This window comes from Acipenser ruthenus, chromosome 51 (assembly GCF_902713425.1).
Source record: "Acipenser ruthenus chromosome 51, fAciRut3.2 maternal haplotype, whole genome shotgun sequence".
Lineage (NCBI taxonomy): Eukaryota > Metazoa > Chordata > Actinopteri > Acipenseriformes > Acipenseridae > Acipenser > Acipenser ruthenus.
The window spans coordinates 3,365,114-3,437,202 of NC_081239.1; the positions used below are offsets into that span (position 1 = coordinate 3,365,114).

A 72,089-nucleotide genomic window follows, 5' to 3' on the forward strand; every position below is an offset into this window, starting at 1 on the left:
TTTCGACCTGAAAAAAGAAACAAGGACCAGGGGTCACAAATGGAGATTAGATAAAGGAGCATTCAGAACAGAAAATAGGAGGCACTTTTTCACACAGAGAATTGTGAGGGTCTGGAACCAACTCCCCAGTAATGTTGTTGAAGCTGACACCCTGGGATCCTTCAAGAAGCTGCTTGATGAGATTCTGGGATCAATAAGCTACTAACAACCAAACGAGCAAGATGGGCCGAATGGCCTCCTCTCATTTTGTAAACTTTCTTCTGTTCTTATGTTCTTATTACTACATGTATAGTTTATACAGTTTATGTATAATTGATCTAAACAATCTGCAGTGAAGTTGCCTCAGTAACAGAGCTGGTGCTTTTGTGGAATCACAATTAGTGTTTATTCCTTTTGGGCAAAATATGGCTTGTTTGCTTGTATTTTTTTTTATCAGTGTGCTATCATTAGAGTGACAATACAGTACACCCTGAGGCAAGCTTTGCTATTTAGAAAGGATTTCATTGACACTGAGTTTGAGATACTGTACATTTTCCAGTATCTCTTTATATAAAAAGTGTTTGAGAAAGTCGTAGTTGTAATTGAATGTACTTTGTAATAGGGCTGTGTCCGAAGGTTTTAAACCTTCAAAGGTTCATCAGACGAGTTCACACACTGTATGTTTTTTTTCTTCCTATTAACAGAAATTGTTTGACAATGTGTAAATACTATATGTCACTGTGACAGAGAGTTAATGAATCTGAATCAACAATCTCGCTTTCAACCTGTAGGAATTGCATGCCCCATACTGAATGGTTGGGCAGTTCATTCCAGGGGCAGTCGGAAGCTGACCATTCAGGAAGGGGATGGCGTCACGGTACTGGGAGTCCCCGCCCTAGTACGGTGAGCGAAGTTTCATGAATTGGAGGAGACGGGATTGAACTAGCTATCGGAGGGGGCGGGGCTTAGGATACTTTAGGGGGACGTGACGCTGTAATCGGTTCCTTTGTTGTGGTTGATGGGAGGAAACAAGGACTGTTCAGACCCTGAGTTAAGTGTTTTGTTTTATTTGCAAACGTGTGTGTTTTGTCTTCGCCAGACTGATTCAGCACGGATCTGGGAGCTTCAGCCTGGGGCCAGCGATTCACCCGGACTTCACCACACCTGCACTTAACCAGCATCGCTGTTTCCAGCACCGCACCTGTACTAAGTGCACGCACTGTCCGGAGACGTGTCTGTGTTTGTGTTGTGTCTGTGTTTTTGTAATTATTATTTCCGGACTGCAACCCCTTGTGCGCTGGCAATACCCATTATTGAGTAGAGCCAGCTGTATTAATTGAACCCGGTCAAGGAGACTAACAAGGAAATTAAAGAAAGAACTTGAACCATGAACTCTGTGTTTGTCCTTGTCGGTTGCACCTGCATCACCCTTTCACTATGCACTGCAACCCACACGTTCACAGTCACACATTCAATGTCACTCACAAAATTCGATCCTTTGATTTGTATAATGCATATCTAACAAAAACATCGTCAATGTAAAAAAACAAGTTTGAAAAAAAGCAACAGCTGTTTAAAGTGGTGATATCAAACACAAAAGCCCAAGTTAGGAGAAGCAATTGGGGCAACCTTGTCAAGCATCAAGCAAATAGGCACAATTGGAAAGGTGCTGGGGCCCAACATTCACACAATTGTTGCTTCTAACTTGGCTTCTTTTTTTTCATCGCTCCACTTTACATTGAAATGCTCTTTGTACAACTTCAAGTGGATTGTGACCATTCCCAAATCATTCTTCCTGCTGACTGAATAAGTTAACGTTTCATGATTAGAGAAGTTTTGCATTGCCTACATTTGTCAACAGTCTGTGATCAGCTTGGTTGGTGGCTCCGAGTTGGACACGGTTAAGAAGGTTACCAAAAGTTCTGTCCTGTTTCTGGCGCATATTAAGTGTGAGTTCATCATATGCAAACAAATTCCACAGATCCACAGATCCCAGGGATCCAGTCAGTTTGTGCAATTCCTCTTGAGTAACTGGCACATAAGGTGGATTCTCATGCACAGGTGGAAGCTGTAGCAAATCCCCCAGAAGTAATTTTTTCCAAACCAGCCATCATCTGTGTTAGCAGTCTGGAAAATCTCACACAGACAAAGATGGATGTACAATAAGGTGACATTGGAAATCATGGACACCTCATTAATAATAAGGAGGGTCACATCTCACATGTCTGTATGAAGGCATTGCAGTACCTCATCAGAGAGGTTACGATACACCGGTGTTTTTACATGCTCCACTGGAAGCATTAGTAGTCTGTGAATGGTCATCCCATTGATATTGTAAGCTGCAACTCCAGTGGGTGCTGTGCTTGCCACTTCCTTTCCCAGGTTTTGTCTCACCCATGCTGTGACAGTTTGAATGAGAAAAGTCTTCCCTGTGCCTCCAGTGCCACTCACAAACATGCAGAGGATGGGGCATTTGTTTCAGTTTGTTGTTGCAAAGTTTTGGCATTGTGGTCAAACACTCTCTGCTGATCTTTATTAAGGCGCTTGAGCATGTCTTGTTCATTTTGTAGAAGAGGTTGTGCCGCCACATCTCTGAATTCAGCCATTGCCTTTGCAGCCCGCAGAGGAGCAAAGTGAACTTGATTTTCAGGTCCTTCGTTTCAAGCTCATTGTCCTCTTCAGCCTCTATTTCCTTTTGTTTTTGCTCTACTAGTCAAGTTAACTCCTCATCAGCTGCAGATATTTGTTGTGGTTGGTCATGATAGGCCATAGCTTTTCGAAGGCTATCCCTACAAGCATGAAAGGCTTCCACATAGGAATGGCACCCTTCAGGAAGATGGTGTGTTCTGTCTTTCCATGGCTTGAAAAGTAGGAGGATAGCATAGAAGTAGTTCTCTGGGTAGTCTTGTACACTGTAATGGTAATGATTGATTAAGTAGGGCATGCTTCTCTTTTTAATGTATCCAAAGGGAAACGTGTAACAATGGATGTTTTCAATGTTGGACTTCTCTGTCACCACATCATGCCATGCAATGAAATCATAGAAGCTTATGTCATGCAGAGCCTCTGGGCGTTTTGGGTAGTATGAGTCAATCCAGGAAGGAAAGTAGATGTCGGTTGAGTCAGGATTTTCTTTTGCTAGCATGTCAATGTGTTTCTTGGATTTCAGCTGGCGGCTAGAAACCTTTGATACATCAATCCACTTGATGGTTGTCTGCGCCATAAAGAGGTAAGCCTAGGAGATTGTCTACTGCTTCAAGTGCACCACATTCTCTGTTGGACAAGCTGCGGAGTGCAACATTCCACAGTCTGCTGGCCAGAGACTTGTTTGTCTTGATGTCATTCATGATGCCAAGGACAAAACTCTTCTCAGGTTTTAAGAGGCATTTTGTAATGCAGCAGTTGAGGGCTGTAGATTTTTCACCAATGAACTGAATATTCATATTGCCTTCCCAAGCTAGCAAAATGGCTGGATTGCAGTCATTGGTTTGGACTTCTGTACTACTCCGTGGTAGATCATAGAGTCTGCCTTGAGGTTTGAGTGCTTTCCAGCCAGCAATGGCATCAGCCACATCTGATTTTCTTGGACCTTAGACAGTACTTGTTGCATTTATGTTGCTGCCATTTCAAGACATGGTCTCTGAGTACAGGTGCTATCAGGTCATTTGGAATGTTACAGGCGGCATGTTGATTAATGTACTGTGCAATTTGTGAGTTGGGGGAAACTCCAATAAGTGGTGCATCTTCCACCCAAAGAAGCATGTGGAAGTGCTGCATTCCACGACCCTGGTACTCCCTGCACCAAAAGTAATGTGTAACTTTCCACAGAGGGCCATTTGGGGATGTGATGAAATTCAAGATTGCAAGAAACTTGTTGTGCATGAAGCGAGATACACTGACAGGATCTCGTGCAACAAGTTCACTGATGGGCATGTTTGCAAACCCTGGTCCATTCACCTCCTTCATGTATTGTCCCAGGTAAAGATCAGTAGCTGTACCTTTCCTTCTTTCACTGTGTATGGGATGTATTGTGTAATTGTGGTAAATCACCACCTCTTCCTCCGGTTGAACCTTACGTAGCAAAGGTTCTTTGGGGTGAGGTTGTTCTTTGATTGTTTCCTCCACAGTGATTTAATGGTCATGTTCTTATTCATTGTCAGAATGACATTAAAATGCGTTCAAGTTGTGATAAGTAAGCAAATTGACAGTTTTGTGGCAAGATGATGTCTTTCTAGAAAGGATTGATTTCCTTCAACTTCCTTGAAGCATTATACACTTTATTGACATTCACAATGTCTTCACAAACAGTTTTGGACTTTGTTGGTGCACCGCGTACCAGGATGTGCAGTTCCAAGTCATCTGACAAGGCTTGGTTTGGCGTGGGCAGTTTGCTCAGTGTTTCCTGAAGAGGCAAGGGCAGGTGAAAGGTTCTGCCATGCACTTTCTGAACCCTCTGCTGATGCAACTTCTTGCTAGTGGAAACTGGAGGTATTCTTGAGATGGCTTGAAATGCTTTTTTACGTGAATAAAATTTTTTCATAAATATTGAGGCATGAAATTTCACGAGGGATCCTGGGGACGGCCATTTGGTTAAGGACACATCGGGGTGGCAGTTTGTTGGTGCAAAACTTTTGCAGGCAGTAGTGGCAGACATACTGTGCTGGTGTGTTGGTGTTATCTAAGTAAATCATTAGATTAAGACACTTGTCATTGCCTGGTGTTGTTTGCATGCCAGCTATTTCAACACATTCTCTTCTGTGGCACAGCTTGTCACAAGAAGCACAAGTGTGTTTTGGTGTGTCAGCTGAGCGTTGTGAATAAGTCAAAAATTGTGCATGATACTTTGTGAGAATGGCTGCGTCACTCAGTAAGAGCTCCGGATGTTCCTGGGGATGCATGTCGAGTGTGCTGAAATAAGGTTTGCACAGTTTTGTCATAGTGTGCTCATCACCATCTTCCAAGGCTTTTTGCAAAGATGTTATTTGGCGGTACACTGTAACCACAGAATAAATGCTATGTACAAATTTTCTTACATGAGGAAAGTGGCAGTCGAGGGTACGGAGGTAACGGAGTGACGATTTACAAGTGCTCCTAGACATGTAGCATGACCAGCTTTGTTAGATGTGTGAAAAGCCTCATTTGCACAGTCATCAAATGTGTCCATAAATGCACGTGCATGTTTTGGGTCCGCTGAAACAATGCTTTGAAGGATGTTAAGTACACAAGGATACTGGCATTGGCCAATCTGGCATTGGCCTTTCTCATTAATGAGAGTGCTTGACAAAGAGTGCTATTATATGTGGCTTCCCAAAAGTAGGCCTCAGTGTGTAATGTGTGTTGACTTGGGCCACATATCATCTCTGCTTTTCGGGAGACATTGTCCTGTACAAGTATTTTGTTAAGAAGGACATGTGTGTTGCTTTGTACTGCAGTAAACAGATGTTGTAAGCTGTTGTGCATCTTCAAAGAAACCTTGATGGAAAAGTCAACAAGATATGTTGCTGTCATGAGTTTTGAAGCATGACTCCTGCCTTTTAAGTTTTTCACTAGTTGTGTGATGTAGTATTGTTTTCGACGTTGGTGTCTTAAAATGCTTTTCTTTGCAGTTGTTTGTAAAGCAGGATTTGCGGCTCTGGGTTTTTATTGTAGCTTTGACGCTCCCAAAGTCGCCTTGCCTCTGGTGGAAGCCGTTGTTGTTGCCTTTCTGCTTGGATAGGTGGGTCCTTATCGTGGCGTTGTAAATGTTTTCATTGTTTTGGTTCTGGGTTCTTTTGGCGACGTTCCCGCTGTCGTTGTTTTTGGTCTGGCTGTGGTTTGTAATTTCCTTGCTGTTCTGTTTTAAACATTGGGACATGATTGGTGTGGTGTTGTATTGAGGCATGATTGGTGTGGTGCTGTAATTGAAATTTCTCTGGTTCTTGATAAAGTCATGATTGCTGCTGTTGTGTTTTGTTCTGTGTCTCTAAGTAATGCAAATCTGGCTATTTGTGAATAAATTACATGTAATTTTCCTGTTGTTGAGTTTGTTTGTTTAGCTGTTGGTCCCAATGACGTTGTTCCTGTTGCTGTTGGGGTCTGGCCTGTGACTCATTGCGATGCTGATTCTGCTGGTTTGTGTTACAGACAGTTGCACGACGGTATTCCTCAATGTGCTGTGTTCGGTATGGAGATGACAGTTGCACAACGGTATTGTTCAATGTGCTGTGTTCGGTCTGGAGATGTCACTTGGACAGTTGCACGACGGTATTGTTCAATGTGCTGTGTTCGGTCTGGAGATGTCACTTGGGCAGTTGCACAACGGTATTCCTCAATGGTCGGAATTCGTTTTGAATATTTTACATTGACAGTTGCATGATAATAACTCTCAATGGGCTGTGGTTGGCCAGGAGATGCTACATGGACAGTTGCATGATAGTAACTCTCAACGTGCTGTGATAGGTCTGGAGATTGCTGAAATTGTAGTTGTGTCTGTGTTTCTGGTTTCTGATGTGTTATTGAAGTTGTTGTGAGTGGGCTGCATATTTGTTGATCCTTATCCTGTCATATCCTATTCATGTAGTATTTATGTTGTTGTTTTCTTTGTCGTTTCGTGGTGAAAGGCATGATGGTTCCAGTGTTTCAGGCTGGCTGTATGAAAGAAATTGTAATCATTAATATTATTTTATGAGTATCCATAAGCATAATGTGATATAAACAAACATGCGGTCAAATGCCTTTTAGATTTAAATGCAAATGACTGCATGTATTTGAAATTCTGAATTTGCTCAATGCAAATGCAAATGCGATACATTTACAATACAAATGCAAATGTGTGACAAATGCTAAATGCATTTCAAATACTTGCCCATACAACATATGTTAATTGACTGATTTTATTATCATGAATTTGGCCGAGGCCTTTATCCAAGGTGACATACAAGGAGAACAGTTTATATAATAGCAACATCAGCACAGTAAGGAGGCTGTGTGGTCCAGTGGTTAAAGAAGAGGCCTTGTCCCCGGTTCAAATCCCACCAAAGCCACTGAATCATTGTGTGACCCTGAGCAAGTCACTTAACCTCCTTGTGCTCCATCTTTCGGGTGAGACGTAGTTGTAAGTGACTCTGCAGCTGATGCATAGTTCACCCACCCTAGTCTCTGTAAGTCACCTTGGATAAAGGCGTCTGCTAAATAAACAAATAATAATCATGTAGTTAATAATAATTAACAGGTATGTACCAATATAGGAAGTAAGTTACATAAAACAGTGTTTCCCAATCTTGGTCATGAGGACCCAGTGTTTGCTGATTTGTGTTCCAACTGAGCTTTAAATTACGAATGGAACAAATAATTTGTCTAATTAGAGCATTTGAATTATTTTTAGTTCTTAAATGGCTGGCTGCACAGGCCTCAATTAGCACTCTAGGACTACCTAATGTTAACTCAGGTAAGGTAGTCCAAGATTTGTGCTGATCAGGGTTTGTGAAATCAGCCGAGTTGAATATTTCAAGTTATGTCTAACATTGCATTAAGTAACTCATTGTTAGTTCAATAGGCAACAGTGTGGAGTAGCGGTTAGGGCTCTGGACTCTTGACCGGAGGGTCATGGATTCAATCCCAGGTGGAGGACACTGCTGCTGTACCCTTGAGCAAGGTACTTTACCTAGATTGCTTCAGTAAAAACCCAACTGTATAAATGGGTAATTGTATGTAAAAATAATGTCATATTGTGTAACAATTGTAAGTTGCCCTGGATAAGGGTGTCTGCTAAGAAATAAATAATAATTGGGGGATCAATTTATAATTGAGAACTCAGTTGGAACACAAACAGGATACACAGTGGGTCCCCAGGACCAGCTTTGTGAAAAACTGACATAAATGATGAGATATATGTATATATTTATATATGTGTGCATTGCACAATTATTATTTTTACTTGTTTTGTTTGTTATGTTTAATAAACATGAAGTTCTCAAAAGTGTTCTTTAGTTTGCATCTTTCAGGTTGATCAACTTTACCAGCAATATTGAAAAGTCTCCTACTTTATTTAAAGTATTTAAATGCATTTGAAATTTTTAATGTTTACATACAATTACCCATTTATGCAGTTGTTTATACTGAATCTAGGTAAAATACCTTGCTCAAGGGTACAACAGCAGTGTCCCCCACCTGGGATTGAACCTACAACCCCGGTCAAGAGTCCAGAGCCCTAAACACTACTTCACACTGCTGGCCTCAAGTCTGGATACAAGTAATGGTTTTGCAGATATTTTTTGTTGTAGGGGAAACTGATATGAAGAAAAAACTACTTCAAATAATCCAAGAAAACAGAAAAATTGTTGAAGCACAGAAAGTAACGTGGCTAAGATAAGAGTGTGTAATGAGCAAAAACCAGGTGTCTGACCTTCATGTGTAAAAGGTTGTGTTTGTGGAATAATTTAATGAAAAGTATAAAAGCTACACTGTAAAACTGAACTGTAAAACACTTATTTATCACACTTTTGAAACATGGCACTGGGTTTATGATTTTAAATGTGTTTAGGAATTAAACACCGTGTGGTGTTTTTATAAACTCTTGGACGTGTTTTATGATTTGTAACACTTTTTAAACATTCATACGCTTTTATAACAGGACTGGTGTTTAACATCTAAACGTTAAAGTATAGCAAAAATGGCACAGATTAAACACACGTTCAACAATTATTTCCAAATTACTAAACACCAGTGTTATACCAAATTACGTATAAACACTGCAAGTTCAAACAACGGTAATGTTTTTATTTTATTTTTGTGCGATATGTACTGTTTTAAAACATAAATAAATATATAAAATACCATAATATAAATGGTGTGGATGTCAAACTGCTTGCATTCCCTAGTTTATTCTGATGTTGACCAACATGTGGAATCACATGATTGATAGATGTCCAGTTATTTAGCTTTTCTCTTTGAAAAGTCACTACACACCCTTAAAAAGTAGACAGAATACGGGTTCCCGAGTGGCGCATCCAGTAAAGGCACTCCACGTGGAGTGCAGTGGAGTGCAGGACGTCGCGAGTTCAAGTCCAGGCTATTCCTTTGCCGACCGAGGACGGGAGCTTCCAGGGGGCAGTGCTCAATTGGCTAAACGCTGCCCGGGGGGAGGAAGGGCTAGGTTGGCCAGGGTGTCCTCGGCTCACCGCGCACCAGCGACCCTAGTGTGGCCAGGCACCTGCGGGCTTGCATGTAAGCTGCCCGAGAGCTGCATTGTCCTCCAAGACTGTAGCTCTTGGGTGGCTGCATGGTGAGTCCGCAGTATGAAAAAAAGAGGCTGACGGCACACGCTTCGGAGGACAGCGTGTGTTCATCTTCGCCTTCCTCAGTAAGCGCAGGGGTGGTAGGGGTGAGCTGAGCCTAAAAATAATTGGCCATTTCCAAATTGGGGAGAAAATAATAAAAAATAATTGGCAACAACTAAATTATTTAAAAAAAGTAGACAGAAGAGGAAGGAGAATAACAATTTTACCTTAGTTTGGCAACTTATATCTCATTGTGTATAAGAGGTATTTGTGTTTTTTTCACATTTGATGTAAGTTTCACACTTCTGGTGCTGGTACAGATGGTAATTCTAAGTGATTTCGTTTTGCCGCTGCAACATGGTGAAAACAGCAAAACTCTTGGAGCTGTATAGAGAGTCTCGGCAGTTTCCGACAAGTTTTTCTAACTTGTACGAGGAACTACTGGCCTCTCAATTAATCCGATTTCATTGAAATGTATATTCTAATATTTACTGATTGGTATTCACACAAACAGTTATCTTGCTTACATGTTCATATTATTTGATTATTGATTTAAGAATATTGCTACTCATCTATAAAGGAGAAATTACAGACAATAGATTAATACATTATTTTCCATGTAATCAATATTTATATTGAAGCTGAGATGTTACCTGAATATTATTAATTGCTAAACTTAGTGAACTAATTTCTGCTATTGTGATATGAATATTCTTTTCTATTTTTGTACCACTTTTATTCTCTTTCTTGATAAAATGTATAAAAATATATAACAGTGTTGTGTGATTTTTTGCTCAATTGTTCACCTCGGCAATCTTGATCTTGTAAAAAGGAAGACATTTATGACAACACAGTACTAATTTAAATTAGACCACTACACATATTAATGAATTGTATATTAAATCGGACATTTTAATTGTGATTCTTCCTACATAACTCTTAACAATAACTGTTGGGTCCATGAGCAGATTCTTCAAAGAGACACAGTGGAACAGCTTGCTATATGGGTTATATATAGAGTTATAAATGGTGTTAAAGGCCTCCTTCTCTGGGGTGAAGTTGTATGTTGGGTGGGTTTCATGAGCCATCGAAGGAGAGGGTAGGTAGAAATAATGAAACTTCACTATCCCCCACCAGCTGATGTGCCTTTAAAAAATAAATACTTACATGCATACATACATAACCATCTTCATTAGCATAGACACTTACATGTGGTAATCTGTCCAGATTTAGAAAAAGGTCAGAACTCCACAAGACAAAAGCATCATGGGAAGTCCCTGGAGTTCCAAAAAAGATGTCCCGGAAACATAAAAAAAGATAATTATATATATATATATAAATATATATATATATATATATATATATATATATATATATATATATATATATATATATGCACGTAAAGTAGCTGCTCAATTGTATGAAAGCACCCTGATACTCTCAACATTAATGTCAAAATAATTTAATACTTGACAAACCATATTGAAAATAACATGGGGGTGTTGGATTTTATTCATATAAGAACATAAGAAAGTTTCCAAACGAGAGGAGGCCATTCAGACAATCTTGCTCGTTTGGTTGTTAGTAGTTTATTGATCCCAGAATCTCATCAAGCAGCTTCTTGAAGGATCCAAGGGTGTCAGCTTCAACACTATTACTGGGGAGTTGGTTCCAGACCCTCACAATTCTCTTTGTAAAGAAGTGCCTCCTATTTTCTGTTCTGATTGCCCCTTTATCTAATCTCCATTTGTGACCCCTGGTCCTCGTTTCTTTTTTCAGGTCGAAAAAGTCCCTTGGATCAATATTGTCAATACCTTTTAGGATTTTGAATGCTTGAATCAGATCACCATGTAGTCTTCTTTGTTCAAGACTGAATAGATTCAATTATTTTAGCCTGTCTGCATACAACATGCCTTTTAAACCCGGGATAATTTTGATCGCTATTCTTGGCACTCTTTCTAGAGCAACAACACCCCTACACATGTCATAAAAAATGCAGCAGCAGCTCTATATTAATCATGAATACCTGTACAGGAGCAATATTAAAGACATGCACAACATTATTTAACAGAATGGTGAAGCAACTCATCATAACGGATAACACCAAATTGGTCAGCGACTTGTGTCAGATTCAGGTTATTTTCAAGGGCTCGAACTTGTGAAAATCAGAATACAAAATGAGGCAATGATATGATGGCGGTTCTGGAAAGATTGAATAAACCAATAAGTGTGCCTCAAGACTCTCAGGAAGACAAGTCACTTTTGAAAAAAAAAACATTTTAATTTAAGTTTGATGGTGATGAGCTATCAGGTTACAAGACAGTACTGTATCAGTTGTGAACTAATCGCTAGTGGTGCCAAAAAGGTGTTCTTTTAAGCGAAGTTCCTGTTCCTTTAGGCGGAGCATTTACAATGGGGAAATGAGTTTCACAAGGGTGTTCTCTTAGGTGAAGTGTGGTATAGTGTCCCTATACACAGAGCCGTGCGATTATAAGGATCCTCTGTATGTGCATGCACTGGTTTGAAGAAGCCTCAGCAGGGATACATTATTATTGTGACGCACAGCAAACCACTGGACTGAATATTGTATCTAAAAATGAATGCACCAAATTAATTGTGAAGTAAAATGATGGCAAATACACACTAAATAAACCTATTTATATATTAATAAATACATGTCTGAATTAAAACGACTATCTACACAAAAAGGTTTAAACGTTTAAATATAGATTTACATACTTAGTGACATTAAACAACAACACACATTAACACATTCAATTAATTTCTGTAAATAACTGGTGTGGAGATTTATAAAATAAACTTTTGGTGCTGGGAATAAAAAATGTATTGAAGTTTTTTTTTTTTTTTTTTTTTTTTTTTTTTAAAATTACACCAAAATTCAAAATTCCGTTCAAGTAAAATTAGCTGGAAAACAAAAGTATAACATTATAATTTAGAAAATCCAGTCCAAAAAACAAACAAACCTAAATTACATCAAATGATCTATGAAACAAAGGAGAAAACATTGCACAGTAGAATGTGTGTTATTTTGAAACACTACAGTAGAATGTGTGTTATTTTTAAACACTGCACAGCAGAATGTGTTATTGTGAAACACTGCACAGTAGAATGTGTTATTTTGAAACACTACAGTAGAATGTGTTATTTTGAAACACTACAGTAGAATGTGTGTTATTTTTAAACACTGCACAGCAGAATGTGTTATTGTGAAACACTGCACAGTAGAATGTGTGTTATTTTGAAACACTACAGTAGAATGTGTGTTATTTTTAAACACTGCACAGCAGAATGTGTTATTGTGAAACACTGCTCTTTAGAATGTGTGTTATTCTGAAACTGCACAGTGGAATGTGTTATTTTCAAACTGCACAGCAGAATGTTATTTTGAAACACTGCACAGCAGAATGTTATTTTGAAACACTACAGGAGAATGTGTTATTTTGAAACACTGCACAGTAGAATGTGTTATTTTGAAACACTGCTTTTTAGAACGTGTTATTCTGAAACTGCACAGTAGAATGTGTTATTTTCAAACTGCACAGCAGAATGTTATTTTGAAACACTACACAGTAGAATGTGTTATTTTCAAACTGCACAGCAGAATGTTATTTTGAAACACTACACAGTAGAATGTGTTATTTTGAAACACTGCACAGTATAAATTGTTATTTTCAAACTGCACAGCAGAATGTTATTTTGAAACACTGCACAGTAGGTGTTATTTTGAAACACTGCACAGTATCTTATTTTGAAACACTACAGTAGAATGCGTTATTTTGAAACATAGCACAGTATGTTATTTTGAAACACTACACAGTAGAATGTTATTTTGAAACACTGCACGTAGAATGTGTGTTATTCTGAAACTGCACAGTAGAATGTGTTATTTTGAAACATTGCACAGTAGAATGTGTTATTTTGAAACATTGCACTGTAGAATGTGTTATTTTGAAACTGCACATTATGTTATTTTGAAACACTACAGTAGAATGTGTTATTTTGAAACACTGCTCTTTAGAATGTGTGTTATTTTGAAACATTGCACTGTAGAATGTGTGTTATTTTGAAAAACTGCACAGTATAATGTGTTATTTTGAAATGTATTTTTGTTTATGACTGTAAGCCGCCCTGATAAGGCCATCTAAGAAAGAAATAAATAATAATAATAAAAGTTACTTTGAAACACTACACAATAGATTGTTATTTTGAAACACTGCACAGTAGAATGTGTGTTATTTTTTAAAATACAAACACGTATTTTAGTTTCCATTGCCACAGTCTAAAAACTATATTGGAAATGAGTTATTCTTTTCTTTTGAAAACCAGTCAGTCACCAATGTCTGCTATAGACTGACGAAGGATGGGGAAAAGAGTCATTGGAGTGGATTAGGAATTAGTATTAGGAATGAAAGACAAACATTAAAAAATGTAATAAAAGAAAAGAATGCAGGTCCTTTATAGAAAAAAGAAATCTATGGTTACACATGTTAATAATGACTGTTAGCTTGTCCTGTTCTTAAGATATGACTGCATTAAAAGGGAATACTAACACATGTCTATGTTAATAATGGAGGATAAATAGTATGAATAACAGAACAAGTTGGATTCATTTTTGTTTTATTAACCACTTCAACACCATGATGTACGCACGTACGTCTAATGAGAACCCACTTACAGTACCATGCCGTACCTGCGTATGTCAAGTTTCCCATTCTATTCTATGATCAGTTTCTCAGTCTAGGGTTTCAGGTTTCATTCTCTAAGGCAGTGCTAGTACTGTGGAATGTGCAATGAAAAATTGCGTGTCATGTAGCGATTCCAATATAGCTGTGGGTGTTTAGAAGGCTGAGATATATTGCAGGAAGCCATTCAGCTTTTACAAGTTTATATATATATATATATATATATATATATATATATATATATATATATATATATAATGTATATGTTTTAAATTATTACTTTTTTATTTATTATTAGTTTTACTTGTTTAGTTATAGTTTATATAGTTTTTAGCGAAAGCTAAACATGGCAACGTACGTGGTCTTTCTATAATGAGCAACGGGAGTGAAGTTGGTTCGGAGGATTTCAATACCAGCGACAGTGATGCTGACTTATCACTCAGCGATGATGATGAAGAGGATGTGGAGCCAAGAACAGTACAAACAGAAGAGCATGCAGCTACTTTACAGGTAAGCCAGCTGCAAAAGGGAAGCTGTTTGGTTTGAAAACACAGCACTGGGTACAGGCAATGCAGCAGCCAGATCCATCACAATGCCTGCGCAAAGTAGGTGTGCACACGCATTTGTGACTATCCCTCCAACACAAGCGAAGCAGACACAGTAAAAAAGGTACAGGGTCTGCTACGAAAATGAAAACAAGAGACACAAGAAAAATGTGCAGTGGTTACCAAGGCAACCCCGGGATCTGTTGTATTGAACATTTCAATAAATGGCACAGAGCAAGTCGCTAATGGCACACGTTTTGATGTTGTTTGATTTTTATTTGATAATTACTGTTTACTGATTACTGATTATTATTATTGTTATTAGCAGCGTTTTTGTTTATATTGTTAAAAAAAAAACATTTTTATCTCTGTATTGAATATGGGTATGTAGTACACAGCAACATAAAGGGTTAACAAAAAACACAGTTTAGGTCATTTATTTGTGTTTTATTCATCATATGTTAACATTTTATAGCAATTACAGGTTTGAAAACATTATTATTATTATTTTCAAAATCTGGTACCTGGGAAGGGGTTTCATTTTTACATTTGGAGTTAAAGTGGTTAAAAACAGACTGACAGCTGCTTTGGCACACACTCATTCTCATATGTACACTAAAGCATGATTACATAGGTTGGTACAGAAACAGGTTTCCTTTAAAAGAAAAAGATCACTGGACCATCACACTCAGTATTGACTGGTATAGAGCATTGATCCTCACTTCCAATGAGGTCCTGAATGACTTATAAAACGGTTGATTCATTCATTTACCACCTGGTTGAGACCTGGACTGGAAGGACCGAAAACAAGGACCATTGTAACACTGTGGAATATTGATTTCTATCAGCTTCGTCTGCACTTTCAAAACTGGCATTTATGCTTTTTCACTCGACAGGAGAAAGCAAATGTCTTGCCACAATTTGTACAGTGATATGGCTTCTCTCCAGTGTGAATTCGCTGGTGTCTTTTTAGGTGTTCTAACCGACTGAAGCTCTCCCCGCAGTCAGTACAGTGATACTGCTTCTCTCCAGTGTGAATTCGTTGGTGTCTTTTTAGGTTTTCTAACCGACTGAAGCTCTCCCCACACTCAGTACAGTGATACGGCTTCTCTCCAGTGTGAATTCGCTGGTGTGTTTTTAGGCTTCCTGGCCGACTGAAGCTCTTCCCACACTCAGTACATTGATGTGATGACTTTGGCCGGGATATGTTTTTTGAATCCTTAAACAAGTCAATAGACTCCTCTTCAATGTGGACAGACTTCAGTGCAGTCTCTTCTTCTTCAATGTGGACAGTCTCCAGTTCAGTCTCCTCTTCTTTAATGTGGACAGGCTCCACCAGTTCAGTCTCCTCTTCTTTAATGTGGACAGGCTCCGGTTCAGTCTCTTCTTTAATGTGGACAGGCTCCAGTCCAGGCATCTCCTGTTTAATGCAGTTAGGTACCAATTCCAGAACCTCCTCCTGTTTAATGTAAACAGACTCCATATTTGTTCTTTGGCTTTCACGAAGACCAGGCAGTCCTGAAAACAGAAAATGAAATAAAGTATTACGATCTGCTTTCTTTTGGTGTGTTTACACTTACAACTTGGACCCGAACTGGCTTAGGTTCGATCAGATTCAAAGATTCTTATCATCTGAGCCCCCGCTTACACTTGAGCACAGAGCTTGGCTGACTTTGGCCCCGTACGGGTGCACATAGCCCCTGAACTGTAGTGCGTGCTTGTGGTAGAGTCCTGGTATACTTGCCTCAGGAGACCAAGGAGAACACATAAGAGACTGAGGTAGGGAGATTGACGTTGTTACGCTGACACAGACGCACAGGATTTAATCAATAAACACAAACAAAAAGTAAACAATAATGTCATGTGACGCTACCAGCAATGGCAGCATGCAGAGGACGGTACAAGACTGTAAAAACACTAAGCATAAAACACAATACAACACACTATAAATCAAAGGTGCCGTGAACTTGATTGATTGACTGCACAGACAAGTTAACAGATTTCCACAGTGAAAATACAGGATTTTGTTTCTTCAATTAATTGAAGCTGTTAGCAAGTGATTGGAATTCTGGCCTGTGATTGGTTAAAGCCTCACCAGCGGAGCAACAACAGATCAAACTATTAGGCAAACATCCTTACACCACCAGGCAATAGTTTCCTTCTGACATGTGATTGGTTCACATCATTGCCAGTCCTGCCCCTTTTCAAAGAAACACCCTCCACCTCCTTTCGTAACATCAAGAGAAAATGGCTGAATACAAAAACTAATGAACAGTGATTCTGACTTCACAGAAAAGGAATTACAAAACGTACTTCAAAAGAAAAAAAAACTATATTTAAACAAAATACTGCCAAAAATGTTTACCTTTTTCATATGTGAAAAACACATAATAAAAGTATGCAAATATTTAGGCTTTACAATATATAAAGTCATATTTAGTCACTTATGTACTGCAGAGTCAGCTCATAGAGGAAAATTTCTGACCAGAGGGAAGACTGCCGTTTCCTCCAAGATGCAATGTGCTCCGCTTCGGGCATTATAGCCCCTGTCAATAATTTTCCACTATAGCCCTCATCCAGTCCATATTTACTAATTTATTATATTTACTAATTTATTACACACATACATACATACATACATACAGTGCCCATAGAAAGTCTACACCCCCTTTCAAAATGTTCACCTTTTGTTGCCTTATAGCCTGGAATTAAAATGCATAAAATAGTTTTTTTTTTCATTGATCTAGACATCCTACCCCACAACTTCCAAGTGAAACAAATATTGTAGAAATTTGTAGAAAATTAATTAAAAATAAAAACTGAAATAGCTTGGTTGGATAAGTGTCCACCCCCCTTGTAAAAGCAATCCTAAATTAGCTCAGGTGTAACCAATCGCCTTCAAAATCACACACCAAGTTAAGTGGCCTCCACCGGTGTTAAACTGTAGTGAGTCACATTTCAGGATAAATTCAGCAGTTGCTGTAGGTTCCCTCTGCTGGGTAGTGCATTTCAAAGCAAAGACTCAACCATGAGCACCAAGGTGCTTTCAAAAGAACTCCGGGACAAGGTTGTTGAAAGGTACGCATCAGGGGATACAGTATAAAAAAATATCAAAGACCTTGAATATCCCTTGGAGCAGAAGTGGAAGGTATATGGCACAACCATGCCTAGATCAGGCAGTCCCTCCAAACTGGATGAGAAGGAGACTGATCAGAGAGGCTACCAAGAGGCCAATGGCAACTTTGCAAGAGCTTATGAAAAAAGCTTCAGGCTTTTAAGACTGGTCAAAGTGTGCATGTGACAACAATATCCCAAGCACTCCACAAATCTGGCCTGTATGGTAGGGTGGCAAGAAGGAAGACATTCCTCAAGAAAACCCACCTTGAATCCTGTTTGAAGTATGCAAAAAAACACTCAGGAGATTTTGTAGCCATGTGGCAAAAAGTTTTGTGGTGTGACAAAACTAAAACTGAACTTTTTGGCCAAAATGCAAAGCGTTATGTTTGGCGCAAACCCAACGCAGCGCATCACCCAAAGAACACCATCCCTACTGTGAAGCATGGTGGAGGCAGCATCGTGTTATGAGGATGTTTCTCATCGGCAGGGACTGGGGCACTTGTCAGGATAGAAGGGAAAATGAATGGAGCAAAGTGCAGAGAAGTCCTTAAGAAAAACCTACTGTCCTCTGCAAGAAAGCTGAAACTGGAACGGAAGTTCACCTTTCAGCATGACAACAACCCAAAGCACACAGCCAAAGCTATACTGGAGTGGCTAAGGAACAAAAAGGTAAATGTCCTTGAGTGGCCCAGTCAGAGCCCTGACCTAAATCGAATCGAAAATTTGTGGCATGACTTGAAGATTGCTGTCCATCAATGCTCCCCAAGGAACTTGACAGAGCTTGAACCGTTTTGTAAAGAAGAATGGTCAAATATTGCCAAATCTTGGTGTGCAAAGTTGGTAGAGACCTATCCCAACAGACTCACAGCTGTAATTGCTGCCAAAGGTGCTTCCACCAAGTATTAACCAATCCAATTATGATCTTTCAGATTTTTTTTGTTTTTTTTTACTGGTTACAAGCCCATTTCTTTAATCATTGGACCACACAGCCTCTATATTAGGAAAAATTCAGTGTGTGAATCAAGTAACCTGTCTGTGAGAAACAGTTCAGTGTGAGAATCAAGAAACCTGTCTGTGAGAAACAGTTCAGTGTGAGAATCAAGAGACCTGTCTGTGAGAGAAACAGTTCAGTGTGAGATTCAAGAAACCTGTCTGTGAGAGAAACAGTTCAGTGTGAGATTCAAGAAACCTGTCTGTGAGAGAAACAGTTCAGTGTGAGATTCAAGAAACCTGTCTGTGTGAGAAACAGTTCAGTGTGAGATTCAAGAAACCTGTCTGTGTGAGAAACAGTTCAGTGTGAGATTCAAGAAACCTGTCTGTGTGAGAAACAGTTCAGTGTGAGATTCAAGAAACCTGTCTGTGAGAAACAGTTCAGTGTGAGATTCAAGAAACCTGTCTGTGTGAGAAACAGTTCAGTGTGAGATTCAAGAGATCTGTCTGTGTGAGAAACAGTTCAGTGTGAGATTCAAGAAACCTGTCTGTGAGAAACAGTTCAGTGTGAGATTCAAGAGATCTGTCTGTGAGAGAAACAGTTCAGTGTGAGATTCAAGAAACCTGTCTGTGTGAGAAACAGTTCAGTGTGAGATTCAAGAAACCTGTCTGTGAGAGAAACAGTTCAGTGTGAGATTCAAGAAACCTGTCTGTGTGAGAAACAGTTCAGTGTGAGATTCAAGAAACCTGTCTGTGTGAGAAACAGTTCAGTGTGAGAATCAAGAAACCTGTCTGTGAGAGAAACAGTTCAGTGTGAGATTCAAGAAACCTGTCTGTGAGAGAAACAGTTCAGGGTGAGATTCAAGAGACCTGTCTGTGTGAGAAACAGTTCAGTGTGTGAATCAAGAGACCTGTCTGTGAGAGAAACAGTTCAGGGTGAGATTCAAGAAACCTGTCTGTGAGAGAAACAGTTCAGGGTGAGATTCAAGAAACCTGTCTGTGAGAGAAACAGTTCAGTGTGAGAATCAAGAAACCTGTCTGTGAGAGAAACAGTTCAGTGTGAGATTCAAGAAACCTGTCTGTGAGAGAAACAGTTCAGTGTGAGATTCAAGAGACCTGTCTGTGAGAGAAACAGTTCAGTGTGAGATTCAAGAAACCTGTCTGTGAGAGAAACAGTTCAGGGTGAGATTCAAGAGACCTGTCTGTGTGAGAAACAGTTCAGTGTGTGAATCAAGAGACCTGTCTGTGAGAGAAACAGTTCAGTGTGAGATTCAAGAGACCTGTCTGTGAGAGAAACAGTTCAGTGTGAGATTCAAGAAACCTGTCTGTGTGAGAAACAGTTCAGGGTGAGATTCAAGAGACCTGTCTGTGTGAGAAACAGTTCAGTGTGTGAATCAAGAGACCTGTCTGTGAGAAACAGTTCAGTGTGAGATTCAAGAAACCTGTCTGTGAGAGAAACAGTTCAGGGTGAGATTCAAGAGACCTGTCTGTGAGAGAAACAGTTCAGTGTGAGAATCAAGAAACCTGTCTGTGAGAGAAACAGTTCAGTGTGAGATTCAAGAAACCTGTCTGTGAGAGAAACAGTTCAGGGTGAGATTCAAGAGACCTGTCTGTGAGAGAAACAGTTCAGTGTGAGATTCAAGAAACCTGTCTGTGAGAGAAACAGTTCAGGGTGAGATTCAAGAGACCTGTCTGTGTGAGAAACAGTTCAGTGTGTGAATCAAGAGACCTGTCTGTGAGAGAAACAGTTCAGTGTGAGATTCAAGAGACCTGTCTGTGAGAGAAACAGTTCAGTGTGAGATTCAAGAAACCTGTCTGTGTGAGAAACAGTTCAGGGTGAGATTCAAGAGACCTGTCTGTGTGAGAAACAGTTCAGTGTGTGAATCAAGAGACCTGTCTGTGAGAAACAGTTCAGTGTGAGATTCAAGAAACCTGTCTGTGAGAGAAACAGTTCAGTGTGAGAGTCAAGAGACCTGTCTGTGTGAGAAACAGTTCAGTGTGAGATTCAAGAAACCTGTCTGTGAGAGAAACAGTTCAGTGTGAGAATCAAGAAACCTGTCTGTGTGAGAAACAGTTCAGTGTGAGATTCTCAGTTCTCAGCTGACCTGAAAGTGATATCATGGCCAATACACTGAACTGGTGGAAGATGCATACCCAGTCATTTCCACATCTTTCCACTTTAACTTGCCAGTATCTGTGTTTGCCAGCCACAAGAGCTCAGTCTGAAAGGCTGTTCAGTGGAAATGACGTAATCCACTCAAACTGTCAACAGCTGATATTTTTTTATCACAATTTATAACATTTGTATAAACTGGATTTTTTTTAAAACACTTTTTTTTTTCATGGAGTAGCCTATATTTTGTCATTTGAAAAGTTACCAGACAAACATATTTGGTTGTATTCTTTAGCTTTTTTGTAACCAACCATTGTTTCATAACTTTTACTAAAGATGCTGGTCTTTGAAAATGTGTAGAGGCATTTGTAAAGAAATGACATATTTTATTTATTTGGCCGATAATCATGATTATCGTGATAATCTGCAGACGATAATCGATGACTGAAAATGTCATTAATATCCAACCCTAACTGGTAGACCCTGTAAACAGTAGATATCGCCTATACTGCGCATGCGCAAATTACTAAAGGGAGGGTTCACGCCAGTCTGCATTTTCTATTAATGGAGTTTAATCATTGAACACCCTGTATATCTGTGTGTGAACTACATTGAACACCCTGTGTATCTGTGTGTGAACTACATTGAACACCCTGTATATCTGTGTGTGAACTACATTGAACACCCTGTGTATCTGTGTGTGAACTACATTGAACACCCTGTATATCTGTGTGTGAACTACATTGAACACCCTGTATATCTGTGTGTGAACTACATTGAACACCCTGTATATCTGTGTGTGAACTACATTGAACACCCTGTATATCTGTGTGTGAACTACATTGAACACCCTGTATATCTGTGTGTGAACTACATTGAACACCCTGTATATCTGTGTGTGAACTACATTGAACACCCTGTATATCTGTGTGAACTACATTGAACACCCTGCATATCTGTGTGTGAACTACATTGAACACCCTGTATATCTGTGTGTGAACTACATTGAACACCCTGTATATCTGTGTGTGAACTACATTGAACACCCTGTATATCTGTGTGTGAACTACATTGAACACCCTGTATATCTGTGTGTGAACTACATTGAACACCCTGTATATCTGTGTGAACTACATTGAACACCCTGTATATCTGTGTGTGAACTACATTGAACACCCTGTATATCTGTGTGTGAACTACATTGAACACCCTGTATATCTGTGTGAGGCTGATCAGTCTTTGTTTTAAACGTCTTATCATGCAATTGTAAAATATAGCAAACTTAAATACATAAAAAATTGTCAGAATCTTTATTAAAAGCTACATTTTACGTGAAAAAATATTTCGCTAATGTACGCTAGACATAAATCACATTGTTTTAAGAATAACACTTTAATAAAACACTAAGGCTGGGGCGGTGCCTAAATTTTCACTATCGAGATATCGTTCTCCAAAAAAGCCGACGTTACGAAAGGGTAAAAAAAAATACATGTGGAGCTGTGGATTACTGTGCAACATTGCAAGTAACGCTTTAAAAACCATTACACATATTACATTGATTACATCAGTTTACGCATATACAATAGTAATTAAATATATTCCATTATTGTTTTGTTTTTTAACCTTACTCGTGTTGATTTGTGCCAGTTGGGGGTCAAAGCAAAATGTTGTTTAAATCCATAGTCAGAGTAACAACCAATCAAGAGAATAAAACTAATTTCAAAAAAAAGTTCTCACTGTTCACAGCAGTTTAGTACAAGAGTGTTGTCCATTGCTTATGTTTTAATTGTGTTAAGGAACATGATAGTGTCCACATTTTGTTTTAATTTAAGCGATGACTGGCACTTGCGTTCAATCTGCCCAGCATTACTGAATACCTGCTCACTGGGGACTGCCGTTGCCGGGATGCTTCATACTTCTGACCAAAGATACAACTTCTGGAACGATCTTGGTTGTTTTTTCTTAATTTTTACTCCGGGGTAGTTCAAATGAATAAATGCAGATTTTGTTTGATGTTAACAGCAGCGCGTTTCTAAAACGCAGATGTAAAGACCACCGATCTCCTTTGCATACCTACCCAATCATTTTGTTTATATTGCAAAGTAGTTTTATGCAATGCAATGTGTAAAAATGGTTCCACTGCTCCCTGCATCTTCTATTTTTTTTTAAAAAAAAGCCACAGAGGTCTCAGTATCCCATGTAGCACTGCCCATGTCCTTGGTACTAGAGCAACTCAATAATCTGTATCTGAGCATCTTACCTGTTGACTCTCAGCCAAGAATTTGGACAAGTAAAACACATGCTCAAAAATCATGTTTTTAAGACCATGGATGAGGCCTGCAGGGTTTTTATTGAGAACTATTCCAACATCATTCCTTCTTTCACAAAATTTGCAGCAATTGCAATTACGATACCTGTATCATGTGTACCATCAGAATGGGATTTTAGCTTTTTTGATTTGGAAAGAGCACAAGTCCCTTTTTGACTTGGGTGCTCAAAAGAGAATTTAAAGAACTCTTAAATAGGAAAACTGCAAATAGTTTTGATGTTGACAGCTCCCAGCAGAGACATTGGTACATGTTCTACAACACTGATTTTTACATCGTGAACAGGGGATTGTCAAAAGAAAACGTTTCATGGTAAGCTTGTCTATGTCTATTTCTACAACCATTATTAATACTGTGCGCACTGTAAAACCAAAGAACGTGTGACATATTTATAAGCTAAATGCCATGTGTTTATTGATGCCATCTTCACAGTGAAAGACACACACACATCATGCAGAAACATTTGCAACAAAATTAAGTATTAACTGTATGTTTCATCGATCTGTAGAATATGTTTAATCTACTTAAACAAACGAGACATGAAACTATTAAATTAAACAAAGTAAACAAAATTGCCATACAAACATGGATCTGTCAAATAACATTTAGTTAAACAGCAGCGAAACACTGGCTTTGATAAGCCCCATTTGGATGGAGGCTGGTCAGGAGTTCTCTGGCTCGCGCTCAGCTGTTCGAAGTCGCCAACGGCTATTTTTTTCCTGAGGTAAAGCATCTCTAGTCTGTCTGAGGTAAGTCGTTTATCTTAAGATCATTTTCAATTAATTTTATTATATTTTATATAATTTTATATGTTACAAAAAGTCTCATTTGAGCTTGTCCTGGTTGTTACCCATACAAGAAATACAAAAGGCCTTGAGGGCAAGTTAATGTACGTACTTGTTTCTATTGTTAAAAGAGATTTGTCCTGTTTAAAAACCACTGCGCCGGTAACCGATTATTGTATTTTCATACATGTTGTGTTACTGCATGAAAAATAAAAACCCAGAATTCATGCTATAACATAATGCGCTTCCCCCCTACCCCCAACCACCCCACCCCACCCCACCCCATCTATTTGGTGGCAGGAGGAAAGTTTGCTTCATGAGAGAGGCTGAGAGACGCTGTAGCAGCACGAAGTCTGATGCTTTAAATTTAGTAATTTGAATGCTGCTCTGCAGTATAATGGCTACATTATATTGTATTTATTAGCTGTCAATGTATAAAAGTGAGTGGATTTTGAAGGATAAAAAAGGAAATAAAATAATCTTGAGAAAGTTTATGAATAAGACCAATCTGCGTGCTGCCTGCTATCAGGACCAAGACCCGACGTGCCAAGACCCAGACCCAGACCAAGACCAGATGGCCCGAGACCCTGGATAAGGGTGTCTGCTAAGAAATAAATAATAATAATATATAGTCTGCTAAGAAATAAGTGAAACTACAATTACTCACAATTTCATATAGATGTACTCTAAAATATATATAGATCAATTTTAAAAGTTTTTACTCAGACATTGTCTTACTCATGTTTGTAGAACATCCCTGACGATGAGGTTGAAAAGCATGCAGCAGCAACAACGCGAGGAACAGCACCACACAGTCCTATTCTCTGAAGACAGGAGACTGAAGGAGGCAGTGTTAGTGGGGACAGCATTACCGTGTCCTGTCAGGCTGAGACCATACTAGGTGCTGTAGCTCTCTTACTAACAGTCTGCTATGTTTTTGATTTCAGCTATCCAAAAATGTATTCCCAGTTTCTGGGACTGTTACAGACCTTCATTCTCAGTGACCCATATCTAGGTGACAAATAAAAAAGTGTTCTTTCTTAAAACACCTCATAAAACAATTAAAGTAACAGGAGAAGGGGAGCTCAATCGCATGCAGATTCAGAGAGTCAGACCTGAGGGGAGCAGAGAAGCTCTGCGCTTAATGCAAAAAATAATGGCCGATTCCAAAATAAGAAGAAGAAAGCTTTCCTTTGCTTAAACCTTTTACACAAAAACCATGAACAGGCTATACTATCGATAGTTGTCAAACGATACAATGCCTCAGCCTTATACACAGTTAAATTAAATAACAGGCTGTCTTTTGAATTATTATCTTTTCTCATTTAATTATAGTGGATAACACATTAACATAAATATAATTGCACATAAAAATAAACTGCACGGTAAATGCATGATTAGTCACATATACAATATAATGCATTTATTAATTTTATTGTAGTATTTGTGCCACAAAAAATATATATAATGTACAGTTTCCAACATTTAGAAATATAACTTTACATTACTACCCTTTATAAACAAATATTAAAATAAAACTAATAAATGCACTATTTTGTGTGACTAATCATGCAATTTATTTTTATTGTTAAAATGTGTTGTTTTTTATAAACAGTTGAGTGGAAATGATCTCTTATGTTGTTTTAAAGTTGTAATATAGTCTATATATATATATATCTATATTGAACCTGTATTCATTATTATTATTGATTGCTTAGCAGACGCCCTTATCCAGGGCGACTTACAATTGTTACAAGATATCACATTATTTTTTTACACATTGCTTTGACATACAGTTACCCATTTATACAGTTGGGTTTTTACTGGAGCAATCGAGACAAAGTACCTTGCTCAAAACTAAAGGTACAGCAGCAGGGACCCCCACCTGGGATTGAACCAACAACCCTCCGGTCAAGAATCCAGTGCCCTGACCACTACTCCACACTACTTAATATATGCATTACATGTACTGCATGATAATCAAAATACTTTATTGCTATAGTGGATTTAAAAATAAACATGCATGTAAAATAAATGAAATCACGTTTCATCGGGAGCGCTTCTCACCCCTGCTTATACACGGCGTGGTGATTGAAGTTGTGCGCTGGTGATAACCTCATAATCAAAAAAATAGAAAAAAATACATGCACGATAAAAATAGCCAGACCGCCAAAGACAATATTTACCCGCTATATGCTTTCAAACAAACCAAATTTGGCTGGAAACCCGCCAATTTGGCATCACTGTGCCCGTGGCACGCAGACTGCAACTGGGGGGGATGAATAAAAACAAACGCGCTGCCACAGCCACGCCGCTTCACAAATACAACACACACATAAAACAATGCGCTTCTACTAATAACAACCCGGCCCTTACAAAGTAATACTTTTTTTCTGTAGTTTTAAAACATATTTTACAACTCAACAAAGCCTCGCTCACCTCTTATCTCTTCTCACCCTTTGTGTTTGACCGCGTCTGCCTTTCACAGAACGGGGGGAGCCGCTGCGGAACGAGGAATATACCAATCGCAAAATACAAACTGTTCACTGCTGTTTGGCAATTCATCTAATATGGACCACAAAGGTAATCGTCATATCGGAGATATTTTAATTAAGTATTACTAATAATTTACAATTTCAAAATTGTAAATGAGCTGTTTGTAGCTCATATAGCTTTTCCAGCGAATACAATTTGAATTCAGGTAACCCCCCTCGGCCCCATGATTGGTATAGCCCTATATTATCAAACAGAACGCTGTGACTGAAGGCAGCGGCGCCGATGCAGCGAGTTTTTCTCAGATATATAATCTGTGTTTTTGTGCACCGATATTGCTATTTTTCGTAGTCTTCTTCAGAACGAGATGTTCAAACACTAACGGTATACCCCTGTTAATGTTTTCTATTAGTATATTACGTCAATTCAAGTTGAGCGCCGTTGTCACAAACAGATCCAAAATGGCGCAGGCATGCTCGCAGTTTCATGGCTTTCTCTTCGCTAGTCTTGGAGGTTCAGTGTGTGTGAACTTTGGTAAATACAGCACAGGGTCGCAGAAAGGTCATTCTTTACGAGTAAACTTCCAGGCAGTAACCTCTACTATTTCTACCCCATGCTTTTATTTAGTTTCTCTTAAACTGTATTCTTGTCTCCTATTCTTTATCCAGGACAGTATTCCTCCCTGCTGTCCAGCGGCACAGATTTAGAATCTTCCTCAGACTGCGCTGCGAACTAAACCAGGCAACAGAGCCGCGTCCACAGCAGCAGAAGAGTCACCAGCAATGAGACACGCCAAGGAGTGCGCTGCTCTGTGAGACTCGAGGGGACGCGTTATCAAAGCGCTTCCTCCAGGCTTTAACTTCTATTGATTTTAAAAAGGACAAAAGATCATATGTTAATGTTACATCATGAAAAACTAAACACATTGAGAGTGCTGAAGAGGACTTGAAATACAGTGTATTACTCAGCTGTTTGGTTCTAGTTTTGTAAAATGAACAGATGGTTTACCTCTTTAAAAAAAATAGGTGTTAATTAGACTGGCGTAAAAGCTTTGAAAATATGTCCTGAGGTGTCTTATTGGGATTAAAAAGTGTCCCATTCCACAAGAAAAACCTGAGAGGTGTTAGAAAACTAAAGCTCTTTGAATGAAATGCTTTTTATTATTATTTGTTTATTTAGCAGACGCCTTTATCCAAGGCGACTAATAGAGACTAGGGTGTGTGAACTATGCATCAGCTGCAGAGTCACTTACAGTTACGTCTCACCCGAAAGGCGGAGCACAAGGAGGTGAAGTGACTTGCTCAGGGTCACACAATGAGTCAGTTGCTGAGGAGGGATTTGAACCGAGGACCTCCTAATTACAAGCCCTTTTCTTTAACCACTGGACCACACAGCCTCCTGTTATATGAATAACTACACAGTGGAGTGACAGAGCAGGTTACAAAACTAAATATATTGAATGAATAATGAAATCAGATAATATATGTCAGAGAGTGAGAGGTTTGTATTAAACAGTCCAAGTACAGTATTTTATAAAATGTTTTAGAAACTTTAACTTAAGAAACCATGCAAATGAACTGAAAAGGTTGAAAGACAACAAAATGTCTGATTTCTTAAGTTACATGTTTTGATTGTAAAAAATTACTATTTTTTTATTGTTTCATTATTAAAAAGGTATCGCCAAAAAAAAAAAAAACTTGTTCATACCTAATACTGAATGAAAGCAGTGAAGCAGCAGATCTGCACGCTGAGTAGAAGGCCATCACTGGTATGCAGAGTAGAGAAAGACCAGCAAAAGCAACAGGACAAGCTTGCATTGCAGATATTTCAAATTAATAATTATTCATTGTATTGAAGAAGACTGGCTGCTCCCCTTGCCCGGAGCAGCCATTTTAAATGCAGTTATCTGTTTATAAGCACAGCGCCATGGCAGCACTGACATGAAAGTGACATCATAAAGGAAAGTGATGTCATAATGTCTCTGGCAGTGAATTTTCAGCAGAATCTTCATTGCAGAGATTTACTCCTGAGAGGTAGGTTCACAGAGTTTCTGTTTCCTATTTATTTAGAAATCAAAGTAAGATCAATATACATGCATTGTAATTGAGATGTATATTAAAATGACAATTTCATAAATATCTATCTATCTATCTATCTATCTATCTATCAAATTCCACAGATCCACAGATCCCATGGAGCCTGTCAGTTTGTGATTTTTCTCTTGAGTAACTGGCACATAAGGTGGATTCTCATGCACAGGTGGAAGCTGTAGCAAATCCCCCAGAAGTAAGATGTTTATTTTTCTAAACCAGCCATCACCTGTGTTAGCAGTCTGGAAAACCTCACACAGACGAAGATGGATGTACAATAAGGTGACATTGGAAATCATGGACACCTCATCAATAATGAGGAGGGTCACATCTCGCATGTCTGTATGAAGGCATTGCAATACCTCATCAGAGAGGTTACAATACACCAGTGTTTTTCCATGCTCCACTGGAAGCATTAGTAGTCTGTGAATGGTCATCCCATTGATATTGTAAGCTGCAACTCCAGTGGGTGCTGTGCTTGCCACTTCTTTTCCCAGGCTTTGCCTCACCCATGCTGTGACAGTTTGAATGAGAAAAGTCTTCCCTGTGCCTCCAGTGCCACTCACAAACATGCAGAGGATGGGGACGTTTGTTTCAGTTTGTTGTTGCAAAGTTTTGGCAATGTGGTCAAACATTCTCTGCTGATCTTTATTAAGGTGCTTCAATATGTCTTCTACATTTTGTACATACATAAGAAAGTTTACAAAAACATAAGAAAGGTTACAAACGAGAGGAGGCCATTGTTAGTAGCTTATTGACCCCAGAATCTCATCAAGCAGCTTCTTGAAGGATCCCAGGGTGTCAGCTTCAACAACATTACTGGGGAGTTGGTTCCAGACCCTCACAATTCTCTGTGTAAAAAGTGCCTCCTATTTTCTGTTCTGAATGCCCCTTTATCTAATCTCCATTTATGACCCCTGGTCCTTGTTTCTTTTTTCAGGTCGAAAAAGTCCCCTGGGTCGACATTGTCAATACCTTTTAGAATTTTGAATGCTTGAATCAGATCACCGCGTAGTCTTCGGGCAAGCCCCTCTCGAGCGACGGGACTGACACCATATGAGCTCATGACTGGGAGACGTATGAGACTCCCTACTGACGTTTGGACTGGGCGGGATTCGGACTTTGTTGGCAAATTCCAAGTTACAGGACTATGTCATTAGAATGTCTAAACATCTGAAAGCACTGTATGCGCAAGCGCAGACACCAGCAATCAATCAGTGATGTACAAAATCGACAAAAGGAGGGAAATGACACCTCCAGACCAGGGCCAGGAGACGAAATAATGATAATGATGTTGCCTAAGGCTGGGGGCATGCAAGCGCGCTGGCATGGCCCCTATGTAGTGCTGATGGCAACACATACTAGTGTGGCAGTAAAGCTCCCCCACGGGGTAAAATGGGTTCACTGGTCACAAACCAAACATTACACCCGAGTAGATACCTCAGGCTTCGAGTGTGCTGAAACACAATACCCTGCAACTAATGTCTCATCTTCTTTTGCAGGTGCAGAGGAAGGTGATAATTAATATGATTTGTGTTGCAGGTATCATGTCATTCCATAACCTGATCCGCTCCAACACCCTTGGATCTGGAAGCAGACGTTCCCCGTGAAGGAACTCGCTAAAGTCCCATGGAGTAATTGCACGTGGCTCCTTAGACAGAGTGACGGAGATGGGTAGCAGCAAAGGCCACTACCTTTCGAGGGTGACATAGAAGGAACATGGCAGCCTGTTTGCTTACTGGGGGGAAACACCACTATGAGGGCAGCCCAATACGAGCAATGCCCCACCTGTAATGAGAGAGTAGATAATGTCACATACCATGCTATATGTAATCGATCAGGGGATGGTGTTGATGGGGTCCAATGTACCAATTAGTATCAAGAAAACTGGGACAAATTAACAGACCAGTTACTACAATATGTGTATAACTTAACTGTGGGGCGCTGGGGCTGTAATTTGGGGAACACCAGTGGGTGAAAATGTGTAAATATTACAAAAGGGTGATTATTGCAGGCAATTGTATGTGGGAAACCCATGGGTACATAGGGGGCATGAAGTTGCAGCTCCACACTACTCGATGTCCTCCCTTACTCCCCTCTCCACCAGGCGGACTGGTGCCAGTGGGCAGGGTGAAGCCTCTGTTTACTGGGATTAACTGGCTCCAAACATTATTTAGAGTAAGTATCAGTAGTGTAGTAAAACAATATGCTGATAGATGTGGGGAATTTAACCCATTAGTTAAAATATTGAACAAAACCATAACACAGAAGATAAAGAATTATCAGCACAATGCCAGTAGTAGGCAGAAGAGGGAGTTCTTTGATGACATAGTGGGGTGGTTCGGAGCTGTAAATTCAGGTTTGAACTCTGTAAATAGTATTGAATAGCAACGGGAGAACCATGAGCAGTTTTTGAAGATGGGAGATGCCATTTAAAAGCTGGCCATGGCGGAACAGATGACAGGAAACTGTTGATATTACGTGTTATATTACACGTCATATCTGAAGATTTGAAAACAAGGGAGGCGCGATGTTATAGAATGCAAGCAGCACTAACCAGAGATATTATAATAGCCATTAGAGATTTGCACAACAGAATGTTAGGGGGAGCATGGAAACGGTAGGTGATACGGAAATTAGCACGAACGGGATACCCTGTACGTCGCCAATTCTGAGATAATATGGTTATTCAGACAGAACGTTGTAATAATGATATATGTTTTATTCTAGTTGTCCCATACACCGCCAGTCAGAACCAACACAGCACCGGAATGAGAGTAAATAGTATCGGGGTAGTAATTGGAGCGCAGGTTATTGTTCCATAAATTACCTGGGTGGGCTGGACTACCGCTAATGCCACGCTGTATCTGAGGTCAGCTGAATGTATTGAATTCGGGGATGCCATATTATGTGACCATGCTGGTAGCACAAACCTGTCAGCACAGGTGATGGATGTCACTGTACACCCAAAGCTGGGATATGAGCATGGTGCCCAGATGCAGAATGGGACATGGTGTGTCACAACCTCAGTGGCAAGTATGCCAGTGGGCGGTGCGGCCAGGTAAGCCCGACGCCCCTACCGTGTGTTTTGACCCACGTGGGGTGGTGACTGTGGGCCACCTGAGCCTGCACCCAACCCCTCCAATAAATATCTCTGCAACTCTACAGGAGGTAGAGGACTGGATGAAGACGATCAACCATACAGGCATGCTACTGGCATTGAGGCGCGTTGAGGCCCAGTTGGCAGATATTAGCTCCCAATTGAATGTGGCCAGGATACAGGCGTCGTTGGCTGGCAACACCGGTCAACTCATATTAGCTCTTGCGGGTGGGGTATTCTGTGTGGTTTAACAGGGGAATCAGCTGGTGTGGACTGGGCTGATTTTTGGAATATGGCAGGACAGTATTATCTGTGCTTGCATTATTGATTTCTGGACTGCTATTGTGTTATTTGAAATGTGTGATGAAGAAGCAAAGACGCATCCTCCAGGGACTGGTAACTGAATCCATTTGTTCTCATGTCCGGTTAATGGGACTGACAACCCGCAATGAATAACTTCCCCAGGACGATGTGACTGTGTAAAGACATGTGCTAGTAACCTCTGTCTTGTCACTTGGACCATCTCGGCCCGGATTGTTCGAAGGTCCAAAGGAGGGACTGAAATATGTGATGACATCTAAAGGGTTAAGGACAATTGTGTGGTGTTCTGAGCACAGTGCATTATCGTGTGGTGTTCTGAGCACAGTACGTTATAGTGAGAACTGCTTGGAATGTGTTTCTCAAGAGATAAAAGGGATATAGTTAGGGCGCCGTTATGTCTACTTTGAGGCGAAACTGCTTCATTAAAAAACAACCCCTTATAAGGGAATCTTCATCTTTTAGAAAGTTCTATAATCATGCTGATGTGTTAATATGTTTATTGTTGCTACGCTAATCCTGTATGAATATTGTGCTACCTTGTCAATAACCAAGAGAGAGTGTGTTCATGTAACCGCTGCTGCTCTTCCCTTGTGCATTGTAATAAAGCTTCTTGAGCTGCTGCCGAGTGGAGTCATCAGTCATTTCATACTACAGGGTTTTACCTACTACAATAGCTTCCCCACATTGTCTAGATGAAGACATTTCTGAGTCAACATAAACTCCTAGGTCTTTTTCATAGATTCCTTCTTCAATTTCAGTATCTCCCATATGATATTTATAATGCACATTTTTATTGCCTGCGTGCAGTACCTTACACTTTTCTTTATTAAATGTAATTTGCCATGTGTCTGCCAGGTTCTGAATGCTGTCTAGATCATTTTGAATGACCTTTGCTGCTTCAACAGTGTTTGCCACTCCTCCTATTTTTGTGTCGTCTGCAAATTTAACGAGTTTACATACTATACCAGAATCTAAATCATTAATGTAGATTAGGAATAGCAGAGGACCTAATATTGATCCCTGTGGTACACCACTGGTTACCTCGCTCCATTTTGAGGTTCCTCCTCTAATCAGTACTTTCTGTTTTCTACATGTTAACCACTCCCTAATCCATGTGCATGCATTTCCTTGAATCCCTACTGCGTTCAGTTTGATAATTAATCTTTTATGTGGGACTTTGTCAAAAGCTTTCTGGAAATCTAAATAGACCATGCTGTATGCATTCCAATTATCCATTGTCGATGTTGCAACCTCAAAAAAGTCAAGTAGGTTAGTTAGACACGATCTCCCTTTCCTAAAACCATGCTGGCTGTCTCCCAGGATATTGTTACCATATAGGTAATTTTCCATTTTGGATCTTATTATAGTTTCCATAAGTTTACATATAATAGAAGTCAGGCTTATTGGTCTGTAGTTACCTGGTTCGGTTTTGTCTCCCTTTTTGTGGATCGGTATTACGTTTGCTATTTGCCAGTCTGTCGGTACAACCCCTGTGTCAAGAGACTGTTGCATGATCTTGGTTAGCGGTTTGTAAATAACTTCTTTCATTTATTTGAGTACTATTGGGAGGATCTCATCCGGCCCAGGGGATTTGTTTATTTTAAGAGCTCCTAGTCCCTTTAACACTTCTGCCTCTGTTATGCTAAAGTTATTTAAAATTGGATAGGAACAGGTCGACATGTCGGGCATGTTGTCCATGTCCTCCTTAGTAAAAACCTGTGAAAAGTAATCATTTAATATATTTGCTATTTTTTTTTCTTCATCTATGATTTTGCCATTTGTGTCTCTTAGACATTTAACCTCCTCTTTGAATGTTCTCTTGCTGTTATAATATTGGAAAAATATTTTGGAATTGGTTTTAGCCCCCTTAGCAATATTGATTTCTATCTCTCTCTTGGCCTTTCTTACTTCCTTTTTGACCTGTGTTTGCAGTTACAGGTACTCTTTTTGAGTACTTTGTTTTTGGTCCCTTTTAAATGCTCTGTAAAGTGCCTTTTTTCGCTGAATATTTTTAATTGATCTATTAAACCATTTTGGCCATTTTGTTTTAGATTTAGATTTGTCTACTTTTGGGATGTAATTGTTTTGAGCCTCTGGTACTACATTTTTAAAAAACAGCCATCCTTTTTTCTGTGGATGTTTTCTCTATTTTACTCCAATCTACTTCTGTTAGTCTCTGTTTCATACCTTCATAGTTTGCTTTTCTAAAATTGTAAACCTTAGCTTTAGTCATTACTTTTGGGGTTTTAAAAAATATTTCAAATGAGACCATGTTGTGGTCTTAGTTTGCCAATGGTTCTCTGACCTCTGTTTTAGTTATTCTGTCTTCATTATTTGAAAAGACTAAATCAAGGCATGCCTCCCCTCTAGTCGGTGCCTTGACAAATTGCGTTAGGAAGCAGTCATTTGTCATTTCCACCATTTCAATTTTGTCCGTCGTGCCCCCCATCGGGTTTTCCCATTTTATATGGGGGAAATTAAAATCCCCCATTAGTATGGCTTCTCCTTTTCTACACGCATTTCGAATGTCATTGTATAACAGATTATTTTGCTCAGCGTCTGAATTTGGTGGTCTATAGCATGCTCCTATTATTATGCCCTTTTAATTTTTGTCCATTATTCTGACCCATATTGATTCTGCATTGTTCTCTTTGTCCAGATTTAACACCTGGGCGTCAAGACTATTTCTTATGTATAGCGCTACCCCTCCACCTCTTCTGTCCTGCCTGTCTTTCCTATACAGTGTGTACCCACTAATATTATATTCGTCTCCATCACTCTCAGACAACCAAGTTTTGTAACACCTATCACATCGTAGTTACTTGTTAGTGCAGTAGCTTCAAGTTCTAACATTTTGTTTCTGAGACTTCTAGTATTAAGATAAATACATTCAATAGTTGTCTTACCTGAGTTGTTGCCTTTGTTTTGATGTGGTCTCCCTTCTGTTTTTTTGTTTTCTCCCCCCTTCCTTTCTAGTTTAAATGCTTCTGGACCTCCTGAAGGATCCTTTCACCGAGACCCGGCGTGTCCGAACCTACAATACAAGGTGATGGAGACGCACCTTAAATGGGCGTATGCCTGGTGAACACGGCAGGTATACTAACAGCTTATATGGATGCCTCGCTCCGTGAGCCGGTGGCCACCGAACTACGCCTCCTGTCCAGCACGCTGCTACATATATCCGGCCTTCAAGACCAAGCTCTTGGTCGGAGCCTGGCTAGCCTAGTGGTGGCTCGTATACAGCTTTGGCTGTCACAAGCCAGAGTTCCTGATGCTGATAAGACTGTGCTGCTAGACGTGCCTATATCCCCAGGACATACATTTGGTCCAGCCATGGAGATCTCAGCCTCGTTGCTCCCTCCCCGCGCTCCTGCGTGGGGCAGGTCGAACCGTAGGCGAGCTCCTCAGACGCGGACTGTCACCAGGAAAGTTACAGTTCTCACAGCTCCGCTGGGTGACCTAAGGCATCACCTACAGAGCACACCAGCAGCGAACAACCCGCCCCTACCAACAAGCAGGGGAAATGCAGGTCGTGGCCAGTCCACACACCAGCTTCCCAGGAGGTGGTTCCAGGGCCACCACCCTAGGCAGCCGCCCTAGACCGACCCACAGCAGCCTCAGCAGGGCCCCTGAAGGCTTGCATTCTCAGACCCCCTTCTCGGCACAGTAGCTGCATTATTGGCGTGCTTGCACCTCGGACACCTGGGTGCTCGACATCGTGCACAACGGTTATGCGCTCCATTTCCAGACCCTCTCCAGGCTTCGGTACTTCAGAACAAAGTGGTCGTCTTGCTGGGCAAGCGAGCCATTCGCCTCATAGACCCCACCTCCCAAGCAGAGGGGTACTACTCGAGGTTCTTTCTGGTGCCCAAAAAAGACGACGGCTTTCGCCCCATTCTAGACCTGATGCTTCTCAAAGGGTTCTAAAAGAAAGGAGGTTCCAGATGCTGACTCACCATCACATTCTCCAGTCAGTCTGGCCAGGCAACTGGTTCACTACAGTGGACTTACGGGACGCGTATTTTCACTTTCCCAGTCGTCCACCGCACAGGAAGTATCTCTGCTTCGCCTTTCTGGGAAGCGTTTACGAGTTCACTGTGCTGCCATTTGGCCTCTCCCTAGCTCCTCGTATATTTTTAAAGTGCATGGACACTATCCTGGCCCCCTTGCGGCTGCAGGGGATCAGAGTAATAAACTATCTTGATGACTGGTTGATCTGTTCCCAGTCACGGCAATGGCCCACACGGCGGTCGTGACAGAGCATCTAGCGAGGCTGGGCCTCACCATCAACGATACAAAGAGTTGACGTATTTGGGGCTCCGGCTAGACTCCAGTACAATGCACACATACCTATTGGATGACAGAGTAGCAGCTATCCAAGAGAGCCTCTCCTTGTTTCAACAAGGATCGTAGGTCACTCTTGTATTGTGCCAGAAACTAGTGGGTCTGATAGCCGCAGCCATATCAGCCATTCAGCTTGGTCTATTTCGCATGCGCCCGCTACAAGCATGGTTCAATGTGTTCCACCTCCATCCCAAGCACAACAGACACTGTCGGCTGACAGTGTCTCATACATGCTCGGTAGCCCTACGCTGGTGGATGACGACCTCTCACCTGCGCAAGGGTGTGCGGATGGGAGTAGTGTTAAAATCACCAAGTGGTGATGACAGACGCCTCCAAATTGGGTTGGGGGCAGTCTGGGAAGGCAGAGGAGTTCGCGAATCCTGGCTGGACCACTGGATGTCCCTGCATATAAACATGCTAGAGTTGCAAGCGATCTCTCTTGCTCTCCACCACTTCCTCCCGGTGCTGCGGGGCATCGCATGGCCTTCAGGCTACTGACATGGGCGAGAGGAACTTGCTGTCCCTGCGGGTGACACACATTCTCGGAGTGGTGAACTGGACAGCGGACCTCCTCTCCAGGGAGGGTCCGCATCCGTCAGAGTGGCAACTTCACCCTCAGGTAGTGGAGCGCATTTGGTAACGGTTTGGGAAGGCGCAGGTCCATCTCTTCGCCTCGGCAGAGATGACGCATTGCCCCCTGTGGTGCTCCCTCCACCGCGGTCCACTCGACGTAGCCGCCCTAGCGCATGAATGGCTCAAAGCGTTTTTTTTGTACGCTTTCCTGCCTATACCGCTGCTCCCAGTCTTTCTCGCAAAGGTCCGGTTAGAGAAGGCGTCATTTCTTTTAGTGACCCCCAGGTGGCCCAGAAGAATCTGGTTCTCGACCCTGTGCCAGCTCTTACAAGGCCACCCCTGGGAGATCCCGCTTCGCATCGATCTCCTCAGCCAGGTGAGAAGCACTCTTTGGCACCCGGAACCGGGCAGGTTCCAGCTATGGGTCTGGCCCCTGAAAGGGACCGCTGGTTAGCCCTAAGGCTATCAGATGCGGTTGTGGGTACACTGCAGAACACCAAGGCAGATTCCACTAGGTTGTTATAAGCCTATAAGTGGAAGTATTTCCAGATGGTGTCTGACCAGGAGTCATGACCCAGTCTCTTGCACCATGCCTGTTATCTTACAGTTCCTGCAAGAATTGCTTGAGGCTGGTAGGTCACCTTCCACTTTGAAGGTGTATTTAGCGGTTATTTCTGCATGCCATGCCCCCGTGGATCTCCGGGTGCACATTTTTTGGCTACCCAATTCCTTAAATGCGCGCAGCGATTACATCCTCCGAGGAGGACTGTTCTCCTGAATGGAGCCTTGACATTGTACTGGAGGCTCTCACGAAGGCCCCCACGAAGGCCTCGTTTGAGCCAATACACTCCACAGAGTTGAAGGCAGCTCTGATACAGAGAGCTCAGCGATACCTACCCAATGGGCAGGGATATCCCACAGTCATGTTGGCGGTCGTCTTTTCTCTTTCCGGGAACCAGGGTTACAGTAGGTAACCTAACGTTTTTAATTGTGTAATATTAACATGATGTTTTGTCATTTTTAAAATAAATAGAAGTTAATTAAAGCCTGGAGGAAACGCTTTGATAACGCGGCCCCTCGAGTCTCACAGAGCAGCGCTCTCCTTGGCGTGTCTCATTGCTGGTGACTCTTCTGCTGCTGTGGAGGCGGCTCTGTTGCCTGGTTTAGTTCGCAGCACAGTCTGAGGAAGATTCTAAATATGTGCCACTGGACAGCAGGGAGGAATACTGTCCTGTATAAAGAATAGGATACAATAATACAGTTTAAGAGAAACTAAATAAAAGCATGTGACAGAAATAGCAGCGCTTACTGCCTGGAAGTTTACTCGTAAATAATGACCTTTCTGCTACCTTGTGCTGAATTTACCAAAAACAAGTTAACACACACTGAACCTCCAAGACTAGCTAAAAGAAAGCTATGAAACTGCGCCCATGCCTACGCCATTTTGGATCTGTTTGTGACAACGGCGCTCAACTTGAAATAACCCAATACATTTCTAAAAAACATTATCAGAGGTATACCGTTAAAAATAGCAATATCATTGCACAAAACACAGATTATATATCTGAGAAAAACTCGCTGCATCGTTGCTGCTGCCTTCAGTCACAGCGTTCTGTTTGATAATATAGGGCTATACCAACTCCGGCATAGGGAAAGGGGGATGGGGGAGTACTGAATTTAAATAGTATTACTGGAAAGACTATATGCGCTACAAACAGCTTACTTCTGACGTTAAATTTGAAAATATTGTAATTTAATTAAATGATCCCCATTATCACAATTCCCTTTGCGGTCCATTTTAGACGAATTGCCAAAACAATCGCAGCCCCTCCTCCGTTCTGTGGAAGGCAGACCCGTTCAGACACTGAGGGAGGTAAGCGAGTCTCTCTTTAGTTGTAAAATATGTTTTAAAACTACAGAAAGCTGTTATATTGTACTACTTTGAAAGGGCCGGGTTGTTGTGGGTAGGAGCGCATTGTTTTTATGTGTGTGTTGTATTTCTGAAGCGGCGTGGCTGTGGCAGCGCGTTTGTTTTTATTCACATCCCCCAGTTGCAGTCTGCGTGCCACGGGCACAGTGCTGACAGAAGCATTTAGCTGTGTTGTCTTCGGCGGTCTCGCTATTTTTTGTCGTCGGTGTTTTTTTTCTATTCCTGAGACAGCGTGGAAGTTAGAGCCTAGCAATCGGGAATCGGAATTCAGAAGCCGAGATTGCAAATTTTTAAAAACGAGATAAAATATGTTTATTATCAAATAACATGATCACATCACCCCCCCGTCTTGCCCAGCTGCACTGGCTACCTGTAAAGTTCAGGATTATTTTCAAAACTCTCCTGCTCACCTACAATGCCCTTCATCACACAGGTCCTAAGTAGCTCCTCAACCTGCTGACCCGCTATGTCGCTTCCCGCAAGCTGAGGTCCTCCGACTCTGGCCTGCTTGTTATCCCCAAGCAAAAGCGCACCACACTTGGAGAATGCTTGTTTAGCTTCATGGCTCCGACTCTCTGGAACTCTCTCCCAGCTTTGGTGCGTGATGCTCCCCCCGTCGCTCGCTTTAAATCAACTCTCAAGACCCACCTGTTCTCTCTTGCTTTCCATGCTCTTTAACCCTGATATCTGCTATTAGCTGCTGTGTTGCTGCTACTATTTCATGTATTATGCTACTATCATGTATTATGCACTTTCCACTGTATTTAATGTATTATGAAATTTCTTGTTGTTACTGCATCTTGTAAAGCGCTTTGTGATGGTGGTCCACTATGAAAGGTGCAATATAAAATAAAGCTTGATTGATTATTCATATTCCAAAAAGTTATCGCATTGCTTTACACTTACTTGAACACGCATGATAAACTGGCTTTCTGTGCTGCTTAATGTGTTTCAAATAATTTAAAATATACTTTCAATGAAGTGTATCATTGTTGCTTTTACTCGTTTTATTCTGCTGGTATCATTTAAAACACTGAGGGATTCCAAACTCGGGCTGTGGAACATCACACAGTGTTTTTAATATTGCTGCATGAAAGAAACACGTTTTCATAGTAACCATGTATTTGTGTTTTGATACAGGATATCTGGTACCACACGAGGTTAAAATAAATATCAGTTTACAAGCCTTGCTTTCAGATAGTGTTGCACTTCCTTGGTAACCTGGGGGATGAAATTGTCCCCTCCCCTTGAACGGCTTCTTCCACTGTAAACTGTATTCTTGTAATAAGAACATAAAGTTTACAAACGAGAGGAGGCCATTCGGCCCATCTTGCTTGTTTTGTTGTTAATAGCTTATTGATCCCAGAATCTCATCAAGCAGCTTCTTGAAGGATCCCAGGGTGTCAGCTTCAACAACATTACTGGGGAGTTGGTTCCAGACCCACAATTCTCTGTGTAAAAAAGTGCCCCTATTTTCTGTTCTGAATGCTCCTTTATCTAATCTCCATTTGTGACCCCTGGTCCTTGTCTCTTTTTTCAAGTCAAAAAAGTCCCCTGGGTCGACATCATAAATATCTTTTAGAATATTCAGTCTTCTTTGTTCAAGACTGAATAGATTCAATTCTTTTAGCCTGTCTGCATACGACATGCCTTTTAAACCCGGGATAATTCTGGTTGCTCTTCTTTGCACTCTTTCTAAAGCAGCAATATCCTTTTTGTAACGAGGTGACCAGAACTGTTTGTAATCTCATAGTACTGTATACTGTGTAAATTAACAGAAGCAAATAATATATGAATTATATATATTTAAATCCCTGTTCTCCTTGAACTAAACTAACTAATTTCAACACATTTTCAGATTTGGAGTGGCTGCTAACGGCTCTCATCTGAAGAGGAGAAAGGACACATTTACTGACAAGTCGGTCAGAGGGAGTGACTAGACCGCTGGAGCCGTGCTGTAGATCCCACTGACAATACCTGAAGTGAGCGTCTCTTTCTTTTTTCATTCCACTTTTAAATCAGCTTCATACTCTCCTTGCATTGTCTAATTGTAACTGAGTGTGTCAGAACAGTTAATGTGTTATTTGGCAGGATTGTAGTTGTGTGCAATGCTTTGTTTGTTATGACATTTTTGCTTAATATTACAGAAAGAAACGTATCTGAAAGGCTACACGTTTAGCACAAGAATGTGCGTTACAATGCAGTCAATCTCAGTTATTGAGATTAAAAAGGGCTGTTCACTTGCTTTCAATTCATTTTTCAGGAGATCTTTTCCATGACTCATTTGCGACTGTTTCTTAAATCAACAATACTGTGCAAGTTATTGCTCTGCACACAGAGGTGCCTCAAATCAATACTATGCAAGTTATTGCTTTGCACACAGAGGTGCCTCAAATCAATACTGTGCAAGTTATTGCTCTGCACACAGTGGTGCCTCAAATCAATACTGTGCAAGTTATTGCTTTGCACACAGAGGTGCCTCAAATCAATACTATGCAAGTTAATGCTCTGCACACAGAGGTGCCTCAGATCAGTAATGGCAGTAACATTCTAAACAGTTAACCTTGTGTTTAATAAGTAAAAATAGTATAAGGGCAATTCCATAAAAGTGCCATGGCCATGAAAAAAAAGCTGCATTTATCAAAAACATCGTCCTCTATTTTTACTAAAGGGTGTATATTTATGCATGCTGTATTATTATTGTTCTGTTTGTGCCTTTACAGCCATTTAAAGTTACTGTAAAAAAATAAAAACCCGCAGCATTTTCGGAAATCCAACTTCCATACATTTTAGGTATCAATGGTAGGATAAATGTTTTAGTCACACATTTGTTATTGTCACATTTTGATTTGAACTTTTTAAAATGTATGTTATGGAATAACAATCTTGACCCTTTCTAGTAAGTGCCCAGATTAGCGTTCTGGACGTGACTGGTAGTAAGCTTGATGAGATTGCAAAGAAATCACATGTCTTATTAGGGCTGTCAAAATAGCAATCGATTAATTGGGCACACAAAATATAATCATTCTAGTAAATATAGATGATTGTACCACACATTTTATTTTAAGAGCTCCTAGTCCCTTTAACACTTCTGCCTCTGTTATGCTAAAGTTATTTAAAATTGGATAGGAACAGGTCGACATGTGGGGCATGTTGTCCGTGTCCTCCTTTGTAAAAACCTGTGAAAAGTAATCATTTAATATATTTGCTATTTTTTTTCTTCATCTATGATTTTGCCATTTGTGTCTCTTAGACATTTAACTTCTTCTTTGAATGTTCTCTTGCTGTTATAATATTGGAAAAACATTTTGGAATTGGTTTTAGCCCCCATAGCAATATTGGTTTCTGTCTCACTCTTGGCCTTTCTAACTTACTTTTTGACTTGTGTTTGCAGTTCCAAGTACTTTGTTTTCGGTCCCTTTTAAACACTCTGAAAAGTGCCTTTTTTGCTGAATATTTTTTTTAATTGATCTTTAATTGAACGCAGTAGGGATTCAAGGAAATGCATACACATGGATTAGAGAGTGGTTAACATGTAGAAAACAGAAAGTACTGATTAGAGGAGAAACCTCAAAATGGAGCGAGGTAACCAGTGGTGTACCACAGGGATCAGTATTAGGTCCTCTGCTATTCCTAATCTACATTAATGGTTTAGATTCTGGTATAGTAAGCAAACTCGTTAAATTTCCAGACGACACAAAAATAGGAGGAGTGGCAAACACTGTTGCAGTAGCAAAGGTCATTCAAAATGATCTAGACAACATTCAGAACTGGGCAGACACATGGCAAATGACATTTAATAGAGAAAAGTGTAAAGTATTGCATGCAGTCAATAAAAATGTGCATTATAAATATCATATGGGAGATAGTGAAATTGAAGAAGGGAACTATGAAAAAGACCTAGGAGTTTATGTTGACTCAGAAATGTCTTCATCTAGACAATGTGGGGAAGCTATAAAAAAAGGCCAACAAGATACTCGGATATATTGTGAGAAGTGTTGAATTTAAATCAAGAGAAGTAATGTTAAAACTCTACAATGCATTAGTAAGACCTCACCTAGAATATTGTGTTCAGTTCTGGTCACCTCGTTACAAAAAGGATATTGCTGCTCTAGAAAGAGTGCAAAGAAGAGCAACCAGAATTATCCCGGGTTTAAAAGGCATGTCGTATGCAGACAGGCTAAAAGAATTGAATCATTCAGTCCTGAACAAAGAAGACTACACGGCGATCTGATTCAAACATTCAAAATCCTAAAAGGTATAGACAATGTCAACCCAGGGGACTTCTTTGACCTGAAAAAAGAAACATGGACCAGGGGTCACAAATGGAGATTAGATAAAGGGGCACTCAGAACAGAAAATAGGAGGCACTTTTTTACACAGAGAATTGTGAGGGTCTGGAACCAACTCCCCAGTAACGTTGTTGAAGCTGACACCCTGTGATCCTTCAAGAAGCTGCTTGATGAGATTCTGGGATCAATAAGCTACTAACAACTAAACGAGCAAGATGGGCTGAATGGCCTCCTCTCGTTTGTAAACTTTCTTATGTTCTTATTAAACCATTTTGGCCATTTTGTTTTAGATTTAGATTTGTCTACTTTTGGGATGTAATTGTTTTGTGTCTCAAGTACTTTTTCTGTGGATGTTTTCTCTATTTTACACCAATCTACTTCTGTTAGTCTCTTGTTTCATACCTTCTGTTAGTCTCTGTTTCATACCTTCTGTTAGTCTCTGTTTCATACCTTCATAGTTTGATTTTCTAAAATTTTAAACCTTAGCTTTAGTCATTACTTTTGGGGTTTTAAAAAACACTTCAAGTGAGACCATGTTGTGGTTTGAGTTTGCCAATGGCTCTCTGACCTCTGTTTTAGTTATTCTGTCTTCGTTATTTGAAAAGACTAAATCAAGGCATGCTTCCCCTCTAGTCGGTGCCTTGATAAATTGCGTTAGGAATTTATACCCTCGCTCATGACTCCTAGGTTAATGAGCACATCCGGTCCACCAATCCTCAGAAGCCACACCGTTTACCATGGAGGTCATTAAGTTTGGGTACTGTAGCTCCGCTTCCTTCCTAAATGACCAACTTCCACCTACCTTAAGGAATAAATTGTCATGCCATTTAGTTAAGGGTACTCTGTTCCTTTTACCCAGTGTCCTCACAGATCGGGAGGGAGATCTAACACCAAGAATCATTCGATCTCTTTCACACATACACACACAATACTCATACACGATCACCAGTCCTCAGTGAGTGCAGTAGTGCTCGTGGTGAATATACAATTTATCATGCTCTGGTGCAGTGATGTTCCAGGTACGTGCTGGCCTCTGGTGACCGCTCCGGAACGTGTTAGCCATCTAATAACAAGAAGTAACAATTAAACAAACAAACAAAACGCTTGCGATACAATAATACCGGTCCTTCCGGCTTCAGTGCTTTAACAAAAACGAAGGAACAGATTATGTCGCTTCGTCCCCTATTTGTACCGTCGCACATGACCCCTTGGTAAACGATTGCAGCCGCTCCTTCAATCCGTGGATGCCACATCGTTTCCCGTCCGGGTCAATGATTTAGTGCACCGTAGCTTTGTCCCCTTTCTAGATGGCCGACTTCCACCTAACCCTGGGAATGAATTGTCGGGCCATCCAGTCCAGGGTACTCTGTTCCTTTTACACTGCACCCTCTCAGGTCGGGAGGGTGATCTAACACTAAGAATCATTCGATCTCTGTCATAGCGGTACAATCATCGATATTTATTCAAACGATTATATTTTATGTGCCCAATTAATAGATTGCTATTTTGGGGCTTAACTGACAGCCCTGCCTTGAAGTAGAAACACACAAGTTGATTTAAACACTTCCGCCTCTGTGTTTTGGGAGGGGAAATGTCTTCACACAAGGGGGTGGTCGATATGACGTCATTGGGCATGCACTACAATTCAAGGGCTAAGTGCGCGCATACTGGGCCAAAGCCAGCCTAGGGCTGTGCTCAAGTGTAAATGGGGGTTCAAATGATAAGAATCTTTGAATCTGATCGAACCTAGCCAGTTCAGGACTGAGTTGTAAGTGTAAACACAACAAAAGAGAACAGATCATAATACTTCATTTCATTTCATTTTCTTATTTCAGGAAGGCCAAGGAATAAAGATGGAATCTGTTTACATTAAACAGGAGGAGGTTCAGGAATTGGTACCTGTCTGCATTAAACAGGAGATGCCTGAACTGGAGCCTGTTCACATTAAAGAAGAGGAGACTGAACTGGAGCCTGTTCACATTAAAGAAGAGGAGACTGAACTGGATCCTGTCCACATTCAAGAGACTGAATTGGATCCTGTCCACATTAAAGAAGAAGAGACTGAACTGGAGTCTGTCCACATTAAAGAAGAGACTGAACTGGATCCTGTCCACATTCAAGAGACTGAATTGGATCCTGTCCACATTAAAGAAGAAGAGACTGAACTGGAGTCTGTCCACATTAAAGAAGAAGAGACTGAACTGGATCCTGTCCACATTAAAGAAGAAACTGAACTGGAGCCTGTCCACATTAAAGAGGAGTCTATTGACTTGTTGTTTAAGGATTCAGAAAACATATCCCGGCCAAAGATATCACATCAATGTACTGAATGTGGAAAGAGCTTCAGTAAGTTAGGAAACCTAGAAAGACACCAGAGAATTCACAGTGGAGAGAAGCCATATCACTGTACTGAATGTAGGAAGAGCTTCAGTCGGTTAGGAGATCTAAAAATACACCAGAGAATTCACAGTGGAGAGAAGCCATATCACTGTACTCAATGTGGGAAGAGCTTCAGTCAGTTTGGAAGCCTAAAAAGACACCAGCGAATTCACACTGGAGAGAAGCCATATCACTGTAATGAATGTGGAAAGGGTCTTGGTCGGTTATTAAGCTTAAAAATACACCAGCGAATTCACACTGGAGTCAGCCTCCCTCCCTCCCAGTCCCTTACCTCTACACCCTGCTTGTTTGTGTGTGTGGGGAGCTGTCTGATTCCTTGTCTCTCTCTCTCTCACCCTGCTGTAAATGAAGGGGTTCCCCAGGAGTGAGAGCCAGTCAGAATCCAGAGACACTGAGAAGGGAAGTGTGTCAAACTGAAGGAGACAGACCCATTCTTTCAGAATGAACTGGAGAGCCCTGGGATTCAGCGCCACTCCTGCCCCTGAATTGGAAATTAATCTCACTCATCATGCTGTGAGGATTTAGGACAGAGTTACAGGGTCATTCTGCTTAGAAGGGACACATTGGAAATAAATGCCAAGATTTTTTTCTACACACTTATAAGTGTGATATGAACCCAACACATTAAACAAAGCTGCCAATAAAATATGATATTTTTTTAAATGTAATTTGAGCTATATATGGCATTATTGTACCATTGTCAGTGAGAACAGTATACGATACAGAAGTGAATTGTTTAAAATAAACTAAAACTAAGAATATCAGCTAGCAGCTCTGCACACACTAGAATCAACCATCAAAGACTAGCAGCTCTGCACACACTAGAATCAACCATCACAGACCAGCAGCTCTGCACACACTAGAATCAACCATCACAGACTAGCAGCTCTGCACACACTAGAATCAACCATCAAAGACTAGCAGCTGTGCACACACTAGAATCAACCATCAGACTAGCAGCTCTGCACACACTAGAATCAACCATCAAAGACTAGCAGTCAGCTCTGCACACACTAGAATCAACCATCAAAGACTAGCAGCTCTGCACACACTAGAATCAACCATCAAAGACTAGCAGTCAGCTCTGCACACACTAGAATCAACCATCACAGACTAGCAGCTCTGCACACACTAGAATCAACCATCAAAGACTAGCAGCTGTGCACACACTAGAATCAACCATCACAGACTAGCAGCTCTGCACACACTAGAATCAACCATCACAGACTAGCAGCTCTGCACACACTAGAATCAACCATTAAAGACTAGCAGCTCTGCACACACTAGAATCAACCATCAAAGACTAGCAGTCAGACTCTGCACACACTAGAATCAACCATCAAAGACTAGCAGCTCTGCACACACTAGAATCAACCATCAAAGACTAGCAGCTGTGCACACACTAGAATCAACCATCACAGACTAGCAGCTCTGCACACACTAGAATCAACCATCAAAGACTAGCAGTCAGCTCTGCACACACTAGAATCAACCATCACAGACTAGCAGCTCTGCACACACTAGAATCAACCATCACAGACTAGCAGCTCTGCACACACTAGAATCAACCATCAAAGACTAGCAGCTGTGCACACACTAGAATCAACCATCAGACTAGCAGCTCTGCACACACTAGAATCAACCATCAAAGACTAGCAGTCAGACTCTGCACACACTAGAATCAATCAAAGACTAGCAGCTCTGCACACACTAGAATCAACCATCAAAGACTAGCAGCTGTGCACACACTAGAATCAACCATCACAGACTAGCAGCTCTGCACACACTAGAATCAACCATCAAAGACTAGCAGTCAGCTCTGCACACACTAGAATCAACCATCACAGACTAGCAGCTCTGCACACACTAGAATCAACCATCACAGACTAGCAGCTCTGCACACACTAGAATCAACCATCAAAGACTAGCAGCTGTGCACACACTAGAATCATCCATCAAAGACTAGCAGCTTTGCACACACACTAGAATCAATCATCACAGACTAACAGCTCTGCACACACTAGAATCAATCATCACAGACTAGCAGCTCTGCACACACAAGAATCAACCATCAAAGACTAGCAGTCAGCTCTGCACACTCCTATAACACTGCATGAGATCAAAGAACAACCACATACACGCAAAGTGATGTGTGGTTGCAAACCTCTATAAGAGTCTGTGTGGTTAAAGACAAGGGCTTGTAGGGAAATAAGCATCACAGAGGCTTTTATTTTTGACTTGTTTGTCAAACAGCGAGATAGAGATAACGTACATTTTCTTTACTTTTTTTGTTTTAAACAACTTCACTGGTTTCAATATATCCACACACTAAATCGCAGAGTCAGCTCTGAACATGGCATTCTTTATATTCCCTTGTGTGATCAAGTGGAAATCTGCTCTGCAGCGCACTCCATCACCCACACAGCTCCCTTACCTGGAGACCGCAGGACAATTGTTGTACAAAGGCTGTTTTATCAGTCACTGTTGTGGATTAAAATAGTATTGGTTTTAAGAATAAATAATTAAACTCACATGGGGAGGTGTCGGGTTGCGGGTCTTCCTATGCTGTAAACCTGGACTTCATGGAGACGGGCAGAACGCAGCTCTCGCTATTCCTTATCCAATGCTGCCATCGTGTGGCCATTTAGTAGAACTGTTGGTTCTATTAATACCCCCCATTTTTTAATTTTTTTTAAAAATCTGAACACAGCTCAGTTGCCCTTTGAAATGACTCGGTTTAACCTTAACCCCTGTACAAAAATAGGCATTTCAGATACATTTTTAAAATATAGCAAAAAATATATTTACAGGATACCCAGGAGAGTACTGTGTATAAATAATAACGTTTTCTGTAATTGCTCTTATTTGAAATCATTCTCATGCATTTATCATGCTGACTACGTGTTCTTACTGGACTCATAAGCAAATAGTTGCTATCAGGTTTAACTGCTCTTAGTCGAATTCGATCTTATCTGTATTGTGATATTCTGTAATGTGATATTTTATAATGTGATACTTTCTACTGTGATAACTTCACTCTGGATAAGGACATAAATGAAGACCTTGGGACAGCCTGGAGAGACATCTGAGAGGTAGAAAGAGACCCCAGTGAGGCTGGCAAGGGTTAGCTACCCTTGTAGGCAGTATCCAGCTCTGTGTTTACAGGATGCTGGAGACACCCGCCCAAGGCTTCTAAGAAATTAAAGAGAAAAGAGGAAGATGACTCAAAGTTGGACACGGAAATGGATATGAGTATGGAGAGTACTTCACAAAAGACTAGTTCAAGATCTGAAGTTAGCAAAGACATGGAACTCCAGGTTTGTGTCTGTGGCTGGAGCAAGGCGACAATGGTCAGGGGTTTGAAGATTCATCAAGGGAGAATGAAATGCTTGAGGGAGAAGGGACAAGGGCCTCGCATTGATCAGTACTTCTTACGAAGTCAGTTAGGTCAGTGGAATGAAATCCAGCAACAGGAAGCAAACCACAGTTCACAGGTTATCAGCACCCCTGTGATAGACCTAAGGAGGACTTACATGGATACAGCTAGTGATGAACCTAATGATCCTTTTGAACCCAGTCAGACAAGCCAGCATAAGAGAGAAAAGAACCTCAACGGGCACAAGCCTGGAGTTAAATGGCCAAGAGCTTGTGAGAAAACTGCATGGGACACAGTAAACACAGATCTCTGCTTTGCGTTGGAAAGGTTAAGTGGAACAGTTGAAAAGAAGCTGGATAAATTTTGGGACATCATCTATGCATATGGAAGTGAGAGGTTTGGAGTTGAAAAAAGGAAGGAAAAAGTACAAACTATTCCTGGAAAGTCTAGACGGCAGCAGGAGATTGAACGCTTAGTTAGAGTAAGGAGACAACTGAGGAAGCAATGGAGAAGAGCAGAACAAAGTCAGAAGGAGGGACTCAATCTTTTACAAAGGGTCATAAACGATAAACTTGCAACATTGCAGAGCTGAGCGCCTACGGAAACGCTATAAAAATAAGGAGCGTGCGAGAACCAGCTTTTATAAAGACCCATTCAAATTTGTAAAGAAGTTATTCACCAGTGAGAAGAATGGCACGCTAAAAGCATCTAAGTTCGAGCTGGAGAGATATTTGAAGGAAACACATACTGATTTAAAAATGCAGGAGCCTATGTCAATTCCTTCAGATATCCCACCTATCAATCCACCAGAATACCAAATGGAGGACTGTGCACCTAAGTGGAAAGAAGTAGAGCAAGCGGTGAAAAAAGCAAGGGCTTCATCATCTCCAGGGCCTAATGGAGTTCCGTACAGAGTGTACAAGAGTGCTTCAGGAGTTCTACGAATCCTGTGGAAATTGATGAAAGTGGCATGGGAAAAACAGGTTGTACCAAGAGCATGTCGCCGAGCAGGTGGAGTCTTTATACCTAAAGAAAAAGATTCTACAAGCATCAGTCAGTTTCACCATATTTCCCTATTAAACGTAGAAGGCAAGATTTTCTTCAGCTTGTTGCTCAGAGATTGTCAACTTACCTATTAAAGAACTGCTTCATTGACACTTCAATACAAAAAGCGGGCATTCCAGGTTTCCCAGGATGCTTAGAACACATCAATGTGATCTGGCAACAAATTCAATCAGCTAAAAAGGAGAGGAAAGAGCTCCATGTGACATTCCTGGATTTGGCTAATGCATACGATTCAGTGCCACATGAACTTCTTTGGGCAGCATTTGATTTTTTCAGTGTACTGATGACAGTAACAAATTTAGTGAAAGCCTACTTGAGATTGCAATTTAGTTTTTCAACTTCAGAATTCAGCACTACACGGCAATGCCTAGAAGTTGGAATAATGGCAGGATGCACCATTTCTCCACTGGCTTTTACCATGGCACTGGAAGTAATTATTAGGGCATCAAAATAGGTAGTAGGAGGAGAGTGCTTGGCATACATGGATGACATGACAATCATACTGTTGACTACAACAGTAGCCTGCACTAATCGGTTATTGGGCAAATTAACCAATAACTTTGAATGGGCACGAATGCAATTCAAGCCCACTAAATCAAGGAGCATCTCTATAATTAAAGGTAAAGTAGTAGATAACATTTTCTACATTAATTCTTTGCGGTCCATTTATTCAGCGCCAATTTATTTTCATACGCGCAGTTTATTTTAGACGTGCTGTTTTAAAAGTATTTTTTTCACAGTAAAACAGGTTTAAAAGGCACTGCATATCAACAGGACAAATAACTCGTAATAATAGAACATACTGATAAATCATCTTCTGATCACTCGTTTTATCACCAAACTCCTCAATAATGCGATCCAAGTCATTATTTTATTACTATAACATCTCAAAAAGCTCTGCAAATGTATATGATATTCTCTGAGCTCTGGATGCGGAAGCTATCTTGTTTGTTTATGTCCGTGTTATCTATGTGGTGTCGGGTCTATCAGTATTCATGAGATATGCCCCCTTTTTTCAGCTTCTCAGCTTCTATCGGTCTCACTCGGCCATTGAATGGTTTTCTCTGCTTTTTCCGGAGAAAAAACGACTAGAGACTTGTTTTTTGCATCTTTTTGATGATGTCATTGGACCAGAAAGGGAAAATTGCGATATCGGACCAGGTCCGACATAGGACCGCAAAGGGTTAATGGTGAGGCAATACCAACAGTGTCTTAGAAGCCAGTGAAAAGTCTTGGGAGATGGTTCAACGGGGATCTAAAGGACACAGTTCGTGTGGGAGAAGTTAGACAACAAGCAGAGTAAGGGTTGAAGAGCATAGACAGCAAGGCTTTACCAGCCAAACTGAAACTGGTGCTTTCAGTTTAGTCTACTGCCGAGGCTGCTGTGGCCACTGACTGTGTACGAGGTTTCTCTGACAACAGTAGAGAAACTGGAAGCTTTAATCAGTTCATACATCAGAAAATGGTTGGGAGTTCCACGCTGCCTCAGCAGAGTGGGACTTTATGGTAAAGGAATACAGCAGCTTCCAGTCTCTGCTCTAACCGAGGAGTTTAAGTGCGCCAAGGTCCGACTGGAAATGACATTAGTATAGTCACGCGACAAATGCGTAAGGGAGGCAGCACCTGTGTTGAAAACTGGAAGTGGACAGCAAAGAAAGCTGTGGAAGAGGCAAAGGCTGCCCTTTGAATTGGTGATATCATGGGGCAAGTTCAGCATGGAAGAGTGGGTCTCAGTTCAGCTCCTCCTACATGGCACAAGGCATTTCCCCGGCCAAGCAGGGAGAATGGATGAGATGGGAGAGTGTGGAACAACGCAAGATTGGCTGGCAAGACCTATGGACAATAGAACAGAGCAGGATCAGTTTCCTTACCAGGTCAACATATGATGTTCTCCCATCACCACAGAACCTAAACCTCTAAGTAGGAGAGGATCCCTCACCTTGCATTGCTGATAGAAGCGAAGGAGTGGCTGCATGTTGGTAAAATTTGTAGGAGGAATTTTCAAAGCGGGAATGTGGCACAAAGTCACCCAACAGATGGACAGTCTCAGTGTCAGCAAAGATCTTCTGTATACACAAGATAGTCAACTCGCCATTTTCTCCGTCCCCGCCGATGCGGTGCATCATGGGAATCCAAAGAGTTCTGGTGGAGACTTTTCTCCTACCGCTATAATGTAAAGTCTCCTTTATTTCCTATTTAAAGCTTTCTCTTTTAAAAACGAGTGTATTTTTTTGCAAGATTCACTTGGATTTGTTTAGAGACACCACACTTTAACACATATGTGTTATTATTTCTACGATTTTGAATGTTTGAATCAGATCACCGCTTAGTCTTCTTTGTCCAAGACTGAATAGATTCAATTATTTTAGCCTGTCTGCATACAACATGCCTTTTAAACCCGGGATAATTCTGGTCGCTCTATTTTGCACTCTTTCTAGAGCAGCAATATCCTTTTTGTAACGAGATGACCAGAGCTGAACACAATATTCTAGGTGAGGTCTTACTAATGCATTGTAAAGTTTTAACATTACTTAATTTAAATTCAACACTTTTCACAATATATCCAAGCATCTTGTTGGCCTTTTTTTACAGCTTCCACACATTGTCTAGATGAAGACATTTCTGAGTCAACATAAACTCCTAGGTCTTTTTCATAGTTCCCTTCTTCAATTTCACTATCTCCCATATGATATTTATAATGCACATTTTTATTGCCCGCATGCAATACTTTACACTTTTCTCTATTAAATTTAATTTGCCATGTGTCTGCCCAGTTCTGAATGCTGTCTAGATCATTTTGAATGACCTTTGCTGCTGCAACAGTGTTTGCCACTCCTCCTATTTTTGTGTCATCTGCAAATTTAACAAGTTTGCTTACTATACCAGAATCTAAATCATTAATGTAGATTAGGAATAGCAGAGGACCTAATACTGATCCCTGTGGTACACCACTGTTTACCTTGCTCCATTGTGAGATTTCTCTTGTATCCCAGAGCTGGCTGCTCTCTGTCTGACATCACGTTGCTACTAGTAACGGCTTCTCCAAAACTTTGGGAAACTTACCAACAACTTCACCTATTTATACTCTAGTTGCATAATTAATGACTTATTCTATTTGTTTTATGTATATAATGAAATGTAATTACATTGAATGATTTAATTTATCACAATGTATCACACATGGGAATTGCATTAATGTGCAGTCCATTATAACCTCATAGTAATGTTTAAATATCCTGTAGTTAGTTTCTGATTATCAGTTTGATGTAATACATGTAACCGTATACATTACTTATCATGGATTAGTATATTATGGTTAATTTACTATTAATTAATATGTTATATTGATTCATTCATGTATTTATGTGAGTAACACTTTAAAATGAGTGTGTGTAATTCATGATTATTGCTCAGAGATTGTCAGCTTACCTATTAAAGAACTGCTTCATTGACACTTCAATACAAAAAGCGGGCATTCCAGGTTTCCCAGGTTGCTTAGAACACATCAATGTGATCTGGCAACAAATTCAATCAGCTAAAAAGGAGAGGAAGGAGCTCCATGTGACATTCCTGGATTTGGCTAATGCATATGGTTCAGTGCCACATGAACTACTTTGGGCAGCATTTGATTTTTTCAGTGTACCGATGACAATAACAAATTTAGTGAAAGCCTATTTTGGAGATTTGCAATTCAGTTTTTCAACTTCAGAATTCAGCACTACATGGCAATGCCTAGAGGTTGGAATAATGGCAGGATGCACCATTTCTCCACTGGCTTTTACCATGGCAATGGAAGTAATCATTAGGGCATCAAAATGGGTAGTAGGAGGAGAGCGCTTGGCTTCTGGAATGCGACTACCACCAATTCGAGCATACATGGATGACATGACAACCATGACTACAACAGTAGCCTGCACTAATCGATTATTGGGCAAATTAACCAATAACATTGAATGGGCACGAATGCAATTCAAGCCCACTAAATCAAGGAGCATCTCTATAATTAAAGGCAAAGTAGTAGATAAAACATTCTTCATTAATGGTGAGGCAATACCAACAGTGTCTGAGAAGCCAGTGAAGAGTCTTGGGAGATGGTACGACGGGGATCTAAAGGACACAGTTTGTGTGGGAGAAGTTAGACAACAAGCAGTGGAAGGGTTGAAGAGCATAGACAGCTGCGCTCTACCAGGTAAACTAAAACTCTGGTGCTTTCAGTTTGGTCTACTGCCGAGGTTGCTGTGGCCACTGACTGTGTACGAGGTTTCTTTGACAACAGTAGAGAAGCTGGAAGCTTTAATCAGTTCATACATCAGGAAATGGTTGGGAGTTCCACGCTGCCTCAGCAGAGTGGGACTTTATGGTAAAGGAATACTGCAGCTACCAGTCTCTGCTCTAACCGAGGAGTTTAAGTGCGCCAAGGTCAGACTGGAAATGACATTAGTAGAGTCACGCAATAAATGCGTAAGGGAAGCAGCACCTGTGTTGAAAAGTGGAAGAAAGTGGGCGGCAAAGAAAGCTGTGGAAGATGCAAAGGCTGCCCTTCGAATTGGTGATATCATGGGGCAAGTTCAGCATGGAAGAGGGGGTCTTGGTTTCAGTTCAACTCCTCCTACATGGCACAAGGCGGCCCCAGCTCAAAGGAGGAAGCTGGTAGTCAACGAGGTGCAAAAGCAGGAGGAGAGGATGAGGTGTATAAAGGCCATTTCCCAGGCCAAACAGGGAGAATGGATGAGATGGGAGAGTGTGGAACAACGCAAGATTGGCTGGCAAGACCTATGGTCAATGGAACAGAGCAGGATCAGTTTCCTCATCAGGTCAACATATGATGTTCTCCCATCACCACAGAAACTAAACCTCTGGGTAGGAGAGGATCCCTCATGTCCTTTGTGTTCATCACCTGCAACATTAAGGCACATTTTGACAGGATGTAAGGTGGCTCTCAGCCAAGGACGGTTTACTTGGCGCCATGACCAGGTGCTGCGATGTTTGGCCTTAGCATTGGAAGACAAGCGTAACATGACCAATAAGTTGCCACCTGTTCCATCAAAACATTACACACAAAAGACAACATTCCTCCGCCCAGGAGAGCAACCACCAAGAAAAGGTGTTAAAACCAATCCTCGCCCAGGACAACTGGAAGCTGCTAGAGACTGGAATATGCTGGCAGATGTTGGTCAACGGCTTATTTTTCCACCTGAGATTGCCACCACTAACCTTCGACCAGATATTGTCTTGTGGTCTGGATCAGCACGCCTTGTTCACCTGGTAGAGTTAACAGTGCCATGGGAGGATGCTGTAGATGAGGCGTATGAGAGGAAGAAACTGCGGTATGCTCAACTAGCCACTGAAGCGGAACAGCGAGGATGGAGAGTTCGGGTTTACCCAGTGGAAGTGGGTTGTCGAGGATTTGTGGCACACTCTACAACCCGGTTTCTCAGAGACGTCGGATTCAGTGGCCAAGAGTTGCGTCGCACAGTGAAGAACTTATCTGAAGCAGCAGAGAGGAGCAGCAACTGGCTGTGGTTGAGACGGAAAGATTCTGGCTGGGGACAGGTAAGTAAGCTGGGCTGAGTTGAGTGGGGGACGGAGGGGGGTGATGCTGGGACGCCAGAATCACCGTCGAGCCCTCTTGAGGTGTCGTGGGCTAGTCGACGAAACACTGAGGATGGAAGGTGCCCACTTGAAAACCCCAGAGATGTACCCTACTTAGCTCAATCCAGACGGTTGTCATGCTGATGCGCTGGGGAGGCCGCACTTTGGTTGATCCCCGGAGCCAGCATCGCAGCCGTTGTGTGTGCTGATGCGCCAGGGAGGCAAAATAAGCTGATCCCTGGAGCCAGCATTACACTTCAGCCATTAACACCAGACAGAAGGATATCTACATCATCATATGGAAGGAAACGTAAATGGAGGGAGACACATATGGATCACATTAGTTTACTGTAAAGCTACGTCTTAGTTGGTGCTTATCTTGGCGAGAGCCGAGTTCAAATCAGCATGAAGTTTTAACATCTACTCTCGTGTAATGGAAATCGTATGAATTTATTTATCAGCATGATAAAATAGGGATTCATGATGAATACATTTCTAATTCTAATTATGTAATTCCGTGTCTGCAATTCATCATGCATTACATATGAACAGACGCTTGTTTTAAACTGTTACCATGTATTTAATACAGCGTTGACAAGGCGTAAAGATAACATGTCGTTCCCCTCCACTCACAAGGGGGCAGCAGTAGTTTTTCAATTACGATTTGCAGCTCACTCGTGGTCTCTGCATCGTCTCTTTGGTTCACAGCCGCAGCCAGCCTAGCTGCGCTGTGCTGAATCTGCACAGATTTCAGCGGGTGGAGCTTAGTGACGTCACGCAGCGGCCCTCGAAGAAGGCGTATCTGTGCAGATCAGCGGAAATCTGCGTTATAAGAACACTACCAATATGCGTTTGACAACATCAACGTCAGTACGAGTCAATTGCAACGAACTGAAAGCAGCGCACTAACTGGGGATGCTCACGTGGTTGCACGGAGCACGGTAATAAACCAGCACGCAAGTTAATAGGTGTTGTCAAAAGCATATTGTTTGGGGATGTTAACGAGCTGCGCTGTCTCTGCTTTCTGATGATGTAACACTCTCAGCAGAGACAGTCGAATCTGCCTCCATGTCGGATTCCGCGCAGTGTCAGCATCGCATCCAACACAGCGCTCACAGAGCCGACATGGAGACTCTGCGATCCAGTTTCAGAACCGCCTCGACCCGCCCTCGCTTCCATAGGGAGGCCAAAGAGCCAATCATACGCGGCGGTTCCACCCAGCCACGCCTTCTGCTAGTGACGCTCCCATTTCAGTACCGGAAATAGAAAGGTTTGCTTTGTTTACGTGGAGAGAGGTGGCTGCAGTCACTGGTGATTTTACAACACACTGTTTAAGGTGTTTAGTTTGGGTTGAAATGTTTTTTTTTTTAGGTAATTTTTGAGTATTGTGTTTGTTTATTACCTGCACGGGGTTCTTGGAAAAGGAAATAATCCCTTTAATAAAGTCTGTTGTTTGTGTCAGTTATTTATCACACCAGAGAAGTGATGAATATGTTTGAATGCGGAGGCTACGGTAAAAACAAATATATCTTACTAAATACAAACCGAAGACGGTGTTTCTGAATGAAAAGAAGATTCCGCTAGACCAGTCTCAAACTAAAACCAGTGAAGATGGACGTCAGTGTCTCCGTGTCGTGGTTTCAAGACGAGCTCGCCTCCACCGTCGAGCTCGCAGTGAAAGCGGCTGCAGACAGCGTCGTGTGCGCGATTACTGAAGCTGTCTGCAGCAAATTCACTGAATTACAAGAGGAAATGTCTGGAATGAAGAGAGAGAATGAAAGTCTGAAGCTGAGATTGGAAATATCAGAGAGCCAGCTGAAAGCCGTGCGAGGGTGTATAAACGCTGCAGATGCAGACATTAAACAGCCTTTCATATTTCAAGGTAAGATTGGTTTTATTGTGTGGTATTGCTCGGTCAATCCAACACCTCAAACCACCTTCTACTGGAAAGATCTTGGGTCGAATCTCTCTTCAGACACGTTTTAAACTGTTTGATTACTATAAGCGCTGTTAATAGCACAGCTCTGTCCTAATATTGGTTATAAGGAGTCTAATTGAGGCATTGTGTTATTTTATAGACTATAAGAACGTAGTGTATCAAACCTAGTCTAATTCATATTTAAATAGGTATTCTAGAAACTAAGAAAGTACTATATAAGTCTTAACCAGTCTGTAATTAGAGAGCCTCAAATGGTGTCTTTCAGGTAAAGTGATGTCTTGTATAGAGTCTCACTGAGAGTCACAGACCATATTGCAGAGCTTTAGAATAATGATTTGGGACCTCATATCAACACCCAGCAGCACATCTGTTTTTAGATGAATGGTTTCATTGTCTTCAGCTCCAGTGCTGTGTTTGTCTTTGGTACAGTCGCTTTAGTCCTGTTTCCTTATTGTTCCACACACACATTTACAGCGATCTTTCCAGATCTAACTGGGTGAATAAAGGGGGTGGAGCAGCACCCTGCCTGTACCAGTATATATTATAACAGTGCATTATTAAGAATGGATAGTGGTTCAGTATATATTATACTATAACAGTCTGTATTATTCTATTATTAACAATGGATAGTGGTTCAGTATATTATACTATAATAGTGTGTATTATTAAGAATGGATAGTGGTATAGTATATATTATACTATAACAGTGTGTATTATTAAGAATGGATAGTGGTATAGTATATGTTGTACTATAATGGTGTTTGTTATTCTGTTATTAAGATGTATCATTTGCTCAAAACAGCGTGATGCTGCAGTTAGAAAAATTCTAACCATAAAATGAATAAATAAAGTACTTTGTTCAGCTGATAGTAAACAGAATTAGGAAACGATCGCTCTTATTGTTTAAAATCCAGACACTTACTAATACAGAGTATAACAGAATTAGGAAACGATCGCTCATATTGTTTAAAATCCAGACACTTACTAATACAGAGTATAACAGAATTAGGAAGCGATCGCTCATATTGTTTAAAATCCAGACACTTACTAATACAGAGTATAACAGAATTAGGAAACGATCGCTCATATTGTTTAAAATCCAGACACTTACTAATACAGAGTATAACAGAATTAGGAAACGATCTCTCATATTGTTTAAAACACAGACACTTACTAATACAGAGTATAACAGAATTAGGAAACGATCGCTCATATTGTTTAAAATCCAGACACTTACTAATACAGAGTATAACAGAATTAGGAAACGATCTCTCATATTGTTTAAAATCCAGACACTTACTAATACAGAGTATAACAGAATTAGGAAACGATCGCTCATATTGTTTAAAACCCAGACACTTACTAATACAGAGTATAACAGAATTAGGAAACGATCTCTCATATTGTTTAAAATCCAGACACTTACTAATACAGAGTATAACAGAATTAGGAAACGATCTCTCATATTGTTTAAAATCCAGACACTTACTAATACAGGGTATAACAGAATTAGGAAACAATCGCTCATATTGTTTAAAATCCAGACACTTACTAATACAGAGTATAACAGAATTAGGAAGCGATCTCTCATATTGTTAAAAATCCAGACATTTACTAATACAGGTTATTATTTAAGAGCAGAGGATGCATGCAATAGGGAGAGCCACACCATTACAAATGTATTGTAATACTAGAAGGGATGTGATTGGAAGTATAGCTACAGTTCACATGACGTTGCACAAGTAAGCTTCCAATGTTGTTACTAATGATTATTACACAGGTGGAGTTTGTACAAAAAAACATATTGCTGCACTTTGAAAAGTCAGAATTGTGTAAATCACTTGTTTACATGAAACTGCTTTGAGAATAAGCAGCTCTCCTGCTGCAGCCCCTTGTCTGCTCATTGTATTTATTATTATTTATTTCTAAGCAGACGCCCTTATCCAAGGCGATTTACAATTGTTACAAGATATCACATTATACAGATATCCCTTTTTTTACCCATTTATACAGTTGGCTTTTTACTGGAGCAATCTAGGTAAAGTACCTTGCTCAAGGGTACAGGAGCAGTGTCCTCCACCTGGGATTGAACCCTCAACCCTCCAGTCAAGAGTCCAGAGCCCAGAGCCCTAACCACTACTCCACACTGCTGCCCAATGACACATTGAAACTTGTATTCTGTGTTGACAGTTTCCATCCAAACCATTATCACAATACAGTTTGAGCACAGAAAGACATTCCTTAGACCCTTTGCTAAGACTTGCCTCTGTTGTCCTCAGCTGTTGTGAGGTTTCCTGCTACAAGGGAAATGTGTTTTAATTGGGGAGTTAAAAACAGTGTAAAGTAATTGTATTAATTTAAGAATAAATAAATAAATAAATAAATAAGAGAAATAGCTCCTCTTAGACCCGGTGACAGTAGCATTCTGACAAGGGTCTGGCTTTGTGAAGAGTCTAGCTAGTAAGAAAGAGTTGTAATGTTATACAATTTTGTTTCCCACAGATCCCATAGAGAGCCACGCTATCCCCGAATCTGAAGCACAGAAAGGGCCAAAGATAGAAGCAGTTTACAAACAAGAGGATACCTTTGACCAGGAGTGGTGTCCAAGTCTAATGCAGGTTACAGAGCTGACATTTGTTAAAGATGAAGACGTCCCTGAACAGGAATGTGTTCCTATCAAAGAGGAATTCATACAGCAGGAATGTGTCCCCATCGCAGAGGAACTTCCTACTGAAAATAATGTCTGTACACTTGAGGAGAACAACAAGCTGGGATTAAACCTGTGTGATGATTCTCCATCTGAATGTGAACTGGGATTTAGAGGTAATCATACAAAACAAGCAGCATTGAGCTGCCTATTCATCCTGCAGAACCTGGTACTGAACACCAGCAGTGTGCTTGAGATTCATATTTTAACCAGGGGGAATTACCCAACCACTATGTCAACAAGGACATAACTGTGCTTGTTCCTGAGGCACCTGCTAGATGTGCAGCCACTGCCACGCCTCTTTAGAATGCTGTTAGATCAGCGATGTCCAATCACGCTCCTGGAGGCCATTCCGCTCCACATTGAACAGGTTCACTTCTATAAAGTGCTACTCCTGTGCCTGGATGGAGGTTTAATTGGTTCAATTAAACAACTTCAAACAGGGTTGGAACAAAGATCATGAGTGGAAGGGCCAGCTTTGCACACCCCTGTGTTAGATCTGTGCCTTTCCCCATTTCTGGTAGACTGTTTGCAGTTGTGCTGCTCCCACAGCTGTACAGAGCTCCAGGGATCACATGTCCCATCACTGGGTGATGTCAAATCCAGTCGGGTTGCTTAGCGTCCCCAGAAGAAACATTTCAGTAGAGAATTTCTGTGGAGAGTATGCAGCAGCATCGCCACAATGAGAGTGAACCCGTATTGTATGACCCGTCAGTCTTATTTTATTTCTTACACTTTATTCAAATATAATATCATGTTTAAAAGCTCATCTCACTACAACTGTCCCAGGGACTGTAATGTTTGCTCGCACTGCCACATTTGACTCTTGTGTGTCTCACAGTAAGCATTGCTGTGTTGTTATTGTCACAGTACAGTAAGTATGTGTGTGGACTGGTTCTGTACAGCAGACCAGTGAATCAGTTTCAGCTGTGAGGTGGATTCTGGGAATTGTAGTTTTACTGGATCTTTGCTTACAGATATTTTACACAAAAATCATAAAAAGAGAAATTTGTTGTGGAAAAACACCCCCCCTCTAGACTTACATAGTTCTACATATTGTGTGTCTTTGATACAGGTAGAATAAAAAAGGCAAGGTGCAGGGCATGGGGTTGCAAATGGAATTTCTGTTTTTAGAAGCAAATATTAATTCTCAAAAAACAAATTAAAATATTACATAAATAGCAGTACTATCAAAATGCAGGTACTAAATAACTCGGTTCTATATAGTCAGGATTTTTCATGACGCGCTGTTGGCTTGATTTAAAATATTCTAATTTAAACGTAAAACCAGGTTGGTTTTCATATACCACGTGTCTGGCATGTTGACATCATTCTTGCTGTGGCTGACACTTGAGGGACACTAGCTGGTAAACGAATCCGCCTCATCTCAAGCAGCCAATCACTGAACTGCTCATTCACTTGTCTTCAACACAGAGACAGAACACCGGTACAAAGCGTTTGTGTTTTTCCAGGAACATCTCATCAAAATAGTCAGGAATGTTATGACATAGCCATGGATTTTTTCCGGCTCCCAGCATTTATCTACATTCCTGAATATGGTAACAGTAAAAGGAGGCTGACATGAATAGGTGTGATATGAAGTGGATTCGCTCAGTACACAGTCATCAGAGTTCACTGTAGTTGTCATGTTTATGACATGAAGCCCTGCAGAACAGTGCATGTGGAAGAATGCTGTACAATAACTTTGTTTCTCTTCTCTTTCTTTCTTTAGCTTCTAAAGTAGATGAAGGAGAACGTGACTCCACTGCATCACCCCAGTGCAAAAACTCTTCTAGAGGCAAACCACAGTTCAAGAAACACAGAGAAACAACACCCCAAGAAGAATATGTGAAGACATTGAGAACTCACTCAGTTAAAATCCCTTCTTTACAAGACAGACACCCACTTACTGTGGAGAGTACAGAGACGGCACATTCTGTATGTTTTAACAATTCTGCAACCCAGGGCAGCTTGAAGACCTTGCCTCATTCTGTTAAAGGTGGGAAGAGTTCCTGTCAATTAGACGTTCCTGAAACTCACAAGGGAAATCCCACAGGAGGGACTACATTTTCCTGGGCTGATTGTGGGAAGAGTTTCAATCATATATCACTGCTTAAAAGACACCAGCACATTCACACAGGCGAGAAACCATCCCACATACAGTCCAGTGATAAGAGTTTCACACAATTAGGACATCTTCATTCACACCAGCGCATTAACATAGGAGAGAAACCTTATTACTGCACTGAGTGTGGGAAGACATTCAGTCACATAGGAAACCTTAAAAAACACAAGGCCATTCACACAGGAGTGAAACCTCATCACTGTGATGTTTGTGGGAAGAGATTCAGCCAGTTAGGAGACCTTAAAAGACACCATAAAATTCACACAGGAGAGAAACCTTATCACTGTGCTGTTTGTGGGAAAAGATTCAGCCAGTTAGGAGACCTTAAAAGACACCATAAAATTCACACAGGAGAGAAACCTTATCACTGTGATGTTTGTGGGAAGAGATTCATCCTGTTTGGAAACCTTAAAAGACACCTTAAAATTCACACAGGTGTGTAATCGTATCCCTGCACTTAATGTGTGAAGAAGTTAAGTCAGTTGCTGGCTCTTACAGGACTCGAGAACTTTATCAGAATTGCAGACACTTGGTGACCCCTAAACAACAGAAGGACATTTGACTGAAAACAAAAGAATAAACTTGCTTGATAAATACGGTCACCACTAATCACAATTTGTGCAGCTCACGGACCACAAATATGAACGAGTACATCTTGTATTCATCGTCTTGTTGAGCATTCGGATTGTGTTACGTCACATTAGTAATTGTAACACAGCAGGGAGGGGGTTAAAGCCTCCCTGAGTGGAAAACATGTGTGGAATGCACATTTGTTTAGTTTAATTGTTTTGGTTTATTGTTTCATTGATTTGTTAATTGTTTTATTATTAATTATCCCCTGCACCTGGTAGCTATTGTTAAATTAAAACCAGGTGCAGGGTATTTAAGAGAGGCAGCTAGTCTGCTCAAGGCTGCTGAGGAGAAGGAGGCAGAAAGGTGTGCTCTGCTTCCTGGCAGTCATGAGCTAAAAAGTAAGTGCTGTATAAAACCAGTGTGTTTTGTAAGGATAGGGAAACAGCGTAGCTGTCCCGTGTTAGCCAGGGTGTTCCTGTGTGTTAGGTGTTTATTTTGTGTGTTTTGTTTGATTTTTGTGTTTATTAAAAATAGCGCACCAGCACTTAAAATCCATTTCTGTGTGTTGGGTCTATTTTTAAAGGGGCAACGAACCCGAGTGGGTGGAGATCTTTTACATAATATATTAAATAGATTGTTATTATGTTTGCAAGTTTCTCTTTCCTAGTCTCTGTAAGTCGCCTTGGATAAAGGTGTCTGCTAAATAAACAAATAATAATAAACATATTTTGTCATTAAGTTTTATATAGCTCTATGATTTATAAAAATACTTTTTACAACTTGATGTTGCTTTAAAGCCCATTTCAATTCTACAATGTCCTGTAAAATGTTCCCCGCTGTTACAAGTTTGTTCTAACTTTTTATTATTTATGTTTTTGGGAAATGCACTTGTCAGATATTCTATTGATCTGTAGTTTCAAGTCATTATTATTTGTAGTGTTTTAGATACAAGGTTGTGAGATTTTAAACAGCAATCTCACACGACTGCATGGAAGTTAGAATCGGGGATCAAGGATTTATAAACTGCAGAATCAGGAATGGAAGACAGAGCAGGCATTTTCAATACTTGGAAATGGGACTTTTAGCAACAATGCCTACATCTTTTGTTTGAAGTAGATTATGATTAGTTGGTCCGCAACTTAGTATGCAGCTCTGTACTATGTTTGTTGCAATTGACCCAGATGGTTCTCATTGCTGGCTTTATTAGCAGCACTAGGCACTGGGAAATGTAGTTCTGATGCCATTTTAAAATCCCAGAACTACATTCTCTTTAACAGATTTCCATAAATGCTGTGCACCACCACTATCTGTGGAAGAGGCTGAAAGTAGAAACATGCAATGCTGTTACAAAGCAATGCCAGCAGCATTCATCTGGAGAGCATGCACAACCTCTGCCCCAGATTTACAGCCTAATAAAGTCAAGGATACCAAATCTGCTAACAGCTGTGGAAGATGATATTGATAGTGATGGTGTTGGAGTGGCTACACAAGAGGCTGTCCCTGGAACATGAGGTATCATTCACTACAAAATGAGTATTCAAATCAATTGTAAGATAGCAGGGAGAGGTTCTGATTCCTCCCTATATGCACTTTTTGTTTAATTGTTTAATTATTTTGTTAATTGTTTTACTGGTTTCTTTAATTATCTCCTGCACCGGGCAATTATTGAAAATTAGAGCCTGGTGCAGGGTATAAAAGGGAAACAGTCAGTCTGCTTTAGGCTGCTGTGTGGAGAGCCTGCTTGACAGTGTGCACAAGCGTATAAAAAGGAAAAGGTAGTGATAACCTTTTTGATCTGTGTTAAACCTGTGTGGTTTGTTTTGTTTGTGTGTTTTGTTTGATTGGCAGGTAAACGGCTTAGCCGTCCTGCAAGATAGTTTAGGTTCCTGTGTTATGTTCAGTTTGTGCTCAAGAGCTAGGTGTTTGTTTCGTTTATTTTGTTTTTGTTATTATTAAAAAATAGCGCAAAAGTGCTTTAAAACCTCCATTCCTGTGTGTTGTGTCTGATTTTAAAGGAGCAGCGAACCGCGGAGAGTGAAGCTTTGTTACACTATGCAAAACTCACCATTCTGATTTCTCTATCGCTCTGCTCCTTCTCCCTAAACTACAGAATTTGCCTATCTCATTGTGAAAAGAAATAGTTCTTAAAAGATATCTTCAACTTTCAGCTTTTATTTTTCTTTTTAGATGTGGGTCGCACCCCTTGCACAGCTGTGTGATCTCATGCAGTATTTATAAATGCATGTAGACAATTCCTGCCGTACCTTTCTCTCCACATAAACTTGTCCAGGTATAACGGTATCAGCTCTTCTGTGCCTTTTATTGTTTTAAATGGTGTCTTAACACAGACCCTGTAGCTGTCCAGCCCTAAACTTCAAGTCAGTTTGATAAGGGTATTTCATAATGCAAACAGGATCTTAGGTTAGTTCTACATCAGTTTCCCGACAGCAGTAAAATAGTTTGTGTAACAATAAAGACGTGTTGTGTGATTTTTATTAGAGTTTCATTTATTAAGTGTTTTGTACATTCTTAAGCTGGAACTCCTTATCAGTTTTACTCTCAAAGTGGTATAATGATTGTTTTAAAATGCACCAGTTTAAATGTAGTTACCTACTTAACTAGTGATACTGATATTCATCAGAAATGTTTTGTATGAAATTGTAGTGCTCACCAGACAAGCAGATCTCAGGTTTCAGGAGCTGTGAACTTGGTTCCTAAACCACTCAGCTGCCCACTCGTCCCAACATCCACTATCCCACATATCAAACCGCCAATGGACCTCACTGCAACAATACGCCGACCCACTGAAGAAAAGGAAGATGGAGATCCTGGGAAACCTGAGAGGGGGAAGGGGGGACAAAGAAAAGAGGCCGTCAGAAATGTGTACAACGGGTTTCGGGAGAACTCGTAGTCCATGGGCATGCTCTCAAATTGTTTATGATATGGTCTTTTCAGGTCCTTCTTGATGCTCAGGCCACACTCGATACACTGGATTTCCTGGACCTACAGGGGCAATGATTATAAAGGGGTTAGAGTTCCAACTGGGTGCTAACTTACCCCTAGCTCTTCGTCAGAAGTTTCTCACCAGGACCTGCTCGCCTGGTAATAGCGGGGCATCTCGGGCCTGCTGGTTATAGCGCTCTTCATCCCGCCACTGTTGTCTCTGTGCAGTTTCCCGCACCATGCCATATGCTCACTCTAATGTTTTATGATGGAACTGAACCCATCCTCTCAAGGTCTGGGGATTCCTTGTCAGGATCGTTCCGATTACTAGATCCACAGGGAGACGGGCATGGCATCCAAACATCACATAAAAAAGGGTTAGTCCTGTACTCTCGTGAACAGAATTGTTATAGGCATGTACCAATTCCGGCAGCTTATCTGCCCAAAAGTGTTGTTCATCCTCCCTCAAAGATGCTAACAAAGACAAAAGTGTTTGATTAAGTCTCTCACAAGCCCCGTTCCCTTGTGGATGGTACAGGGTGGTGTGGCTTTTCTGAAAGCCATACACCCTGCTTAGTTCTTGCACCAATTCTGACTCGAATGTGGCCCCACGGTCGGAGTGGATACACTCCGGACATCCAAAAGGCTGAATTATGGCTTTCCATAGAGCTTTTACTGTGGTCTGTGCGGTCTGATCTCTAGTGGGTATAGCCCAGACGAATCTAGAAAACAAGTCGACCATGACTAGTATATAAGGGTAAGTATCTCCAGCATGGCCTAAAAACAGATATAATCAATCGTCACTACCTCCATAGGGTAAGAAGTGGCAATAGAAACAAGGGGGGCTCTCACCTCCGGTTGGGCCTTGTTAAAATACACTGGGGGCACTCCGTGGTCCATCGCTTGGCATCTTCCCCCATGCCGTACCAGTAGAACCTCTGCCGAAGCACTGACAGAATCTTTGCACTGGTGACATGTCCGAAGGCCTTGTGGTACTTCTCCCAGACCCAGTGGCCTTGACACTGCGGAACCACAATCTGTATCCGGGCCTCTCCCGTAGTCATTCCAACTTCCCTCCTCACTAGGACATATCCTTCCACACACAGCCGGTCCCACTCCTGTAACAATCTCCGAGCCTTGGGTGGTGCTGTAGTACGGGTCTGAACCTCTGGGGGGGGTTCCTTGTTCCTGCCAGGTATGAACCAGCTGAACGGCTGGATCCTGTCGTGCCACTCTTCTCACAGGAAGTCGGACACTTGGGTCTCAGTGTTCTCCACGGATGGGGGTGCTCTTCCTTCACCCAGGGGTTCCACCTGTACTGGGGCAACTTGAGTCTCAAGCTCCCCAGGAAGCCTAGAGAGAATATCTACATTACGATTTGTAATTCCAGAGGTGAAATTCTCCAGTTGTGCCACCCACCGCTGTTCTGTTGCGCCAAATCGAGCCGTATCCAAATGCACTAAGGGATTGTTGTCGGTGAACACAGTAAACTCCACAGATAGTCTTTAAACGTATCAGTTATAGCCCACTTTAGTGCTAATAATTCAAATTTAAATGAGCTATAATTCTTATCATTCTTCTCGGCGGGGTGCAAACTCTGACTGGCATATGAAATCACTCTTTCTCGCCCCTCTTGAACCTGTGCCAGCATGGCTCCCAATCCATTTAAGCTGGCATCTGTGTATAACCGGAATAGTGCAGTAAAATCGGCATAAGCCAAGATAGGGGCACTTACCAGCACCATCTTCAGCTCCTCAAAGGCGGGCTGACATTGTGGGGTCCATTCTACTGCAGCCGCCTTCTTTCCCAAGGCAGCAGTCCCGCTCAGCAGCATATGTAATGGGGTGTCTATCTTGGTGAACGCTGGAATAAACCGCTGGTAATAGCCAACAAATCCAAGAAATTAACGTACCTGTTGTACGGTCGAAGGTGGGGGCCAATCTTGGACAACGGTCAACCTCTCTGGATCGGTGGACACCCCTGCTTGGCTCACTCGATGCCCCAAGTAACGGACTTCCCGTTGGAACAGCGTGCACTTGGGTTGTAACTTCAACCCATGGTCCCACAGTTTCTGAAATACCTGTTCTAAATGAAGCAGGTGAGCTTCGAAAGTAGGGAAATAAATGATCACATCATCTAGGTAAATCAATAGGGAGTCATTTACCTGACCTCCTAGACAGCGTTGCATCAGCTTTTGAAATGTGGCAGGCGCATTGCACAGCCCAAACGGCATCCGCTTAAACTCGTACAAGCCAAGGGGTGTCGTGAATGCTGTCTTCTCCCAATCGCGGGGGTCTACTTCCACTTGCCACTATCCACTGGCTAGATCCAAGGTGGAAAACCATTCAGCCCTTGTAAGGTTCATCAGGGACTCTTCTATCCAAGGGAGTGGGTATGTGTCCTTATGGGTCAGAGCATTCAGCTTCCTGTAGTCTACACAGAATCTCCAGGAACTGTCCTTTTTCTTTACTAAGAATACAGGAGCGGCCCAAGGGCTACTGCTCTCCCTGAGCACCCCCTGATCAATCATTGTCAGTAGTAGCGTCCTCAACTCCTGGTACAGGCCAGTCGGAATCGATCTATAACATTTCCCGGGAGGGGGGGCTCCTCTTAGTGGGGATATTATGGAGGACGGCATCGGTCCGTCCAAAATCCTCTTCATGTATTGCAAACACCTTCTTCCAGCGTCACAGCAGGCCATCCAGCCTCTCTTGCTGGGCAGGGGTGAGCCCATCGCCCTCAAAAATCAAGTTTAATTCCTCTTCAGTCGCAAGCGAGTGTATAGGGCGGACAATCACCTCTACCACATAAGGCTGAAGGTACTGTAAGACAAGATCACGATCCGTACATCCACAAGATAAATTTTAAATCCGGTCGCCAGGGGGCGTTGTTGGAGGACTTCAATTGGGTAAGGGTTTACATTGCGAAGTCAGAGTGGTATTCTGCACTGTCTTACCCATGCTAGGGTGCGTGCCACCTGCCACTCAGTGTCACCTTCTCCCGCTTCCACCAAAGCACAGTATTCTGAGGAGGCCAGGTACTCGATCACTTGTGCCCAGACCACCATCTCACTCTCCGGGGGTATCTGCACTGGTTGTTGCCGAGTTAGACGAGCAGTCCCCACCTTCCCGTCGGGGGCTGCTTCTCGCTCCACCCTCCTGTAAACGGCGAAAGCCTTATTCTACTCACCCTCGCTTTGGTCGACACGGCCGATTCAAAGCTCCTCAGTCTGGGAACAACTCCTCCAAATAACTCTCCCAACAGTGACTGATCACGTTCATTCCCAGGATCCCATTTTCTGAGCTCATGTTACTGTCTTCTACGATGACGATTCCACGATTCAGAACTTCCACTCCTCCTATAACAAAATCCAAAACTGCATACCCTTGTAGCATTGAAGAGAGAGCGAGCGTAGCGAGAGAAAAAAACGAAACTTTATTTAAAAGACATAGGAACAGTGAAGGCAGTCTGCCCAGCCTGACCTGTGTTGTGTTATATTTTGTGTTCGAGACTTGTTTTGTTTAATTATTTATTTTCGCTCTGTGAGCAAGTTTCTTTTTGTTAAAATATTTTATTTATTTTTGTATTATTTAAATAAAACGGCAGCCAGCCTCGTCTTTCTTTAAAAACTGCAGTGCCTGGTGTCAGTGCTTTACCTTCCTGCTTCTGCCGTGACGTCACCGACTGTCACAACCCTATATTATTATTATTTGTTTATTTAGCAGATGCCTTTATTCAAGGCGACTTACAGAGACTCGGGTGTGTGAACTATGCATCAGCTGTAGGGTCACTTACAATTACATCTCACCCGAAAGACGGAGCACAAGGAGGTTAAGTGACTTGCTCAGGGTCACACAATGAGTCAGTGGCTGAGGTGGGATTTGAACTGGGGACCTCCTGGTTACAAGCCCATTTCTTTAACCACTGGACCACAAAGCCTCCTTGAATATATATACGGAATATGAAGTCCATTAGCAGCATGTAACTTCATCCATGAGATATCAGTAGTCCCCTTCATTGATTCCTGACCCAGCCATTTCTGAAAGAAAAGTTTTACTAAACAGAGTAACCTGTGACCCCGTATCCAACAAGCATGGTAACTTCACCCCACGAATCTGTACTTCCACCCCCGGACATTCCCCAAGTAACATGGGCTCTTCTATTGACCCCCCTTCCTGGTCAGTCCTCTTGTCCACTTGCACTACTGTGGCCGGGTGTCTTAGTTTAAAGGGCTGGTATGAGCAGTTCCATCTACTGTTGCCACTCTTACCACATTGTGCACAGATGGGCCATCCCTGATCATCCCAACATAGGCTGGACCACAAATGGACTGTCCACCCTCGACTCTTTCCTTGGGGACACTAATGGACACAGGCACAACATCTACAGTTTGGGGGTTAGGTCGTTAAGGGTTAGTACCAACTACGCCACATTGAGTTTTAAAAGGGCAAGGACCTTTATGACTGAGTAGTAATAACCTTCCCGGAACAGGTTATTTTGATCCCTGGGGGGTCTAACACACACACTAATGGAAACCCAGGTAGGTTAAAACAAATTTTATTGTTGCTCAACAGGGTAAAAATGGTCTTTAAAAACCACACACAAACTCGCAACAAACAGAAACATTTAAAAATGAGGGAGAACCCAAAAAAATACAAACTGAGGTAATCACCTCCTGATGGTAAAAGTCTCTAAAAATATATATAAAAATAATGTTCATGCTTAGCTGCCACACAAAAAGTCCAGTGAAAGTATTGGAAGTCCAATTAAAGTTGGTTCCCAAACCACTCAGCTGCCCACTCGTCCCGACATCCACTATCCCACATATCAAACCGCCAATGGACCCCACTGCAACAATACGCCGACCCACTGAAGAAAAGGAAGATGGAGATCCCGGGAAACCTGAGAGGGGGAGGGGGGCAAAGAAGGAGGCCGTCAGAAACGTGTACAACGGTAAGTAAAGCTTTTTCATACACTCCTGTGTTCCAGCTGGTTACTTCCCCTTATCTTTGAGTCTCAGGTATCTCCCTCTCTCTCTGGTTCTAGAACCCAACAGTGGACAGGTAAGTATCACCCTGGAATGGACCCCTGGACCTTGATCTCCGATGTGGAACCAGTAAGTATCACCCTGGTGGGCTTCAGGCGTACCTTGATAGAACACAGAGCCAACTCAGGGTGGGTAAATATATGTTATGGATGTACAGTTTGTAATATATCAAAGTCTCCAAAAAATAAGCAAATAATAATCACTTCCCTTCTCTCTCTTCACAGGTCACAGGACTCCTGGCATCGTCTGCTCAAACCTGGACAGCCACTGCAATGTAGCCCAGCCAAACGCAAGCACGACCAAAAAAATAAATAAAAATATGTATACAGCTCCAAAAAATGCCTTTCTACAATCCCAATGAGTTTCGCAGTGTCTGGTAGCTTTAAAAAAAAAAGAAAAAGCCCAGTATGATGGGGCATTGTGGCAAAGTGGCTGCTGAGTGGAACCAGGTGCAGAGGTGATGCAGTGCAGGAATAATCACACAAAGGAAACTGTAATCCGGTTTGGAAAAGGGGTCTTTATTTTATATAAATCCTGGTCTGGTGACCAAACAATAATCCTCCGGCAATACACACCAATGTGTAAAGCTCGGCAGGTAATGATAATAATGGTTTCCAAAAACCATAAACATGTTATCCTTCCCACAATAATACTAAACACAATCACCAGTCTGGATGCGTGCAGTAGTGCTCGAGGTGGGTGATAACAAATAAACAGTGTCCGTGGTGTTTTTGTTCCGGGTAGTGCTGGCGCAAGGCGACAGCTACGGAGACGTGTTAGCTGTCTAATGATTTACAAAACAAAAGACAATTACTAACAGTGCTACAAACAAACAAAACACTAACAAATTCTTTCCAATACAATTCAAAGGGAATCTCTCCCGGTCCTTCCAGTTCCGTATGTGCTTTGAAACCAAGCAAAGGAAAAGATTTACGATTCTCCGGCCCCTTTATGCCATAACGCATGACCCCTTGGTAAACGAGTGCAGCTGTCTCTACTGTCTACAGCTGCTAGCTCGTTTCCCTTCCGGGTCAATACGTTCCTGCAACAGAGTCTCGCCTTCTTCCAGACTGACCGACTTCCCGGCCTGGGGAAAGAACTGTCAGGCCAGCCCGTCCAAATAACTCTACTTTCGCTGCTTAGCACCCTCACAGGCCAGGAGGGAGATTTACAATCAAAACTCATTATATTTCTGGCATGAAAAGCAGTCAAAAAAAAGTTGGTGCAGCACAAAATCCCAAAACAACAAAACAAAAGAATCCAAATCTGTTAATTACCCTACAGCCAATATCCTTCTTTCAGGGTAGCCAAGACTCTTCTTTTTTTCTTCTCTGTCCATTTAATGATTCCAGCAACCATTTATCCTTCAGCAGCCGCAACCAGACTGCTTCCCTACACCGCTCCCCTCCTCCTACATCTTTTA

General features: G+C 41.3%; 3 protein-coding genes across 8 annotated transcripts; 2 read left to right on the forward strand and 1 right to left on the reverse strand.

Moving 5' to 3' along the window:
• Nucleotides 1-14,897: 14,897 nt before the first annotated feature.
• Nucleotides 14,898-26,348, reverse strand: LOC117398390 (zinc finger protein 22-like). 3 transcript variants are annotated; one of them, XM_059015848.1, is made up of 2 exons: nucleotides 26,196-26,348; nucleotides 14,898-16,002 (listed from the first exon to the last, which is right to left on the reverse strand). In XM_059015848.1, the coding sequence occupies exon 2, from the start codon at nucleotides 15,965-15,967 to the stop codon at nucleotides 15,347-15,349; it is 621 nt and encodes a 206-aa protein (XP_058871831.1). In that variant the 5' UTR covers nucleotides 15,968-16,002; nucleotides 26,196-26,348; the 3' UTR covers nucleotides 14,898-15,346. The 3 variants fall into 3 exon arrangements, with proteins under 3 accessions (XP_058871831.1, XP_058871833.1, XP_058871832.1); XM_059015850.1 differs by lacking the exon at nucleotides 26,196-26,348 and adding an exon at nucleotides 26,143-26,176; XM_059015849.1 differs by lacking the exon at nucleotides 26,196-26,348 and adding an exon at nucleotides 25,943-26,058.
• Nucleotides 26,349-38,304: 11,956 nt separating this feature from the next.
• LOC117970194 (zinc finger protein 583-like) lies at nucleotides 38,305-45,967 on the forward strand. Of its 3 annotated transcripts, none has more exons than XM_059015844.1 (3): nucleotides 38,305-38,550; nucleotides 40,466-40,589; nucleotides 44,739-45,967. In XM_059015844.1, the coding sequence occupies exon 3, from the start codon at nucleotides 44,753-44,755 to the stop codon at nucleotides 45,665-45,667; it is 915 nt and encodes a 304-aa protein (XP_058871827.1). In that variant the 5' UTR covers nucleotides 38,305-38,550; nucleotides 40,466-40,589; nucleotides 44,739-44,752; the 3' UTR covers nucleotides 45,668-45,967. The 3 variants fall into 3 exon arrangements, with proteins under 3 accessions (XP_058871827.1, XP_058871825.1, XP_058871826.1); XM_059015842.1 differs by having other exon boundaries at nucleotides 38,307-38,550; nucleotides 44,735-45,967; XM_059015843.1 differs by lacking the exon at nucleotides 38,305-38,550 and adding an exon at nucleotides 38,616-38,641 and having other exon boundaries at nucleotides 44,735-45,967.
• Nucleotides 45,968-56,107: 10,140 nt separating this feature from the next.
• Nucleotides 56,108-64,661, forward strand: LOC131722746 (zinc finger protein 184-like). Of its 2 annotated transcripts, none has more exons than XM_059015800.1 (3): nucleotides 56,108-57,214; nucleotides 59,783-60,094; nucleotides 61,711-64,661. In XM_059015800.1, the coding sequence occupies exons 1-3, from the start codon at nucleotides 56,944-56,946 to the stop codon at nucleotides 62,544-62,546; spliced, it is 1,419 nt and encodes a 472-aa protein (XP_058871783.1). In that variant the 5' UTR covers nucleotides 56,108-56,943; the 3' UTR covers nucleotides 62,547-64,661. The 2 variants fall into 2 exon arrangements, with proteins under 2 accessions (XP_058871783.1, XP_058871782.1); XM_059015799.1 differs by having other exon boundaries at nucleotides 56,110-57,214; nucleotides 59,774-60,094.
• Nucleotides 64,662-72,089: the final 7,428 nt, after the last annotated feature.

Bases quoted from the DNA above. Each gene is read 5' to 3' on its own strand.
- LOC117970194 (XM_059015844.1), top strand. From the start codon at position 44,753: ATGGAATCTGTTTACATTAAACAGGAGGAGGTTCAGGAATTGGTACCT.
- LOC131722746 (XM_059015799.1), top strand. From the start codon at position 56,944: ATGGACGTCAGTGTCTCCGTGTCGTGGTTTCAAGACGAGCTCGCCTCC. The intron at 57,215-59,773 runs GTAAGATTGGTT...TGTTTCCCACAG, and splicing joins ACAGCCTTTCATATTTCAAG to ATCCCATAGAGAGCCACGCT. The intron at 60,095-61,710 runs GTAATCATACAA...TTCTTTCTTTAG, and splicing joins ATGTGAACTGGGATTTAGAG to CTTCTAAAGTAGATGAAGGA.
- LOC117398390 (XM_059015848.1), bottom strand. From the start codon at position 15,967: ATGGAGTCTGTTTACATTAAACAGGAGGAGGTTCTGGAATTGGTACCT.